Source organism: Poromitra crassiceps, assembly GCF_964638095.1.
Source record: "Poromitra crassiceps genome assembly, chromosome: 7".
NCBI lineage: Eukaryota > Metazoa > Chordata > Actinopteri > Beryciformes > Melamphaidae > Poromitra > Poromitra crassiceps.
The window spans coordinates 33096773-33168383 of record NC_139628.1 but is presented as its reverse complement, the minus strand read 5'-3'; the positions used below and the strand labels follow the sequence as shown (position 1 = coordinate 33168383).

At 44.3% G+C, this 71611-nt stretch overlaps 3 protein-coding genes across 4 annotated transcripts; all 3 read right to left on the bottom strand.

The window, feature by feature from the left end:
- Positions 1–537: 537 nt before the first annotated feature.
- LOC310779552 (butyrophilin subfamily 3 member A1) lies at positions 538–6712 on the bottom strand (the record flags this gene model as incomplete). The annotated part of the gene is made up of 9 exons (XM_083640076.1): positions 538–1117; positions 1753–1779; positions 1875–1953; positions 2869–2997; positions 3217–3342; positions 4049–4183; positions 5342–5440; positions 5906–6042; positions 6676–6712. The coding sequence occupies 9 exons, from the start codon at positions 6710–6712 to the stop codon at positions 585–587; spliced, it is 1302 nt and encodes a 433-aa protein (XP_083496202.1). The 3' UTR covers positions 538–584.
- Positions 6713–10895: 4183 nt separating this feature from the next.
- Positions 10896–31237, bottom strand: capgb (capping protein (actin filament), gelsolin-like b). Of its 2 annotated transcripts, none has more exons than XM_083640425.1 (9): positions 31102–31237; positions 21850–22040; positions 18663–18817; positions 17888–18046; positions 16871–17020; positions 15616–15702; positions 14681–14813; positions 13334–13425; positions 10896–11559 (listed from the first exon to the last, which is right to left on the bottom strand). In XM_083640425.1, exons 2-9 carry the CDS (start codon positions 22037–22039, stop codon positions 11494–11496), a joined length of 1032 nt encoding a protein of 343 aa, XP_083496551.1. In that variant the 5' UTR covers position 22040; positions 31102–31237; the 3' UTR covers positions 10896–11493. The 2 variants fall into 2 exon arrangements, with proteins under 2 accessions (XP_083496551.1, XP_083496550.1); XM_083640424.1 differs by lacking the exon at positions 31102–31237 and adding an exon at positions 26632–26722.
- A 12481-nt stretch (positions 31238–43718) lies between these two features.
- Positions 43719–62996, bottom strand: polr2a (RNA polymerase II subunit A). Its single transcript, XM_083640415.1, has 29 exons — positions 62685–62996; positions 61814–61946; positions 61581–61717; positions 61258–61434; positions 59658–59939; positions 58165–58326; positions 56920–57140; positions 56665–56797; positions 56414–56538; positions 55658–55868; positions 55312–55521; positions 54081–54249; positions 53657–53751; positions 53281–53484; positions 52115–52337; positions 51224–51407; positions 50826–50997; positions 50553–50658; positions 49538–49743; positions 48479–48742; positions 48107–48314; positions 47915–48015; positions 47700–47804; positions 47358–47540; positions 47062–47265; positions 46795–46981; positions 46556–46669; positions 46326–46475; positions 43719–46165 (listed from the first exon to the last, which is right to left on the bottom strand). Exons 1-29 carry the CDS (start codon positions 62769–62771, stop codon positions 45015–45017), a joined length of 5904 nt encoding a protein of 1967 aa, XP_083496541.1. The 5' UTR covers positions 62772–62996; the 3' UTR covers positions 43719–45014.
- Positions 62997–71611: the final 8615 nt, after the last annotated feature.

Here is a 71611-nt window from a genome sequence, read left to right as displayed (position 1 = left end):
TAGCTCATGTGAGTGGTATTTATAGAAAGCAAATTCCAGTGGCATTCAAAGAAATTCAACTGATTCTCTTCCATTTTATGGTCAGAGGCTTTAAAGAGTTTAAGATGTTTCACTTTAACTTCAAATTTCAATGAAATTTAAACTAAACTTTTTTCTTTTTTTCACCTTTTTTTTTTATTCCCTCCATTTTCTCCCCAATTGTACTTGGCCAATTCCCCCTGCCCAGCTGTCCCGGTTGTTGCTCCACCCCCTCTGCTGATCTGGAGAGAGTTGTGAATACATCACGCTATTCCCCGCAGTACCCCTCCCCTTTGTACAGGCGTCTCGACCGACCAGAGGAGGCGCTAGTGCATCGACCAGGACACATACCCTTAATCCGGCTTCCCACCCGCAGACATGACCAATTGTGCCTGTATGGACGCCCGACCAAAGCCGGAGGTAACACGGGGGCTCGAACCTGCGACCCTCGTGTTGGTAGGCAGGGAATCTGCTGCTGCACTACCCGGACGCCCTGCTTCAATTCAGATTAAAAGTTCTTCCATGGGTCCAATGAGAGGCGTGAAGGCCCAGCGTGGGCCTCCTCCTCAGATGACTGAGATTTTGTGCGGCGGGATGACGGTCATCGTGGTGCGCCCGTCCAGCGGGGCGAACAGCGGGTACAGCTTCCCCTTGAAGCTCCCGGTGAAGGTGTAGATGTGGGACTTGGTGTCGGCGTTGTAGAAGGAGATCTGACCCTCCTCGTAATCCAAGTAGACGCCCATGCGTCGTGGCACGAGCGCCAGCGGCAGCGGCGTCTCCGGCTTGTGGCACGCGTAAAACTGGTGCGTGCTGCGCCACAGTGCCCAGTAGCCCCGCTGCGGTGTCATGGTGAAGCGGCCGCGGCGCTTGGACTCGCCGGTGGTCAGTCCCACGCGCCAGTAGCCGTTGTTGCCGATGGTCACCTCCCAGTAATGGCGGCCGCTGGCGTAGCCCTCCCAGCCCAGCACGCACGGCCAGCTGTCAAATCGCTGCGAGCTGTACGGCAGCTCCGACATGCTCGTCCCCTCCTGCACCTTGCGCTGGTCGTCCGACAGCTGCAGCCACGGGTGGTTGGTCATGGGGTCAAGAATGACGTCCGCTGTCAGGGTGAGGAGAGAGACAGTCATAATGCAGTGTTGGGCAAGTTACTCTCAACATGTAATATACTACATATTACTAGTTACTTTCATTTTAAAGTAATTTTAAAGTAATTTTACAAAATTACTGTCGTGTGTAGAGTAACTCGTTACTTATTACGCTACTTTTGCATGACTTTCACCAAAATAATAGCCGCAGCAGAATGACATCGCCGACCCAGAACCATCCCGGAAAATTATTTCAACCGCCTTGAAGTCAGTGTAAACCGTCCAAAATTCTAAATGTTATCCTTTTCCTTTGTTATTGTCATCTATAGTAATTATTTGCATAAAAACACACAATTTGAGTAGGAAATAATTGTATCTTTTTTTAAATAATGTGCTTTGATTAAAAAACAAAACAAAACTCAATTTGTAACTTGAGTTACTTGACAAAGTAACTGGTACAATATTACTCAAATCCTATTGGTAATAAGTTATATTACTGAGTTACTGCTAAAAGTAATATATTACATGTAATATGTTACTTTTGTAATGAGTTACCCCCAACACTGGTCATATGTGGTGTCTGTCTCTTCACTGCTCTATGAATATGAGAAAATGTTTGCTGTTTGTTCTCAATGCAAGCTGATCTTACCTGCTGCACTGGAGATCCAGCTCCACACTGCAAACAGGAAGCACAAAACATGTTACATGCTGGCTCAGGCTGTGGACAGGTCCTACTGACTGAGCGAGATGTTGTCTGGAAGGAGCGCACACCTGAGTTGGGGATGTATCTGGGAGTTCCTGCTTTCCAGGTCCGCTGCTTCGTCGGCAGCCATAACTGTGGGATCATTCTCTGAAAAGGGAAGGGACATTTCAGATTTGATTATTATTATGAATAATTCCTCAATTCTAGTTGTGGTACTGTGGTTGGCGTGTGAAGCTAAGCAGTAAATCGTTGGACAGTGACTCCTTACAGTAAACGCCCTGATAAGGTGTGTGTGTGATGACTGTGCCAAAACGTTCATTGCCACGTATAAACTGTTATTGGAAGAGTCATCATCTGTAGTGTCTGTGCTCTAACTGAACTTAAACTGAAACCAGAGACTTGAAGTTCCTGTCACTCCTGTCCTATCGTCTGTGAATCTTTATCTGTTGACTGTCAGTTATCAGCACAAGGACAGCGATGGGCAGCGGGGTCATCAGTCCAGCGGCAGAACACACGGTTATATAAACTTTATCACCACGTTATTTTTTTATTCATGCTTTCATTGAACATGCATCCAAAGAACAGGGTCCACTCTAATCAGATCAATATATCACAAGTTATATAAAGCAATTTCATAACTTGGGATGTTGATCAGTCTGGTCATGTCAAATCATTTGACCTGTAGGAAGCATTTTTTATTCCAGAATGCACATTTAACATTTTGGAGTGAATCCCAAGTGTCCCAAAATCCCCAAAACAAGATTGTTTGGGCAGATCTACTCAATGTGCATCTTATTGTCGCTTGAAGGGCACCAAAGATAATAACTGTCTCATCTCTTCTTATCCATTTATGGCCTATTTACTGGCTTATTGACTACAGGTTGTGTGTGTGGTCTGTCATAGGCTACTTTCGGGCACAAATTTCAGACTTAAGACCAGTTAACTGGGGGCGGCTTGTCCAATTGGGGATAACAGTTGTGTCCAACAATTTTGAAAACGCTGAATTTTGCGTCAGTGGTTAAGGTTAAAGGTTAAGGTTAGATAAGAAGTGGTTATACATACCATGCTGTCCTCCTTGAGCAGAGACCAGGTGATGAACTCCAGCAGAGGCAGCAGGTTGACCAGCCTCTTCTTCTTCAAGCCCAGCAGACGAAGCACCTGGCCCAGCTCGTCACTCTGCACGCCACAGCTCTGCACGCACACACACACACACCAAGACAACATCAACTGCATGATCTCACACCATTTTTACCATATCCAAATGAACAAAGAGTATCGGTATTAAATGCGTTGACGACAGTGGTTCTCAAAGCGGTGTCCGCCATTCAAAATGTCATTTCCCTCTCCGGGTTCACATCACAGTCATGTTTCCATCTGGAATGTTCTCCAGGTCTTCCCAGCCCTCCTCACCTCGGAGGCCGTCTGCAGCTCCTTGGCCCACTCCATGATCCTCATTTGCGCTTCCTCTTTGGCATCCACCTCGTGTTCGCTCTCCTCTCCACTGCCGTCTGTCGCCCAGGGTGTCTCTTTCAGTAGCTGAGGACACAGATGAGTGTAGTTTAATATGGTTGTTTTTGCTTCAAAAGCAAAGTTGATGTGTGTGTGGTTATTGAGTAATACAATTGAGTTTAATCTAAGTTCAGTTATCCTTTATTTATCCCCATGGGGAAATTCATCCTCTGCATTATTTTGACCCATCCTCTACTAGGAACGTTCCTAGAACTAGGAGCAGTGGGCAGCCGCAGTGCAGTGCAGCGCCCGGGGACCAACTCCAGTTCTTCTGCCATGGCCTTGGTCAGGGGCACTGACAGGAGTCTTAACCCTAACATACATGTCTTTTGATGTTGGGAGGAAACCCACACAAACACGGGGAGAACATGCAACTCCACACAGAAAGGACCTGGGATGGACCTTCTTGCTGTGAGGCAACAGCGCTAACCACTGAGCCACCGTGCCGTGATGATGGGGAAATGTGGCAGAGATGAATGTTTCATCATACATTAGTTGGAAAAATCATGAATGCAAACATTCCATTTACATTTGAGGAATTTGGTCGATGTTTGCACAGTATGTAGAGTGACTAACTGAGTAAACCGTATCTTGCTGCTGGTAGAAACACACTGACTCTTGAGGGGCTTGTACCTGTGACCTTTCAGTACAGGACAGTCTCTCCAGCCTCTGTGCCACCACACTCCCCCCCCCACCACCAGCCTGTCACCTGCCCCGTGGTGTATGTACTGACCTTGTCGACGTGGTGGAGCTCGCTGGCCCACTCCAGGATGAGCTTGCGGCTCTCCTCCAGGCTGCGCTCGGCTCTGCGGTCTGAGCTGTGGGCCTCCTTCTTACTGCTGCCCTCCTCTGGGTCCACCTCGCCCTGCTGCAACAACACATGCAGGCTGCAGTCAGCATCATGCACTCTGATAGGGTGTTTTTAGGCCAGTGGTTCTCAACGTGGGGTCTGGTATGGGGACCACCAGGGGTCTTTGAGGGGGTTCCAGGGGGTCCCCAGCAAATTAATGAATTGTTGAACTTCACCATTATTTCATTTAGAAAAATTAGGGGTAATTGAAAGTTAAGAATCACTGTTTTAGGGTCTAAGCTCAGTAGAATAGGGTAGCAGGTGTATTTGTTTATACTACTTGATAGGTGGGCTACACATTTTAAAGGACCTTCTGGTCAGGAAGTCTACCAACTACGGTTAGGGTTGTGGCTCAAAGCTTAGTTAAATAGGGCACAGTATGGGATAGGATGTTTTTTTCCATTCTTACAACCTGTCCCTCCTCTAACCTCATACAGTGTGGCCCCTCTGTAAAAAAAGCGGTGTAACTTCGACAGCGTCCGTGCGACACCTGACGCTCTCTGCCGGAGGCGAGCCCACCTGACCCGGGCCTGCACAGGTCAGAGGGTAACTTAATTGGCCTGTAAAAAGAGTCCATGACATGCGTCCTATCAGCATCCACCCACTCAATGAACTCCGTCATCACACTCTGCATGAGCAACCAAGTAAACGTTTGCCATAGCAAGCAACGCTTACCCGACCTGTATATAAATGATATGCTCATAAACTCTCATTCGCCCCAAACTTGTTCGACCCTTACCTGTTAAGTAAGAGAGCCATAACTGTGTGTTTTAAAGTGAGTTTCTGCACATCTGCAAGCTTTATCTGCACCTATGAGCTTTTAACAAGGTAAAATGATCAACCATGATGGGCTACAGTTACATCACCTTGTTTTCTGAACCTGTTATGAGGGTTATAGGAAAATGGGGGCAAACCCTCATCAGTATGTGGAGTTCCTTGCCTGGTTCCTCATGTCTGCAGGTTTCACATAATGTGTGCACGCATTTATCTACTGTCTATTTCCTTGTTCTTTGCCCTTGTGTATATCATTAAATTTGTGCTGTAATCATGATTTGAAAGAGTGCTGAGATTAAATTGTGACTTTGATCTGTTTGCATTCTCTTTCGTTCTTCTTTCCTCCCTCCCTTCCCCCCTCTATCTCTCTATCTCTCTCTCTCTCTCTCTCTCGGGTCCTACCTTGCACACTTGGTCCACTTGTTCCTTCCAGTGTTTGATGAACTGGACACACTCCTGAAGGCTGCGCAGATCCTTGAGGCTGTTCTGACGGGGATGTTCCTGCAGGCCACACAAGATTGTTCTGAATTTCATCACCAACCTAGATGTGAAACTCATCAGATTTTGTTTAGAAATTAACTCAGCCTCAACAGAGCAGTTACACTGCAAGCATAATATGGACACACCACATAACAGGAGAGAAATATCAGTAACAACCAAACAAATAAATAAATTAGATTAATTTACTGACCGGGTCAGCTGTCCCAGGACCGTGGGGGGACTTTAGATGGTATGAAAGCTGAATATTATCTTTACCCCCTTTTTATGATTAATAATACAGTCGCCTAATAAATGATGGATAATGGGATCATTTCGGCCCGGGCAAGATGCGGTGGCCTTGCATGTGTGTGCGTTTGTGTGCATGTGTGTGTGTGTGTGTGTGTGTGTGTGTGTGTGTGTGTGTGTGGATGTGTGTGTGTGTGTGTGTGGATGCGTGTTTGCGCGCTCCTCTGCTCAGACGTGTACCTGTGAGTGTGTGGACAGGCTGCTGGACCTAGAGGTGCCGCTGGGAGCCGAGCTGTGTGCTGTGAGGGTCTCCTGCGGCAGGGTCCAGCGCACCGCTCCGATTGAGCTGCTCTGCGTGCTGCCCTCCACCTTCACCTCTGGGAGAGGAGAGAGAGAGGCAGTGGAGATTAGCTTCAGGATGTCCAAGTCACTGTTCATGTGGCTTCATGGCTGTCTCTTTTATTTGAGAAGAGGCCCTTTTCACAGCAACCGTTTCGAGGTGGTAAAGCAGGTCTAACCAATAACATGAATGAGGGCCCTGGCACAGTCTGGAACACCTCCATAGAATGGGAACCATCACCAATGGTATTGGTTACACCTGCTTTACTTCCTGCTTTACCACCTCAAAACGGTTGCTGTGAAATGGGTCTACGGAGCAAGTCCAGAAAATGAGCAAAACATGAGAGTAAACTTTTTCTTGTTGTGAGACGGTTAATCCAGATTAGATTATATACATTGTTCCAAATAGCAAAGAAAGTTGAATATCAGCATCTCATAGGGTCATTGGTGCTTATGGAAAGTCCTTATGGAAATCATCATCAAGCACGCTAATCTAAGCAATTATTAACACGGATGGCCTTGATGTCAAATTGGATTTATTCCATGAATGATACAGTATGAGCATCATTCAAGAGTCGCATCACACAGAGGCTCGATCTGAGCAAAGGTTGCAAATGATCAGTCACTATAATGTTGCAACAGTATAACAATGGATAAAGCAAAACACCTACTTTTCTTCAGAATACTCTTCATCTCCAATGTCGCCATTGTTACTCCTGAGAAAGAGATCAAACACAATAAGATGCCCAGAGCTTTGAAGTCTGATGACTACTCATCTCTTAAATCAAGCTTTAGCACACGATAGAAATGAAACAGAAACTTCAAGGGCAAATATAAAGTTAGGCAGCTATTCTTTGTGAAACATAAACAATGATACTGTACCTAGATTATAATAATAATAACAAATACATACATACATACATACATACATACATACATACATACATACATACATACATGCATACATACATACATACATACATACATACATACATACATACAGTAGATATATACATACATACATACATACATACATAAATACATACAATTGATATAGTGCTTTCTCAAAAACTCAAAGCACTTTACAGCGTAGAACAACACAACACATTAAAAGCACCATTAAGGCGAAGGTTTAAATATACCTATACTAGTTAATAATACAGTGAAACATACAGCAATACATCTATAAATGATAAGCTTCTCTAAAGATAAAGTTAGTCTAGAATAGATAAAGTTTCAGCTGTGCTAACATAAAGCTTTTGCCCAGCAGGGACTAATATAGAAGCTTTTGTCCAGCAACCTTGAATTAACCACCAGTATTGCCAAATAAAGAGAGCATGTTGTTACAATTATCCTCAACAATTCATGATTTCTCCCATTGTAAACAATAATCCCACACCATCCTAGCCAGCTGGCTAACACCATCCGACATTCATAATTATTTTGTGACCCTATCACAAAAGCCATTGAAAATTATTTGTAATGTCAGCGATACCTGAATGTCAATTCAAAGCAAAGCAGACCAACACCTTTTAACATCCAATGTGCCCACAATGCAAAAATCATTTGCTATCAAAACAGATATCAAAGTAACAAAAAACATGTCAGAAAAAAATATCAAATATATTAGAATGAAATATGTTAGTTATTAGGTCATATCAGCCACATGCGCTCCTAATATCCCCAGATTGTTGTCCTACCTATTTGTGGTGGAGAGCAGGTGCAGGTCTGCAGGCGGATGAGACTGGCCAGTCGGCGCCGAGTGTCCAATGTATTTCTACCTTTCTCCTGATCTTTGGACTTTTTATGGCCTGTGAGCGTGCAGCGAAGCAACGTTTCTGCACAGGAATCAAATATAAAATCCCTACTGGTTTCCTGGCAGATGCTTCTGGGTTTACAATAAAGGCAGCAGGATGAAATCATCGGCTTTATTACAGTGATAAGAGCAGACTGAACTCTGGCCTTCATTTAGACTAGAGTGACGCAGAGGCTAGTCAGGTGGTATTACAGTCAATGGGTATTACAATGGTATTACTAACAATACAATCATATTGGTCATATTATTGATTCGTGGAGCTGACCTACAACTGGAAGTGTGATCTCTTTTTAATATACATAAAATTATAATATATATATTTATTTATTTATTTATATAGCACTTTTTAGCATGTTAAAAATGTGTTTAAAAAGTGCTTGAAAGAATGACAATTTTAAAGCAAAACCAGTGTAACTTAAGAAATATTAAAGTAGGGCAGCAAGAAATATGAAAGTAATAGATAAAAGGAATATCAAAAACTACAAATATCAAAGCAATTAAGGCGATAATAAAAATGACTTCAAAGATGAGTAAATTGAAGGTTGATTGGGGTGGTTTGGTTTCAATATGAGCTGATGCAATGTTTGACACATACAGTAGTCTAAGCAAAAGAAAAGAAAAGAGAATGTTATTATACAAATATGATTAATAATTGAATCATATTAGTCAAATCCAGTGCAGGAATTCATTTGTAGTAAAAAGTCAGACAAGGTCTTGGGCAACTTTGATGATAGAGAGGGCCACACAAAAAAATCCCCGCTACCAGAGGGCCGGATGGCGACCGTGCAAATTCCACCAGTAACCTATTGTAACACCATCACTCCCAATTATAGCTACTAATTTGATGAAAAGGACTGGTAACCAAAGTTTATTATAGCCTACCAACATTTATATTTTTCATATTCAAATTTAGTAATTCTTCCATTCAGATGACACCAGAAACTTTGCTCTAGCTTTAAAACAGCCCGCTACAGCAATTTGATGGGGTACATCACCCAAATATGTGATATTAATCAGATTAGTAATGTTGCATGTGCAATGTGCATCCTGGATATAGTTTGTTACAATAGCGTTAGCTCAAATGCTAACGTTAATCAGTATGTGGAAGGACAATGCTAACTCCATTAGCACCATGTTCTGGGTTGTACAGTAAAATAAAAAACGATTTTGGTGGTCTAACCTAACCTAACCAAAAACGTCCGCCTTGTGTAAAAAAAAAAAAAAAAAAGGGCCACACTGAGTGAGGTCGGGGGCCGCATGCAGCCCGCGGGCCGCCAGTTGTCCACCCCTTTACTGTAATCAATGATATCTTTTCCCGTTCTAACATAAACAGCCATAAAAGCTTTTATTTGGCGGGCTGTCCCCTCCGGGCCTTCCATTAATTCTCAGGTTGATATAACATTGAAGGAGAAGGGTTGCACCATCATGAACCTTCTCTCATAATCTTCATATCATATAAAAACCAACGTAAACATGATTGTTAGCAGTCGTAGATGTCACAATGCAGTGGCTTCACACACAGACGTCAGGCCCGTAGCCAGGGTTTGAGAAATACCGAGATCATTTTAGTGCGCGTGGGGGGCCCAGGGGGGGATGTGCCCCCCCGGATAGAAAATTGTGTCCATTTTAAAGTAAAATGCTTCAATCTGGTGCACTTTGAAAGCAAAATGAAGAGGCTAGATCTATAAAGAACTACAGACATCATGTTAGATTAATATCCTCTTTACTGTGCTGTTGCTTTAAAATTATACCAAAAATAAATGTCTCCCCATATAATATAATTTATATTCTGCATACAGGTCACATGGCAGAATACTGCTCAATTAAATATAATGGCCCATCTACACAAACATCACTTACAGGGGAGTTACTTACCCATTCACTTCAATAGAACTGTCCCCAAAGTCTAGCCCCAATCTAGCCTCAATGCAAAATCTGAATGTTGTGAGTTATCTCTCTTCCTTCTATAGCACACAGAGAGGAAGCAAATTGTTGCATTTCCGATCAACTGTCACATTAAAACATCAATGACAGATGAATAGAGCTGGGTACCGGATCTATTTTAAATTTTTTTTTTTTTTTTTTTTTTTTTTTTTTTTTTTTTTGTGTGGAAAATACCGAGGTCATGACCTCGGTATCGTCAATGGTAGCTACGGGCCTGACAAACGCACGTGTGCGCGCCGCATACACCCCCCCCTCCCACACACACAAACACACCTACTAATAAACCAACCTAATGTGCCATAAATGGATAAGAAGGGATGAGACAGTTATCTGAAGCAATAAGATTAATGTTGAGTAGATCTGCCTAAACAATCTTATGAAACACTTCTGCAAACACAACATTTTTGGTCTGTTTTTAATTTTCACATCTTTTTTTTCTCTGGTTGGATTTCTTTCTTACTACTGTTTTTGAAGCACATAGCAACTCGGCTCTGATAAGTGCTATATAAATAAATGTCATTATTATTAGATAAGCTATATAGCCTATATGTTGCTTTAGTTACTCTCTGCAGTAGTTTTTGGACCAATTAAGTGTCAAAGTTACCAATTTCTTTGACTTCTCCAAAGGTGTGGAATGATTTAGCTGGGGTTGAATTTGGTCAAAATATTTATGCGAGTTCAGTTGCAATTAAGTCATTAAAGTCATAGTTAAAGTTATATTGACTTTCAATGAACATACTGATTTTACTTTTTGTTTTGAGAGTCTCTGAAGTGTAAGCTTGAAGTTTCAGCAGACCCTGATCATAAGCTGCCAGATTGGTTATCAGCTTTATATATGTTGCCATGGCAACAGGGACAACAGAGTTTCAATAAAGGTTAAAAGCGTTCAACTGCTATTAACTACTGGTGACACGACACCTTTGGTTGATCAACTGTCATGGGCGGAGGAGGCATAACGGGGCTTCTGGATATGCAGAGCAGAGGTGAAATCAAACGTTTCATAACAGGGGAGAGGAGGATTAGTAGAATATGAACATACGGTAGGAATAATGAGCAGAAGGGAGTATGTGCATTTTCATTGCTGGTGTAACTGCTGTAAGTAAGGAGAATCAAACCACTTACACAAGTGGACTCCGTTTGGGATTTATTCTCATATTTTCAAATGCACGAAAATACATCTATGTTACTTTTAAACAAATGTAAAAAAACAACACGCTGACAAGTCCAAACACTGGAATCTCCTTGGCTTTAAAAACAACAACAATTTAAGACTTAGTAGATTTAACAGGAGCAGGCGGTCCTCATGACGACAAGTTATGTTAAGTTAAGTTATATGAAGAGTTTTGTTCGTTTAACACATTTGCTTATGAAACAGTTTTTTTTTGATGGCAGTAATAATAATTTATATTTTTCCCAATATTGCCTGATGCATGTCAGGTAGGTAGCAACATTTTTTCCAAAATATAGCAATATAGCATTTTGAAATGAAACCCTTCATATACTTCTATGCATATAAAAGTGGCATCCCATGCCAAAGTCTAAAACAACCAATGTTCCGTTAGTACCTTACAAATATGTACACAAGTAGACGCATATAAAAAAACATGAATGTTGTGTATCAGATGCTGTCGTTTCCTGACAGAAGACTGAGATATTGAGATAATGAGACTGTTGGGTTCAAGCTAATTTCTCATGAGTGCAAGATTATGTGAAATTCTCCATGAAAGGTTTAGTTCCAGTTTTTGAAGAATTGCTTGAAGATGATGGTCTCCCTCCCTTGTGGCAGGATCTCCACCTGCAGTGAGGAATGGGAATATCACTTTAACTGCTGATTGTACAGTATACAAATACAGCTAATAAGTGAGTATGTATACTGTAAGTAAGTGCGGAAGTAAGTTAGTAAAACTTTAGCACCTTTTTAAAGACAAGTTACAAAGTGCTTTACATCAACATCGGCACAGAAAAAAGAAAACAGGAACACACAGCATATATATGACAAAAAAAAAGCAGACATAACATACATACAAATACAGAAGGCATACAGCAACCAGTCACTCCCCAGAGAACACCCTTGAAGTTAAAGAAACCCTAAAAAGGTGAGGTTTTAAATGTTTAAAACATTAAAAGATTTTATTGGATTATTCCCTCCATTTTCAACCCAATAGACCCTTTTCATCACGCTATTCCCCCCAGTTCGTTCCCCTCGACACGCTGTACAGGCACCCCGACCGACCAGAGGAGGCACTAGTGCAGCGACCACGGCACATACCCTTAATCCGGCTTCCCACCCACAGACACGACCAACTTTACGGACGCCCGACCAGGCTGGAGGTAACACGGGGGCTCGAACCTGCGACCCTTATGTTGGTAGGTGGGGAATCTACCGCTGCGCTATCCGGACCGCCCAGATATTTTTTTTAAACATTCATAAGACTCAGCTGATCTAATGGGAGGGGGGAGATTATTCCAAATTCTGGGCACCAGGGCAGCAAAAGCGCAGTCACCTTTGCTTTTTAGTTTGGCCAACAGGAGTTGGTTGGAAGACTGCACGGTAGCATAATGGCTTAGTAGCCCGGAAATGTATGGAGGAGCTAAGCAGTGTATAAGTGATTAAAACAAGCTTAAAATCGATCCTGCACTTCACTGGCAGCCAATGCAGTGAGGCTAAAATAGGAGTGATGTGAGATCTAAGGCCAGGCCTAGATAATAGCCTAGCTGCTGCATTTTGTACGAGCTGAAGACGTGCCAGACGTGCCAGGGCAGCTTGACTAAGGCAGGTGAAAAGGGCATATTGCCATAGTCAAGATGGGGGGGAAATAAAGGCATGAATGATACGTCCTAAGTCAGAGGCCGATAATAATGGTCTGATTTTTGCAATGTTTCAGAGTTGAAAAAAGCAGGATTGAACCATTTGTTGAGATGGTGTTTGAATTTCAATTTAGGGTCAAATATAATGCCAAGATTCCTAGCGTTTGTTTTGACAAAGGGGGCAAGTGGGCCAGTATTTTCAGGGCCGAAATGAGGAGCTCAGTTTCGTCAGAAACCAGCAAATGGTTGCATTTAGTGGAGGTGGCGGTGGCCTTCCCAGACCTATAGAATATCACTTAACATCATAACAAGCTCCTGCTACAGGCTGCAGGAGTCGAAGTTGATGATATATAACGCTACTGTTAGGGTTGCTGTGAGACATGTGGATTTAGGTGCGGATACTTGATGGCCAAGACACACTTGGTAACTGAAGTCTCGATAACTAGGAACGCTGTGGAACTTGATAGCTGGGTCTGCAAGGTTCGAAAGATGGGAACTGTTGCAGAGGGTTGTCGTGAGATTAGTCTATGAACAACTGCAGAGGACCTGCAGAACCGAACCTTTATAGGTCCCGGACATGACATCACCTTGTGTTATGACATCATCAGTGAGTGATCTATGACATCACAGCAGGAATGATGACATCATCCTAACAGCTACTGTATGATGATAAGGTTTACAGTAAGGATTGAATGTATCTGTGTTTTCCTTTGTACAGTTTGGCACAACATTATACAATGTCTAATTTCTGGAGGGCTCACCTGTGTTTTCATCCTGGGGTAGTTCATTTGCTGGATGAAGTTATCCGCCATCTTCAGGGCCTCCCTCTTCTCCTCAGCATTGGCTCCCATACCTGTCAGTCATCAGTGAACTAGATTGGTACTGGTGGTTGAAGAGGTGCAGCCATCTGCTGCCATTCATTCTGGTACAGTATGAAAATCAACTGCACAGACTTGAACATGACCCAGCCTTAAAGGAACACTCCGGCCATTTTGAATCAGCGTTGTATCATCACAAAATCAGTAGTATATCCAAAAACTGTAAACAGTTTTGCAGTCATTCAATTAGTTTGGCAGTTATTCATAGGTTTCAAGGGGCGTTACGTGCTGCCCGGAACGCCCACCTGACGGTCCAAAAAAAAACTTGTTCATTCCGCTGCCCGCCGAGTCGACTAGTTTCTCACGCTGTGTTTGTTCAGCCAAAATGCCGGATACCTGTTGTGCTATCGGTTGCACTAACCGACGAGGAGACACGCCTGGCTTGTGCTTTTACAGAATCCCGTCGGAGAAAGAAAACTCAGAAAGGAGGAGGTTACAATAATGATTAAAATACCCCGTTAACGTTACTTGAGCTTACCTTTGATGAAATGTTGGCCGCAAAGACGTGTGTACTTTGATGGTAGAAAAAAAGCCATTTGCCCTCCCCAGCGACTGAACCACGTCTAATCGCACAAATCCACAACCTCCTCCTTTCTAGGTTTTCTTTCTCCGACGGGATTCTGTAAAAGCACAAGCCAGGCGTGTCTCCTCGTCGGTTAGTGCAACCGATAGCACAACAGGTAATCGGCATTTTGGCTGAACAAACACAGCGTGAGAAACTAGTCGTTTTTTTAGTTTTTAGTTTTGTTTTTTACCGTCAGGTGGGCGTTCCCGGCAGCACGTAACGCCCCTTGAAAGCTATGAATAGAGAGTTGATTTGAATGAAGTTGTGGACCAGTGATGTCATTTGTGCATGAATGGCATCACTGGCAGGGCCGTATCTACCATATGGGCAACCTGGGCAGGTGCCCAGGGGCCCCCAACATGAAGGGGTCCTAAAAAAAATGCTAATCTGGCCTTCCTTGATCACTGGTCCACAACTTAACTCAAATAAACTCTCAATAACTATCAAACTACATGAATGCCTGCAAAACTGATTACAGTTTTCGGATATACTGATTTTGGAGAGGAAGAGGTTGCTATACTCTGATATCTCACTCTCAGTCTCACCTCCTCCTGAAACTGTTGATCAAATTTTTTTACAACAAGGCTCATTAAAATTTCATTAAATTAGCTACTGATCAAACAATTATCCCCAGGTATGCGTTTCAGCAGGCAGAGGTTTTCTACCTTTCCAGACGAAGATCTTTCCGTTGGCCCCATTGTCCAGAATGAAGCAGTCGTCGCGCACCAGCAGCTCCTTGGCAAATGGGCTCTTCTCCGACACTTTGGTCATCGTCATCGAGCCTGTCGCATCAGACACCTACAGTATGGAGTAAATGATGAACACAGGGTTTTTCTTGTTTGATTACAAAATCAGGTTTCTGATTAAAATTAATTAATTAAGAAAAAACAAAAGTAAATAGGTCATTGTAAGTTAAGAGACACAAATATAGTAATATATGTCATAACTATATTGTATTGTATTGTATTGTATTGTACTAGGCTCGGCCGCTGCGCAGCCTCACCCATAGCTCGGCCTCGCTTGCTCTATTGGCACGTGCGGGTGTGTGTGTGTTGCTTGCTAAATGTTATTGCATCAGTGATGTCACAATGTCTCCTTGTGTGTGTGTGTGTGTGTGTGTGTGTGTGTGCCCCCCTATGACATCACTGATCAGTCTTGTCACAATGCCTCCTTGTGTGTGTGTGTGAGTGAGTGAGTGTGTGTGTGTGTGTGTGTGTGTGTGTGCGCCCTTATGACATCACTTTTGACATCATCACTGATGACATAACATCATTAGCTAATTAGCCTAATTAAAAAAATCCGTCAGGTCACCCGCACGGGTGCCCTTTACACACCCTGAATGTTTCAGGCCGATCGCACCTAAAACAGCATAGCTATGGCTGAACACAGAACTTGAAACAAACAAACAAACAAACAAACAAACAAAGTCCACATACGCAATTGTATATATAAGATTGTATCTTGTCTGACTGCCACAGATGCAAAAATAATTTCCAAAAGGCAATAAATTAAACTAACTACGGTAACTAACTAACTAACTAACTAACTAACTAGATTTGGCATATGGATGCAGTATTCACTGTTTGACAAGTGAAGCTACCTTGTAGAGGGAGGCAGAGTTGGAAGCGTCTGCTTTGCTGTCCTCCTCTGGAGTGCTCTCTGCGAGCGCTGGCACCGGGCCCAGGACCTGCTCATCAAGAGAGTGGAGATGTTTATGTAAGCAAAGATGACACCAACCTCAGAAACCTTACCAACAGAAAAACACATTCAGAGCTTTCTTTTGGACTGATTTTTTCTAGTGTCACTTGATGATCGTGTGTGTGTGTGTGTGTGTGTGTGTGTGTGTGTGTGTGTGTGTGTGTGTGTGTGTGTGTGTGTGTGCGCGCGCGTGCATGCGTGCATGCGTGAGTGTGTGTATCTGTCTGTCTGCAGCTAATGTTGCATAATACTGGACCAATGATATTTTCTGTGCACATTAATGCTTGTATCAAGTCAACGAGCTCTCATGGTTGTGGTGATTCACAATTGTAATGGTTGGAAAAAATACTGTAGCTTGCTTGAAAGTTTTGTTAGCAGTTGTGTTGAAGAACATTCTTGGCAATTTGAGGCAGCGGTCGTATTTGAGCTGCTACTGTGCAGGTTAACGGTTAACTAGCAGAGGGAGGGAGTGGGCGAGCGAGAGTGAGGGAGTGGCTACCGTCATGGTTAATTAATTAATAAATGCATTTTTATTATTGTGTCATGCATACTTTGTGATTACAAGACACCATTAATTCATGCAAAACCAGGACCATTATAGTGTAGCTAGCATAGAGGCTAGCACTATTAAGCAACAACAACAACAACAACAACATCACTACCACCAACAGCAGCAGCAGCAAAGGACGAAAACAGAGAGACTGGGGGATCTTTCACATTCAGTTCATCAAACCATCCATGACTAGGGTATAGTCCTCCTAGTCCTAATTCCCTGACAGATACTTAGTAAGTGTTACTGGAAATCAGAATTTCTTTTCCAGGCTTTTGAAAATTAAATTAGCACTCTTGAATGCATCAAAATTAACAATGTCCTCTATGATCTCTATATCAAGTATGAATTAAGTGACTATTATCGAAGGAGGTAGGTGACAATCAGCCTCTTAGTCTATAAAGTCTTTAGAATAGAATTAAACATTTGAGTGCACTGAGGCACAGCTTGCTGTCGGACAGGATCACTTTAGCCCATTGATACCTGATGCAGCATTTGCGTGTATATCCCTCATTTGTGTGCGTATCCCTTTTCGGTCTTAAAGGGATACGCACACAAATGCTGCATCAGGTATCAATGGGTTAAGAGCCGATGTCAGTCAGTTTACCTTGAGCATCTCTGGTGGCTCCTCCCCCTCGCAGATGTCCACGATGCGGGCTTTCCCGTGTCTGTCCGTGTCACGGATCAGCGAGGCGATCTCGCGCACCTTCTGCTTCTCGAAGATGTTGGCCTGGGAGCCGATCCACGACATGATCGTCTGGAGGTCAAGGAAGCAGCATGAGATCATAACTCTGACAGTCTCAGTTTCACAGCAAACCATTTCTTCTTCTTCTTTTTTCAATACAGCTACATCGCACGTTTTTCAATTAACCTCCTATATATCAGGCATACAGATCTACTCAGATTTAGGGAAGTACCAGGAGAGTCTACTGTTACAGTTGTCACTTTGACTTGATTTTCAAGATCAGATTCAAACTAGAGACCATCTTGCGATCGGATCACATCAGCCATGACGAATGTGGGCCAGGGGCGTAAAGTGTGTGTGTGTGTGTGGGGGGGGGGGGGGGGGGGGAAGGACACGGGCCACCTTGTTCGGTCACACCCATTTTCAAACTCAACCTTCATTTTCATGTCAACTACACACTTGTAAAGTTTCATAACTGCGTCTTACACGGTTTTGATGCTATCGTGCTAACGAAATCTGTCCACAGACATATAAACACCTGGCAAAACCGCATTCTATGGTATTCCTGCTGATATAGGTGTCTCTAGGACCACATTTTGCTATGATGACACACATACAGTCACACACACACACACACACACACACACACACACACACACACACAGTACACTAGGCTTGAATACGGCTGTCCTGTTGTATTTGACTTTTATTTAAATCTGTCCACTTCCATGCATAACTTAACTTACTACCACTTTCCCTTTTCATCACATACACTGCTTGTATTATTCCCACTGTGGCTGGATTATGTAAAAAAATCCCTCACAATGTTAGACCACTCCCATATACAGTATGGTCTTTGAAAGCAATGGGCAAAATTACTTTTTGTGTGCCACTCAGATGGACTGAATGAGGAAAAGTGTCAAAGTTGTTTTGTCTCACCTCGCCGAGGTCGAGGATGAAGCAGTCTCCCTTGTTGAAGCTGTCCCAGGACAGCTCCACCTCCTTGGCACGGATGTTGCGCTTCCCTTTGATCTGGTACAGCCTCTGCACCGTCCCCGAGCCCTGAGCCCTCCTGAAGCCCGACTCCACGCCGCCCTCCTGTGAGGAAAAGTACAGGACGTTCAGGTGAAGCTGGAGGCAACATCCTTTTCTTCTAAGGTACATGTGCAGTCACCAGCCGCTTCTTTTCAACCTGAGAACCAAGAGTTTCACCGGCAGGATGTAGCGCCTGGGAGACTCACGCTATTCCCCCCAGTTCCCCTCCCCTCCCCCCCCCCCCCGAACAGGCTGCCCAGAGGAGGCACTAGTGCAGTGACCATACATACCCTTAATCCGGCTTCCCACCCGCAAACACGGCCAAATCTTGTGCCTGACGTACCACAGGGGGCTCGAACTTGTGACTTTGTGTTGGTAGGTAGGGAATCTACCGCTGCACTACCGGGCCCCCAAGCAGCCTCAAAACTTGACAATTTGGGGATACAAGGTTTTTCCAAACCCATAGAGAGGACCTTATTCAACCGGAGTTTAAATGATGGAATGTGTCAAAATTGGAATTACTTGGGTTTTCACATGATCACAGTGATATCCCCACTCATGAATTGTCACGAATTCCAGCTGGTATTTCAAAGTTTCAAGTTTTTCAGTCATACAAACATTTCACGAGTTCAACCAGCCTCCACCGTTAAGGCTATCCCGTTCTTGGCTGGCCCCCCACCTTGTAGCTGATCCCTCTGGGGAAGAGGATCATGAACTCCGGGGACTCGTAGCCCTGGACCTGCCGGTGCTGAATGGGGTCACCACCCAGGAAGTTGTCCAGCTGGGTGGCCAGCATGGCACACGCCACCTGCTCGTCCCGAGATGACTTCTCACCTGTCAGACACGGAAACACGGAAAGAATTGAGAAATCCAGAATACAGTATGTCCGTTAAAAAGAATGAAAACGCTACTCAGATTACACTTGGGGGTGTCAAGTGTTTCAGACAGCGACTCCTTTCGTGGTAGAGGTGAAGGAGCGAGAGAGAGAGCAGATCAAGAAAAAAGAGAGAGGGAGTGACAGAGAGAGAAAAGAGAAGTAAAGGTAAAGTCCCAACGATTGTCACACACCTGAGTGTGCGAAATGTGTTCTCCCGCATTTGACCCATCCCCTGGGGGAGCGGTGAGCAGCAGCAGTGCCACGCTCGGGAATCATATGGTGATCTAACCCCCCAAATTCCAATCCAAGTGAGTGTAACCGAGTGAATCGGAGTTCCTGTGAGTCCCGAGTGGTAGTGAGTTGTTCGTTAAACTCACTCCCCGGTATAAAGGCCCGTTAACCAGCTCCGCCAAGGGAGCTAGCTCTCTTGGCACTGCGGTTAGCACGTGCACTTTGCAAGAGGGAGATCGTGGAATCTAATCCTGCCTCCACCGCCGGACAAGCCCTTGACATGGGGTTGCTGCCAGCCCAGGACTGTCAACACAACGCGGGTTACATTGGTGCCGTGACCCAGATGCCCAGTGGGTGTGCGGAGTGAGTTTAGGTGGGGTGAGTCTAATAACCGAGTGAATCAGAGTCCTGGTGAGTCGCGACTCGCGAGTGGTAGCGAGTTGTTGGGTTAAAGTCACTCCCCCACTATAAAGGCCCGTTAACCAGCCATTGCGGTTAACGCGGTTTAGCGTGTGCGCTTTGCAAGCGGGAGATCGAGAGATCGAATCCCCCCCCCCTCCACCCCCTGGGCACGCCCCTCAACATAGGTCGCTGTGTGTGTGTGTGTGTGTGTGTGTGTGTGTGTGTGTGTGTGTCTGCGGACATGTCAACACCACACGGGTTACACGAGGATAGGAGGAACAGAAGAAAGGGAGAGAGCGGAAAAAGGGAAGAGTATCAGCGCGGCGTGCGGTCGGAGAGGTTAAGGGTGGATGTCAAAAAAGGGACGCGGGCGCGGGAACAAAGAGGCACCGACAGGCGTGAGGGGTGACAGGCGTGAGGGGTGACAGGTCGTGAGGGGTGACAGGTCGCCGAGACAAAGGGGACGAGAAGAAACAGACACACTCAATGACAACACGCGGGTTGTGAGCGAGGCATGGGAGAGAGAGGACATGCTTGAGCAGCGAGGGAGTCTCTCCGAGCTGTGACAATCAGCTTAGTGTTACCTAAGCACCGGATACATGCTGGAAACAACAGCCACATTTGAGTACTGTCTAAGTCCTCTTGCATTTTTAACGAGCTCTGCTCAAAACCTGACCATCCCTTTTCCCTCGGGAGTCCCTCTCCCTCCCTCCCTCCCTCTCTCTCTCTCTCTCTCTCTCACACACACACACACACACACACACACACACACACACATCATCCTCCCGTCCCGGCTCCATCCAGCCTCACTCTCCTCCACAATGGGTCAACTGTGCGTCTCGTGTGTCAACTCCATTAGCGGGAGGGTTATAGCTTTTCAACCTCTGGCCCTTAATTAGGTGTGTAGTGCTCTCAGGATGCTCGCTAAGCAGCACGTCGGCCGCAGGCAGCGCATTAAGCCAACACAATGCAAGCATGGAAACACCTTTCCACTGCACAGTCAGTACAGCAGAGTCACTCCACCAGCTCTCCAAAACACACGCTGAAAGATGTCCCCTCATTATCTCTTCTCGTCTCGCCATTTTGCTCTTATTTTTGTTTCTTACACAAATATAAATAGTGACGTTGATGCCTGTGTATGAATTTCTCTCCAAAGCCTTTGCATCAAGGCAAAGGGCGGCTATAGACGGTTTTAACTTGACAACAAAAACATTCTAAATTGAACCCCCGCTCACTTCCTGTTGCAGTGTTTGCTATGGACATAAAAGAAAAAAAAACATTCAAGTGCAGGACTGACCATTCCGTGAAAACCGTCTATACAGCTGAGCAGCGAAAACAAAAGTAACGATGTCGAGTGAATATTTCTGCAGTTTGCCGAATGCTGAGAAAAAGGAAGTGCTGTGGGGTTGCGCTCTGGTGAAAACCGTCTATACTTTATTAAGACTCTAAAATATGAGATTATTTGATTTGTTTCATACTTTTTTGGTTACTGCATCATTTCATTTTTTGTGTGTTATTTCATCGTTTTCATGTATTCACTGTTCTTCTAAAATTAGGAAAAATCGTAAAAATAAAGAAAGATGTGTCTTCTTCTATTTTTATCTTCAGTTTGCGTGCAGCAATGCGTGCTCAAGGTGCTCCATGGCACACGGGGCACTGATTTGGAAACTCACTCCCTTCACTTGATACTTGGCACCAAACGGCAAAAACAATGGAACTGCCTCTGACCTTTACACATCCAAGTCCTCATGTAGCTCTCCAAACACACACACACGCACACACGCACACACGCACACACATGCACACATACACGCACGCACGCACACACACACGCACGCACGCACGCACACACGCACACACGCACACACGCACACACACACACACACACACACACACACACACACACACACACACACACACACACACACACACACACGCTCTCCCTACTGAAAGATATCCCCTTATCTCTTCTCATCTCTCCATTTTGCTCTTATCAATGACACCTCCTCCTTGGATTGTAGCTGTTGTTGCTGGTTGTTTATTAAAAAAATATATATATATTTTAATTATTTTAAATATATTTATTTATTTATTATTTATTTATTTAATTTATTATATTGTAATATAATTAATATAATTTAATATTATACATTGTTTTTCTTGTCTCTATGTACACTGCCTTGTTTCATCATGTTAGGGGTCAGAGGGTGGGGTGGAGGGGGTTGGTGGGAGGAAAATAAACTTGATGTGTGTGTTTTCCTCTCATATGTACAGTATATATATATATATATATATATATATATATATATATATATATATATATAGTCCATAAACAGTTGTATCTCCAGTCTCTCACCTATCCACATGTGCAGGTCGGCCCCCTGCTGGCCGCGGTTCGACAGCACCAGGTAGGAGTCTCCGTTGAAGAAGGCCCCCACCTCCGAGGGATCCAGCAGCACCGCCTTCATCTTCTCCACCCTCCACACGCGGAGGCCCGGCTCCCGGATCTCTGGCCCAAACTGCCCTGGCGAATTGAATCGGAGCATACTGCATGGAGAGAGGAGGAGCAGAAGAGCGGTGAGTAAGGTGGAGAAGTGGAGATCAAGGCAGAGAGAAGAGTAGGTACAGAGAGATTTGGACCTAAGTGCAGGCCTACAGATGGGAAAGCTTGGGAAAGAATCAGTGCAGGGAATCATTTAATTTGCCAAAATACGATCATTTTGCTATTTACCTGCCAAATATGATTTTAACAATGGAAAAGACCTCTGAAAATGTGTCTTATCAGCTGCAAAAGTGAATGGTAGTTTCGATCAACTGCAGGGGCAGAATTTAAACTGGCTGAAAAAGGAAGTGTAGCCTTTATTTATAAGTGTGTTCTTCCTGTTTGGGGCAGGATGTAAGGCTTTGCATGAAGTAAGTAGGAGAAAAAGCAGAAGTTGACCCACACACAGTCCCTACAAATGAGGGAAGTAGCTCATTTGTCACGAAGACGAGTAACTGACTTCCTTTCTGGCATGTGTCAGGTGTTATATATAATATAGGTTGAGGCCACGTCTGGTTTAGCTGGCTCAGCCTGGCTGGGGGCGTGGTCAGGGTGGGGTAAAAACCCCTGTTCTATCCATTCAGCAAAGTTAGAATTTAGCTGATAGCCCAGCCCAGGCAGACACGATCGGGGATTTAAACACCGCAGTAAACGCACATCTGAGCAGACGTCTTGTGTTCTGCTCTAGAACCCCCAAACCTGTAGTTTAGAGCCGCAGCACCGTCTTTTGGTGAGTCAGCCCATGAGATATATGGGCCGTTTAACATTTTGTGGGCGTTCCCAGACATGCGGACTGTCTCTATACATGAGTGACCACCCAAATGTGTGAGCGCAGTAACCACAGTAACCACAGAGGGCGCTTGTTGCAGGCTAACAGTACTACAGTGGGGTCAATGGCCTTAGTAAATGTAGGCCTTATTCAAAAGAACTTTACGATGAGGTAATGCAAATATCACTTATAGGATATTAGGGGGATTATCATTATTTTTTACCTTATGTGGGCATTATGACCAAAACATAACCTCAGTTTGAGCATTCACAGAGGGGCTTGTAACGAGAAGACCCCCCACCTGATGTTGATTCTTTCCCCCATAAGAAACGATCATGTGCTCACATGTTTTGGTGGTCACAGATTGTGGTGTACCATTCTGGCACCAGAAACAGTTATAAGTTGGCACCTGGATTAAAACAACTTGGCACGGGCTGAAAAAAAAAACTTTTGGGTGTATGCCAATTGCCAAAGAAAGTTTATGAAAGTGGATCCGGGGTCAAATGCCTACAAAGCACAATATCCCTGAACAAAGACAGAGATGGATGGAGGATGTGGTTAATTCATGTGACGAGCGCTATTAGGTCGAAGACAAGAACCAAAGTGAGGGGTCGTGTTGCTGCTCGAAGAGCATTACATCACTTTTATGCAACACAACGCCGAGCGGACACGCCAGCGCCAGCGCCTATACACAAGCTGGATCATGTCACATATGAGTGAGAGCCAGGTATAGACTTTCACAATTAACTCACTTTATTGCACGAGAAGAAAGTCAAATATGTGTCACCCATCTATGGCTCTAGTATCTTCTTTGACCACGTTCTGCCTCCTCTCACTCTGTCCCACTGTTTGGTTTTGGTCACAACTGCCAGAATTGAGATAGGCACAGCGCTGACTTTCTGGGCGTCTCTCCTCATCAAATGTGTCGGGTCACGATTTCCAGGTACGGATCAGAATACGCAAATGATAGAGAATCACAAATCTCAGAGGTGCAGATTTAAAAACCGGAACTTCAAAGCACTCCCCCCCGGCACTCAAATCAAACGGAAAACACATCATATTCTTTAGATATCACATCACTTATCAAAAGTGTGATTGCTCTCACGCAGAGGAAATAGCAATCAAGATCTATTTGGTTTGCTTCATCACAAATCATCAGAGAAACGACACCCAATAGCAAATGTCCAAACATAAACAGACTGCAATGGGACGCACTTCATAGCTTGATTGCAAAATGCATTACTTCATATTTGGACGTGTGATGTGCAACTCCATGCTTCTGTATACTGTAGATAGGTCTTCATTGCATGATAATGCACTTCCATTTGAAACCTTATCTGGTTCCCACAGTGCAGCTACATGAAACCGTCTCTGTTTCTGTTCTGTCAAACAGCTGTCAATACAAACAGGCCCTGCGCACCACAGGGGTTCCCAGGTATCTATTCTGCATCCATATCATTGTTGCAGTCTCATGCTTCCAAATAACATGGGTGGAGCGTTAACTACATCTTCCAAGATAATCATTATTATTATTACAGTTTATGTTTCAGTTGAGCAGCTAGACAGGCGCCAGGCGAACGTGGCTCAGTGTATATAACCTCGGTTGGCGTGGTTATAATAGATGATTACAGTCGATTGATGACACAATAACTAGGGACACTAATCCACCATATCTGATGCTTCTTCCAACTCTCTTACATCGTGTGTGTGTGTGTGTGTGTGTGTGTGTGTGTGTGTGTGTGTGTGTGTGTGTGTGTGCGTGCGTGCGTGTCTGATCAGAAAGGATGTAAACTACAGTGCTGTCTCGCACCGGCAAAAAAAATTAATACAATGCTAACTTTGAGGCCTAATCTTGATTTGTCTCCAGACTTCAGACATGGGATGACAAATTCAAAAACGACTCCACAGACAGTGGGGGGGGGGGGGGGGGGGGGGGGAGGAGCTATCAGGGCTGTGTGCCTCCTTCGTGGCAGATCACACAACAGAATCAGCACAGGATGTCGGCTAGGGCTGTGGCGATTCACTTATCTCCCGATTCGATACTATCACGATTCTTGGGTGCCGATTCGATTTATATTGCGATTCTTAAGTATTGCGATTCTACGATTATTGCGATTCGATATTACGATTTATTGCGATTTTTGTTTATTTTTTTCTTTTATTTTTTCAGTTTGTTTGCTTTTTTACACTAGATTAGAACATGGGAAAAGTTGAATCATACACTAGAGACTGTATATTATATATCATGAGTAGGGCTGGGCGATATAGTTAAAAACAGGGGCGGACTGGGATCATAATTCAGGCCGGGCATTAGATACCAAGCAGGCCAGGCCGATATGGGCCAACGCGCGTGAAATTTGGGCCGTTTGAAGCCAGATTTGGGCCGTTTGAAGTCCAATTTTACAATGAGATGCACCCACTTTAACCCTGAAGTGTAATTATTACTTCAGACTAACTAATAAAGTAATAAAACCACTAGTAAACCAGTAGGCGGCGCCTGGCCTGCTGTTCAGTGAGTGGCCTGACTGCAAGCACCCAAAAAAAAAAAAAAAAAAAAAAAAAGGTTTTTTTTTTTTTTTTTTTTTGCGATTATCGATTCTGGAATAAAAGATCGATCCAAAAAATCGTGACATTAAAAATCGCGATACTTAGGTGAATCGATTTTTTCCCCCACCCCTAATGTCGGCGCCCGCTCCACCCCATTTTTCTGCTGTCACCAGCGGTTTTAAAACCACGGTTTTACAGTTTCCAAGATAATAAAATCATCCCTCTCTCCTGATATTTGATATCATCAGCAATTCAATTGATCTCCCTCCAATCATTTTAAAGGGACAGTTCACCCCCCAAAAAAGAAACGAAAATTCTGTCATCTACTCACCGTCATGCCAGTTGAAACACAGGTGAAGTTTGTCCACAGGGAGGTTGCCCTGCATAACGAGAGAGAGAGAGAGAGAGAGAGAGAGAGAGAGAGAGAGAGAGAGAGAAAGAGAGAGAGCAGTCCCCATTGACTTCAGTTGAAGTCCCTCTTGAGTAAACTGGACAAACCTCACCTTGTGTTTCAACTGACATAAGGGTGAGAAGATGATGACAGGATTTTCATTTTTGGGTGAACTGTCCCTTTAACGAACCACGGCTAGTAAAGAGGTCACGTGTTGGAAGGGAGGACATCAAAACAAAGGAGTACAATAGTGACTGTCAATAGAAACAGAGGGGGGGGGGGGGCATGGGTCATGTAGAGGTAAAAACACTCCACCACGGAGACGTGGGTTCAATTCCCGGTAGCGGTACTTCCAGCTTGGTCAGTCATTCCCTTTCCTACAGACACAATTGGCTATGTCGGCGGGTGGGAAGCCGGTGGGGTATGGTACGCTGCACTAGCGCCTCCTCTGGTCGGTCTGTTCGGGAGGAGGGGAACGGGGGGGGGGGGGGGGGAATAGCGTGATCCTCCCGGCTCCCACGTGCCACATCCTGCCGGTGAAACTCCTCGTTGTGACTGCACATGTATCGGAGGAAGCGTGTACTCGCCAGAGGGGGGTGGAGCGGAGCAACGACCGGGACAGCAGGGGCAACGGGGGAGACAATGGGAGACAAAAATCCAGGGGGAAAAAAGAAGGAAAGAAAAACCAGACGGACGGACGGACAGTAAATATTTGAACGCATAAAACGGTCGATAGGGCACCGATAGAGTGAGGAGAGGGAGGAGAGGAGAGGAGAGGGCCGATGACAGCACATGCAAGGTCCCGCGGGCGGGTTAGGGTTACAGTGCTTAGACAGCCACTTGAAGAGTAAGTAAGGGGCAGAGAGAAAATGCCCCCGATCCACTTAACTGTACGTTCTCCCCTGGTACCTCCGGCATGATTCCCCCATCTGGCTCCATTCTGCGTGTCCACTGGAGTGTGTGTGGGAGTGTGTGAGCGAGGGAACGAGAGGGCTGGCGAGGAGGAGTGTTTGTGCTCACCTGCCCTGGTTAGCTTATATGTAGGCGGTAACTGGAGCCGCGGTGATGATACCCGCGGCCCGTGAGTGTGTGTGTGTGTGTGTGTGGTGTTGTTGGTGGGGGGGCGGAGTCGGGTTCCCTGCATGGTTCCTGGCTATAAAGCTAAACACCAAACTGATACCAGTGGCTCCTGCATTACGTTACCGGCTTTCCTGGGGAAGCTAAAGCAGGTCTGGCCTAGGATGGGAGACTGCTGCTGGAAGTGGTGTTAGAGGAGTGGGCAGTAGGAGGTGCTCTTCCCCTCTGGTCTGAATGGTCTGATTAATAATCTCCCCAATGCCCCGGGGCAGAGACAGGGACTCTGACCCCCCTCTCTGCTTCCCTCTTCTTCTCCTTCTTCTCCTCTCGGCTAGCGCTCGCTCTTACATTATTGTTTCCGACATCACGGAGCAAAGGCCCTGACTTTCACACTCCTTATTTTTCCTGGCTTGTCATTTTCGGTGATACAGGAATCAAAATGTGTTGATCAATTTGGATAGGAGCCTGAGCGAAATGCATGAAAAGTATACTGAACAAAAAATTTAAACACAACATGTTTCACGAGCTAAAAATATATATCAAATATCACATAATTTAAAAAGAGAGAGAGATCGTATTTCTCTCTCTCTCTCTCTCTAAACTAATGCACAAATGTATTACCATCCCTGTCAGTGAGTGTCTCTCCTTGGCAGAGAATGCTCTCTCCACTAATCTCTTTAAAAAGCATTGATTTCAAATTACAGTTTAATCACTACTACCGAGGCCATTAATCTAGGCTAATGACCAGATTAATGGCTATAGTAGTAGTAGTAGTAGTAGTAGTAGTCATTAGATTGGATTAGATTCTAATCCAATCTAGTAATGACTTTTGGTGGGGAACAAATAAAGGAAGGGATGAATCCTATAATAAGAATCCAAAGTCTGTGTGTGTGTGTGTGTGTGTGTGTGTGTGTGTGTGTGTGTGTGTGTGTGTGTGTGTGTGTGTGCGTGCGTACGTGTGTGTGTGAGAGAGAGAGAGAGAGAGAGAGAGAGAGAGAGCAGAAATTGTGATGGGCCACAGCTATGCCATTTGACGTGCGATCGCGCTCATTCTTTTAGGAAGTGTAAGAGCACCTAACAGAGCCGGGTTTTCTAATTAGGTAATCAGGGCAGACTAAATGGGCAAAAATGGCTAATTACTGGCCAAAATGAGTGAACACAGGTTCAGCACCATGGAGAGCCCGTTCGTTTGGTACTGATGGAGGACACCGGAGTGGAGGAGCACAGCTGAGCTGAGTTGGAAAACCCTCTGGGGAGAGAGAGAGAGAGAGAGAGAGAGAGAGAGAGGAGAGGCTGCATGCATGCCAACTCTGTGAGTGAGGCCTGACTAAATGGCCAGTCACACGGGGACGGGCACTACGCTAGTGAAAGCCAAAAGAGAGTCCTTTCTTGTCTTGATATGTGGCCAAAGAGACGGAAGACAAAAGAGAGTCCTTTCTTGTCTTGATATGTGGCCAAAGAGAAGCCAATGCAGGCAGAGAGGTTGGGAGAAAGAACTGGCCCCTAGGCCTTGGCCACTGGAGCGGTTAGTGGTGTCTGGTTAGATGATGGAGAGAGAGAGAGAGAGAGAGAGAGAGAGAGAGAGCGAGAGAGAAAGAGAGAGAGAGAGAGAGAGAGAGAGAGAGAGAGAGAGAGAGAGAGAGAGAGGTGGAGACATAAGGTCAGAGATAGGGTATGGGGGTCACTGAACCAATCAGTCATTCATGCGTTGTTAACCAGACAGAAATATGAGAGCAGACAATATGCAGGCAGACAGAGGAGGAGGCCTGGAGAGACCTGAGAGCAATCTGTCGATTGACTGTGTGTGTGTGTGTGTGTGTGTGTGTGTGTGTGTGTGTGTGTGTGTGCGTGTGCGTGCGTGTGTGCATGCGTGTGTGTGTGTGTGTGTCTGTGTGTGTCTGTGTGTGTGTGTGTGTGTGTGTGTCTAGCTCGGTGTACTGTATGTTTATGAGATTAAGAGAGTGAAATCAACACAGTGGGATAAAGCCCAGTCATGAAAGATGATATGATTATTATGATGATAGTCGACTATACGTTTCTTTTTTCCTGTCTTATTTTACTCTTTTGCAGCACTGCTTCAAGGTGCTATAAATAAAGTTAAACTTTAGGACTGCACAATATATCAATATTTTATCGATATAGTGATATCAGACTAGATATCGTCTTCGTTATTGGATATCGTAATATGGTGATATGGCATAAGTGTTGTCTTTTCCTGCTTTTGAATGCTGCATTACAGTAAAGTAATGTGAATTTCCCACAACTTACCAGACTCTTTCTTTTATATATTAATGATCTTCCTAAGGTTTGTAATTATTCAAATTGCTTATTATATGCTGACGACACTGTTACATGACTGGATGCAATCTAATCATCTAACTGTTAACGTCAAGAAAACTGAATGTATGTACTTTCGCTCTCCTAGAAAATCTATATCTATGTCTGACCCCATACACTTTGCAAATCCCACATTAACCATAACAGAAACCTATAAATACCTTGGAGTAACACTTGATACTCACCTCACCTACAAACATCACATCAATAACCTAGTCAAGAAGGCAAATCAGAAACTATTTGTTTACAGTAAGATTAGACCATTTCTCACCCTCACTGTTTCAAATACATACCTACCTTGCTGTTGCTGTTTGATTGTATTGATGAATGAATGAATGTTTGTAAATGTAATGTTTTGTTAGGTCTGTAAAATTGTATGTAGTGCAATTGAACATGTTTTTCTATATTAATTATTTTGTTTCATGTACTGCAGAACAGGAACCTGCTGAAAACCAGTTTGTAACTGAGTCAGGCCAGTTAAATGTACATGTGAAATGTCATTTTTATCCCTTCCTGTATAAATAAAGTGAACTGAACTGAACTGTTGTATCTCGGCGTTCTATTTGTTTTTACCCATTTAGTCATTATGTCCACATTACGGATGATGATTATTTATCAAACATCTCATTGTGTAAATATTTGTTTGCATGTTTTTTAGCGGGGGGGTTCCTATCTGAAGGAACCATGTGGAGAACATGCAAACTCCCCACAGAAAGGCCCTTCTGACGAGCCCACCTGGGCCGTATAGGCACTGAGGACACACACCCTCAGTCAGCGCCCACAGCGTCCCAGGCGGGAATTGAACCCCGGACCTTCTTGCAGTGAGGCGACAGCGCTACCACTGCACCACCGTACCCCCGTTGTGTAAATATTTTGTGAAAGCACCAAATAGTCATCCCTACAATCATTTCCCTATTTTACTTACTTACACAAAAGCACATTAGTAATAGCAACCTGGGTGAACTGAACGCTCAACAATCTACAGGTAGGTAGGATCTTTAGATACCACTTCAACACTAAACTTCAAGTAAGTCGTGAAACAGCTGTAAAATCCGAGACCATGAACACACAGGCAGTGAGACAGACAGACAGACAGACAGACAGACACAGACACAGACAGACAGACAAACAATCACAAACAGACAGACAGACAGACAGGCAGGCAGGCAGGCAGGCAGGCAAGCAGACAGACAGACAGACAGTCACAGACAGACAGACAGACAGACAGACAGACAGACAGACAGACAGACAGACAGGCAGGCAGGCAGGCAGGCAGACAGACAGACAGACAGACAGACAGGCACAGACAGACAGGCAGACGACACAGACAGACAGACAGACAGACAGACAGACAGACAGACAGACAGGCAGACACAGATAGACAGACAGACACAGACAGACAGACAGACAGACAGACAGGCAGACAGACAGACAGACAGGCAGACAGACAGACAGACAGACAGACAGGCAGACAGACAGACAGACAGACAGACAGACAGGCAGACAGACAGACAGACAGACAGACAGACAGACAGATAGACAGACAGGCAGGCAGACAGACAGACAGACAGACAGACAGACAGACAGACAGACAGTAAGACAGACAGACAGACAGACAGACACACAGACAGACAGACAGGGTGGGAGGAGGAATATGAGACTGATAACAGAAGATTTCAGAGGGAGAGAGGGAGTGACAGTGTGTGGGAGCGGAGTCACCGGAGTGAAACTTTACGGTCCCGCCCGGCTGCCCTGACATTCCTCTGCTAATTTCAGGAAGGAATGTCAGATGTGCAGATTTGGAAAGGAGTGTACGGGAGAGAGAAATTAATGGAAAAAAATATGAAAGGAAAACAAGAAAAGAGGAAAAATGGAAGAAAGGGTAAACTTGACTCTGGGATTGTAAAGCAGAATGTGAGGTGAAAGGTTTTGTGGTTGGTCTTACCTTGCAAAGGGAGGTGGCGGTGTGGGAGAGAGTGCACGTCTGAGCAAAGAGTGGAGAGAAATGCAATCAGGCAGAGACAAACACGTCCTAAGCACACAATCTCTCTCTCTCTCTCTCACACACACACACACACACACACACAACGTGTGGAGACTTCCTGCCTCTTTCTGCGGTCTTAGCACAGCCCACTGACTCACACACAGAAGCATGCGGAAACTTGACTGAATGCGCCCTTTTCACAGCCGCCATTTTGTGTCAAAAAGGCAGGATAAACACAGGTGCAAACAAAACAATTTCCATGATTGGAAGTTGGAAACCCTCATTACTGTTTTGCTTGCACCTGTGTTTACCCTGCCTTTTTGACACAAAATGGCCACCGTGAAAAGGGCCAATATAGGAACTGGGGTGTAAGCAGAATTTAAGTTCACACCAGGACATTTAAACGAGGCTAATTTGAGAAAGAAACATGTTCTATTTGGTGGAGTGGCTCATATCTTATCCGTTTATCGTAAGCAGTCATTTTTAGACCTTGCCTCAGTCTTCTAGTTTGTTTGTTTTTAATCCTGAAGGCAGAATAGTTTAAGCATTTTTCAGCAAAGCCATTTCTCTAAAAAGTCACATGCACATTAATTTTTTTTCCAACAGCTATAGAATTAATTTTTAAAATATACTGTTTTGATTGCAACATTCCTAACATATAACTTCTGCTGCTAATATCACAATAATCAACACAGGTTTTGGTGAATAGAGCTCAAAAGGCATGTGACTTTTTTGTGACGTCATTGCCCCAGAAGTAGGGGAGATCCGGGACGAATGAAGCAGGGGGACGGAATAAGCTTGTCCTCATATACTATCTTTGATGTAACTCAGGAAGACGATTTTTTCCCCCCATGTTACACTTCCTGGTAGCTCACTTCCTGTGAAATTTCAGCTCGGCCAGTCAGTGGATGGCGGAGATATCCTCCAAAACGTTGCCTTTTCGTCTTATTTTCAAACGTGAGTAAAATATTGCAAACTGTGTATTTTTCTATTAGCGTGTTGGAATTTATTTATTTAATGCTGCTAACGCTATTCATCTGTTAGACCTATCGGTAGACTACAGCTCAATGATTGTTTTGTTTGTAATTTTAGCATATCCTTTGTGTTAGCTTAGCTTTCATCCAGGGAAACGCACGGGGGACAAATAAAGCACTTTGCTCCAATTGCCTTGACTAGGCTATGCATTTATCTGTGCTTGCAGGATAATGCCTCGCATAAGGAAGAGGACCACGGATAGAGGGCAAAAAAATGCACTTTATGAGATAAAATATTATATATATATAGATAAATATAAAATATTGATCACATCAGCAAAATATATAGATAGAAGTTATAATTATATTAATTTGCAACATATAACATACTAAAATGTATTTCATAATACTTATAGTTTCTTAGATGACCAAAAGATGAAGGAATTGTATGTTAATGCCAGAAAAAAAGTTGTCACCTAACCTAACCCTAACCGCTACATTAGTCCCCCGCCTGTGCTTTATTTGTCCCTCCACTGTGGGACAAATGAAGCATTGCGCAGCTTCTGGTTGCCGTCTGATGACGTCTGATGTATTGACCCATGGAACGAAACTACGGTTGGTAATGCCAGAGGACATGTGTAGGTTGCTTACATAAAAAAATTGTAACTCCAGCTGAAACAATCTTTACACAATGACAAAAAAAACAAAAAGTGCTTCATTCGTCCCGGATCTCCCCTAAGTTCGCCATTTAGTTTCTCCATAGACGTTTCAAAAAATCCTTATATAACTAGCTTTAAGGCTGGAACCAAGCCATCCTGTGACCTACTGAATCGTGAGTGACTATAAAACATTCGGTTTGGCGCAAAAAACAAAAATAACAAGCGGGGAAAAGAATCAAATTTATTTAATAGGCTTCTTAAAAACATGCATGGGCTTAAAAAAATAGGCTTCTTAAAGGGATAGTCCACATTTTTAAAGTCTAGCCCTATTGCTACTTACCAATGATGATGTGGTAGAGTTCTTTCTCAGGACGATCCGTGCTGTTCCTCATAGTAGCTCTGGAATAAACAAATGCAAAGTCAATGGGGTCACGATCCTGTATGTACAAGCTGACTGAGGCTCACTGAAAATTTAATGTGATCCACAGTGCACACAAAGTAACTTTCAGTCAGCTTCAGTTTTATTTCATTTTTATTTATCTACCAATCAACATCATCTTTGGTAAGTAGCAAATAGGGCTAGACTTTAAAAAATGTGAACTAACCCTTTAAAAACAGTGCCTCTATAGGAGTACCCTCTCACTGACGACTCGACATCTGTACCTAAAAAAAGACTCACAGGTTGTTATAACATGTGATGCCTGGACCTGACATTTGCTTGATTTACAAACCAAGAAATTCTTCATACTGGACTTAACATGTAGCCATTGTAGAAGACCCCAGGTTTAACGCATGCAACAACACTATATGGTCTTAAAGGGACAGCTCACCCTAAAATCCAAAATACATATTTTTCCTCTCACCTGTAGTGCTATTTATCCATCTATATCGTTTTGGGATAGTTGCCTGAGTTTTGGAGATATTGGCCGCAGAGATGTCTGCCTTCTCTTCAATACAATGGAACTGGATAGCACTCGGCTTGTAGTGCTCGAAGCACCAAAAAAATACATTTGAAAAACTCAACAGCATTGTCGCTTTCCAGAAATCATGACCCGGTTACTCAAGGTAATCCACAGACTTTGTTGTGAGCTGTTTCATGTAGGAACTATTTTCTTTTGCAGTCTCATGTAGGAACTAGCTAGCAGCTAGCGCCTGTAGTCCGGTCAAAAGACAATACAGTAGTTCCTCCATGAAACTGCTCATACCAAGGTCTGTGGATTATCTTGAGTAACGGGGTCATGCTTTCTGGAAAGAGACATTGCTGTTGTTGAGTTTGTCAAATGTATTTCTTTGGCACTTTGAGCACCACAAGCCGAGTGCCATCCAGTTCCATTGTATTGGAGAGAAGGCAGAAACTCTGCGGCCGACATCTCCAAAACTCAGGCAACTAATACAAAACAATATAGATGGATAAATAGCACTACCAACAGGTGAGAGGGAATATGTATTTTGGATTTTAAGGTGAGCTGTTCCTTTAAGGTCTCCATAGTTCGCAAACGTGAACACAGCAACCCAGCCAAAGCTCTGCAAACACTGTGTGAGTCACCAGTGGCCTCGGCCAGACAGACGTGGGAAGCAGATTCCAGAGCTCGCCCTCTGACCATGTGACACCCGACACACAGTCACACTGACAACTATGATTCAGTTTTTCCACAGGTGATCTGGCGTTGGGGAGTCCCTTACAAAGGAGGAGGGAGCACTATGTCATGTCCATGATGTGAATGGACAGGAGCTGTACTTTTACATGATCTATTCCAGTGGTTTTCAAAGTGGGGCCCGGGCCCTCTGGGGGGCTGCCGAAGGGCACTAGGGTGGCCTGGGCAAATTTATGGAAATGCTTAAAAAACATCTTTATGGGGAAGGAAATGATTGAGTTATATTTGTTAATAATACAGGATAATAAACAAAGAATATAATATCTTCTTTATTATATTTTATAATTATATTTGGTGTAGTATTAACAAATATAATTTAATCCTTTCCTTCCCCATAAAAATCATCTTTGCCAAGCCCATCTGTCTGGTCAATCTCCCTCCTCACAGATTTGTTCTGTTCGTCTGTTTAATGTAGTTTATGTTGTCCCTTGGTGTGTTCCCTTAGATTTATTTAATACATTATTCTTTTAACTTTTACTTTGGTGTATGACTCCCCTCATTTGTTACTTCCTTGAGCCAGGTTTGTTAACATGTGAGTTGAGTCATACGCCAAAAGCAAAAGTTAAGACAATAATTTATTAACTAAGGGGAAATAACTAAATAAAAACAAACAGAACAAAATGTGCATCAGGAGGAGGGAGAGAGTTTTAATGGTCTGAAAGTCTCTTCTTTTGTCTTTTTTTTTATACTTTATTTTTGTAAATTTTCATGAAACAAAGCACAAGTAGAACATACTGGAAAAACAAAACAAAACAAAAACAAAACAAAACAGACAGTTGGTCACCTTTACATACATAGACTTACTAGTGGGGGATTCTACTCAGTTCGTACATGTAAACACAATCCATTTCTCCCAGTACTTAGAGTACTTGTCAAGCTGTAGGTTCAAAGAGAAGGTAATTCTCTCCATACTCTGTATGTTGGTCACTATTTCTGTCCAGTCAGTCTTTGTTGGAGGATCGGACTGCAGCCACTTTCTTGTTAAAGCTTTTTTGCTGGCTGCCAGCAGTATTTTTAAGAGATATCTGTCCTGTGACATCAAATTGGTTGCAATGTTACCCAGGTAGATTGTAGGGAAAGAGCAATCAGTTTCTTTACCAAAGTTATCCTTTATTGCTTGTGATACCTCCTGCCAGTATGTCTGGATGGAGGGGCAACTCCAAAATATATGGAAGTGGTCTGCCAGTTGTTCTCCGCACTTCCTCCAACATAGACTCCTTCCCAGATCTGAAAGTCTCTTCTTAAGCCCCAATCAGCCTAATAACCTCAACACCCGGCAAGACAGGGCCAGGAGAATGGGAGGGTCATCGTCACATTTTTAGATGTTTTATTACAGAAAGTGTATGAAACCCATGACCAAAATAGTCATACATTCTGTCACTGTGGTTGGAATTCTAAATAAAATAAATGATTCCCCTTTTTGTTGGGGACCCCCTGGAACCCCCTCAAGGACCACTGGGGGCCCCCGTACCCCACTTTGAGAACCACTGCATCCTCCATGCATCATGTGAGTGAATCAGGCACACATGCCACCTACTTCTGCTTTCACCGTCACACAAGCTGCTCCGCTACAGTCCAAGAATCTAAAAATGGCAGAGCAATGATGACATTACGCAATACACCATTTTAAAATACACTACAGGCGAACAAGATCATAGCTAGCACAAGCTTTTATTTCTTACCTTGCAAAGTTTTTTTTTTTGCCAGTGATGGAGATCCAATCAGGGACCAGGACCTGGGCTGCCATCTGTCACGTGAACTCACATTTCATGTGAGTTCACGTGACGGGCTGGTTTACCAGGCTAAGTCAGTTAGGCTACATAGTCAGATAGCTATAGCCTAAAGTTAATTTCACTCACAAACTGGCATCTCCAACTGACACATTACAGTGGCTATACCGCTAACTACTGCTACCAGTTCATGTTTTGGCTTGGCATTAAGTTAAATTAGTTTATATTTTTACCATTTCAATTTGATTTAAAAGTGTAAACAGGCAAATTACAAAAATGCATGCCTGTGTTGCTTATTTATAGCTACTACTAAGCAATTAGCAGCTATAAGTGAATAAAAATGCAAAATAGGGTATAGCCACAATTAGCCTACACTGTGTCCTTGATCCTTTGATCTGTTGTTTCCCTCTGCTCTGTGTCAGCAGGCACATGATAAAAGTGGGTTTTCTGATTCAAACTCTGGGAAGCTAAATAAACCACCCAACTTCATTTTTTTCTTGAGGTCACAACCTGCTAACATAGGCTGACCTTGCTGAGAAAACTTTGATTTTTAGTTTACAACTAGAGACCATCTTGCCCTGTTATCCAAAAATCACCTCCAACTGCTCTAGCTAGCTACAAAAATCATTTTTTCCCACAGATTTCCACAATATGGTGCCGCCTTGATAACCCTGTCCTCGCATTAAAACAAAACAATTTGGCAGCGTCAGGTTTGACTCGAGGATCCATATTTTCTAGTTATGAATTAGCCACATCCTAATTTGTAGTACAGCTTGATTGAGCCTATTCACCTTATGTAGCCCCGCCCACTTGACCCATTGTGTCACGACCTCCAGTTCAAAACGCCGGCTGACTCATCACATGAGTCAGACAGGTTTATGAGTCACAGGAAGTGGAAACACAATCAGAACTTCCGATTGTGTTTCCACTTCCTGTTAGTCTCTCAAGCCAGACTGTAAGGTGAATTGTTGTTATTTTTACACAGAAGCTGTAAGTCAACTTGATTCAATGTTTTATTAAAGCAATAGCACATAGCAGACAACTATGAAACATTCTTAGTACATTTAAAAATGACTGAAAATGGACACAGATGGAACATGGTCAAAACAAGTCAAACTAGGGCAATAGGAGAGTGCAGACCTCCGCCAAGGCCCATTGTTTGTAGTCTACAACAGATAATGACAGCACTCTGCAGACTAAGCAATCTAAACTGAAACAATCTAACTGTATCTAATAAAAGAAAAAGATGAAGACTGTTCTTCATTCATCCAGGATGTCTGCACCAACCAGCCCAACATGGTCCCATTCTGCCTCGAATGGTTCTCGTCGTGAGGGACGCCTGAGGCATAACTCAATGATGCTGACCAGCACATTCTTGTGAAAATATCTTGGCAAGTGAATGCCTCTTTGACCCATCTATAGTGATGCATCTATCGTGAGGTCCTTGCCAATACCCAGCCCTAGTATATACTCACATACACAAACATTGAAATCCTCCCTCCACTCCACCACAGATAGCAATTGAATGTTTACTCTCCTGTGTGGATTATCATGTGTCTCTTCAAGCTTCCTTTTTGACCAAAATCTTTACCACAGACTGAGCAATTAAACAGTTTCTCACCTGTGTGGATTATCATGTGTGTTGTCAAATTTGCTTTTTGACCAAAACCTTTACCACAGATTGAGCAATTAAATTGTGCCTCACCTGTGTGGATTATCATGTGTGTTTTCAAGCTTGTTTTATAACCAAAACCTTTACCACAGATTGAGCAATTAAATTGTTTCTCACCTGTGTGGGTTAGCATGTGTCTCTTCAAGCGTCCTTCACGACCAAAACCTTTACCACAGACTGAGCAATTAATTTGATTCTCTCCTGTGTGGATTATCATGTGTCTGTTCAAGGCTCTTTTATTAACTAATCCTTTGCCACAAAGTGAGCAGCTTAAGTGTTTCTCACCTGTGTGGGTTAGCATGTGTCTCTTCAAGTGTCCTTCACGACCAAAAGCTTTACCACAGACTGAGCAATTAATTGTATTCTCTCCTGTGTGGATTATCATGTGTCTGTTCATGCCACAAAGTGAGCAGCTTAAGTGTTTCTTCCCAAGAACTTCACTGTTTTTCTGTGAGTCTAAATCTGACTGAGGTTCACTTTCCATCCATTCTTCATCACTGTCTTCAGTCTCTGGTTGAGAAGAGTCTGAAGTCTTGCCAGCACTAGTTGGTTGTAAATGATTAGCTGGATCTAAGTTCCTGGCTGGTTGTGATACTCCACAGTACTCTCCATCAGCTTCTGTTTTCATCTGTTCAGTAGAGCTGCTGGCTAGAGGCTCCTCAGTTTGGCTTTGATGAAGCTGTGAGGAGTCAGACTGATGTTTATCTTCCCCATATTCACTCTTCACAGGCACAGTGTAGAGCAGGGGTGGGCAACTGTTTTTCATGGGGGGCCACATGAGAAACCCAGATTGTTGCCGGGGGCCGAACAAATATTGTCACGCCGTAACCCATGATGGGCAACTTTGATGATAGAGAGGGCCACAAAAAAATGTCCTCGCTACCAGATTTTACTGAGGGCTGAACGGCGCCAGCGCGAAACATTTTGGGCATTTGAAGCCAGGTTTAGAGGAATAACTCATTTTAAATGAACAGTTGTGATGTCATTATTCAGTCTTAACCACCAATATTTGATCCTTTTCTCACGCACTCCTATGTCACCACCTGCTCTCCCTGCAGGGCTTGAAATTAACTTTTTTCACCACCTGCCAATATGGCTGCTAGTTTTTAAAGTTACCAGCCAATTCGAATTTCCACTAGCCGAAATGTTTTTCTTGAAATAAACCAGAATATGAGTGGGTTATTTTAAGCTTAAGTATCAGTGGCCCGGGATTCTCAAAGCCTGTGTTGAGGGTCACACAAGAACAAAAATGCACTCTTGAAGCTAAATAAATCCAAAACCAACAAGTTAATTATTTAAATTTCTACTTCAATGTAGAACAGTCATTTCTTACACATGAGATTACTTTTAGCCTTTTAGTCATAAATATTATTGAAATATATTCCATATTCCAGACTGAAATGCTATAACAGAAGAGTATTGGCCAGAATGACATGAACATTTGGACACTTATTCAGCGGGTATCTTGCATGTTGCGTTCAGGTGCACTGTAAAAAAAAAAAAAAAAATTTTTTTTTTTTTTTTTTGCAATTCCATCGCGGGCCACACAGGGGGCGCCCGCGGGCCGCATACGGCCCGCGGGCCGTATGTTGCCCATGTATGGTGTAGAGAGTGAATGGGAACGTGGTGATATCAGCCTCCTCCAGCCCTTGAATGTGCTCTCCCTCCTGACTGGTCCAGAGTCCCTCCTGTTCCTCTTTAATGTGCGGGGGCTCTGGGTCCTCCTGACTGATCCAGAGTTCATCCTGTTCATCTTTAATGTGTGGGGGCTCTGGGTCCTCCTGGCCCATACTGGGGCTCCAGCTCCACTCCTGCTGCTCAGGGGGAACCTCTTCTTTAATTACCAACAGCTGCTGGAGGTCTGGAGGCAAGACATCTCTGTGTAACCGCACAGCGTCCAGCAGTTTTCCTTGTCGGTAGATCTCCTCCTTTGAACGAGCAGCTTCCTCCTCGTACTCTGCTATTGTTCTTTCAAACAGCCCAAATATCTCTTCAACAGCCGCAGTTAGGCGCTGCTTCACCGCCGCTCTCAGCTTCTGGACTTTAGACAGTTTCATCATTTTCACACAGTGACTGGAACTTTTCTTCTTGAACTACTGACTAACTTTATCCTTCAAAGCTCCAATAGCTTCACCGCTAATGTTAGCTTCACAGCTAATGTTAGCTTCACAGCTAAACCATTCACCTGAGTCCCAGAAGAGCTTATTCTTCCTCTCAGAGTTCAACAGAGCCTCGGTTCCACTTTATATATTCGTGATAATATCATCCGCACATACGAGCGAGTATTCTGTTTGTAAATTAAACTTCTGAAAGGATATAACTTAAATAAAAAACGCTACTGCTACTCCTATCAAGAATGCTACCATGCCACCAGAATACCCAGAGTGCCTTGCGCGGGGCGAGCAGTCGGGATCATGGAGGGGAGGGGCGCGGCCGCGCGGAGCACACGCACACGCGCGCTCCCCCGCCCAGTGCACCAAAACAAACACACACACACACACACACACACACACACACACGCACACGCGCACGCGCACGCGCACACGCACGCGCACACGCACGCACACACACACATATCATCAACAGAAAAGGTAAAAAGAAAATGTTTATTTTCCATCTTAAAATAAAACACACCAAAGAAAGCATCCTTTTAAACAAAAGGAACCCTTAACTAAGCTGTTTTAGTTAGTTTAGTTTAGCTGTTTCTCCCAGTTGAGCAATGAAGAAATGTAATATGGATAGGCTACTATTCTAACTATTTACTTTTTATTTATCCAATCTATGAAACATAAAACATGTTTGTAAACATAAAACATGTTTGTAAACATTAATTCTATTTCATTTATTAAATAACAAATATACAGCACTTAATTTGGTATCATGGGTTCAGATTTACAAATTCAATTTACAGATTTATTCTTAAAGAAAACATACTTTATTGATGGAAGCTCAGCCCCAAGTGTCCTTATATAAAGCTGCATTACAGTTACTGTAAAAATTGACCCTCATCAAAGATCCATTCCTCAGATTCTGCAATGCCGACACCCCCAACTCCCCAAGTTTGGATCCCTGTGTTCATTTTAGAGTCTAGGATGAACCCAGGGATACACACGTCACCATAGGTGACAGTCACCTGGCTGTCACCTAGTGATGTCATAAATCACTGATGGTTGCTGGATCTCACAGTTGGATGGTCTCACTCTAGACCTGAGCCCTGTACTACGAAACTAGTTTAACAGATCCGCGATAAGTCCCTTTGATCTGGTTTGACTGAACAGGATCAAAGCTATCTAGTTAACTGATACTACGACGCTGGTTTTTTACTAGGTAAGTGGACCTGGGATCTGCCTGTGCACGCGCACGTTTTTCGCTCGTGCACAGGCGCGCGTCCACGCGAAAGAGGTGCGCTGACCAATCACATTATGAACAGCTGAGTTGATCCACGCCCACACCCATTTCCACACCCATTTCCTCGTTCCATGAAAGCCAGTGCATGATCAGAGTTTTAGCGGATATTTAATGTATCCGCGATTTAATGTCAGAATGAAAATCCGCGTTGGATAGTCTGCTGAAGGGCTGTCTAAAGCAGCAGCTTGTATTCACATCAGTCATTTGATTTAGGCTACTTTGATCAGCGATTTCTGTCTGATACAGCTGCATACATTAATACAGCAGTCTCAGTCTATACATTTCCACAATCTGTAAGCCTATTTAGACCATAGATTTAGAAACGCATGCTCAATGAATAATGATCTCTATCACTCATGTGTGTGGTTGCACTGATCGAATAATTCATAGCCTATATAAAATAGCCTAGTATAAAGCCTAATAGCCTACTATAAAAGAGAAAACTGCTGAACTGAATTGAGACGATGCGGGCATATTATCATTGATAAAAACTAGCCTATTTTTGCTCATATATTGGCATACAGCCTACAGGACACAGTTCCAGCTGAAAGATGCAAGAATAGCCTGCATATTTAGTATTGGGGCTATCCATATTCATCCCATATCTATATTATATGTATAGGCTTTTCTGGCATGTAGGAGAATATCACCCTCACTCCATTTGAGGGTCCATTCATGATATGCGCCGCGGTGATTAATAGTGATCATATTTCTCCACGCATCGTTGAGCTGTTAAGACATAAAGTGGTAAGTAGGCTTAATTTAATTATGTAGCCTACAGAGCCACAAATGTTTTTCTTGTTATATTCTCAGTTGACTGCAATCTATTTTTCATATGGCGATCTTATATGAACGGTGAGTGACTCCAGAGAGCCGATTATATGGGTCTGTCATGGATTTTGATCTTATCCTCTGAAGCTAACCTGGTCGCGACCAGGTTAGCTTTGCAGCGTCAGTTGCCATGGTGATTGAAAGTTAACTTGCTTTGTAGTACGGCTAAACCAGGTTTAAACTCAAACTTACTCGGATAAGGCATTAAACTAGCTTCGTAGTACAGGGCTCTGGCTACAGATGGATATCACTAAACTCACTCACTCACTCACTCTCTCACACACACACACACACACACACACACACACACACACACACACGACCAAACACATGATCTCCTGGCTGATCCCTGGGCCATCGCAATCACCCTTTAAAGACCAATTGTTACCACCCAATGAATTACTGGTGCAAATGACAGCAATGTATTTCATACACTATATTAAAACCTCTTCTAAAGCCACCTATTTCTGAAGAAAATTGTGAAAACGACATACCCAAACTAAAATGCTTACTGTGGCTGACCTGCTAGGGTTACAGACAACTGCCTGACCTTTTCTGAAAGGTAAGACTTTGAAGTTTCTGTTCCAAGTGTCAAAATGAGTAACACCAGCTCAAACACAGTGGTTGATTCTCGCATAGAATAAAAAACACTTTTAGAGTGTAAACAGTTACCTGTGGTTGTTGTATTTATGGCTAGAAACCCAATGGAGACATAGCCACAGGCCTTACCACATCCCAACTCAAAGAAGATACCTAGAATACCTACCTAGATACCTACCTCAAAGAAAATACCAAAACATGAGTATTTGGCAGTGGTTTTTGTAGGGAGATACCTAGGCGGATTTCCAAAAAGCCATTTGAAAAAGCCAAATAATCTGAAATGTTGTCTTTGTCTTTGTACAAAGACGGCTATAACTTCCGCTGTGTTGATCTGATCCGAAAAAGGAAGACATGGTTCGATGCACAAGATGACAGATGAACAGCAAAAAATCAGAAACGTTAACGCCCGTGTCACGATGCAAGAGGTTTTAACCAAACAGCTGTTGAGTGACATCAAATACAAAAACAGACATGTAGTAAAACTTTTATTAATTTTTTCAAGTCAAAAAACAAACAGAACAAAGATACAGAGAATGATACAGTGGCAATTTTATTCTTTAATCTTTAATTTAAACCTTCGTTTCCCCAGACATGTGAAGTCTCTTCCAACTCAAAACCCTGTCTCGCCCTTTTGACTCAAAACTCAAAATGCGCACACGCTCACATACACACACTCTGAGACATTCATTCAACTGGGAGTCCCCATATCCTGAACTGACTGGACGGCACGGTTAAGACAAGAGGATTGGATGCGAGAACGGTGGACAAGTTCACAATGTCTTGGGCTCATGGAAGTCCACCACAATATTTACTCAAGTGCAATGACCAAACCTGTGCATATCTCAAAGGCCAAAAGAGTCTGTCCCTTCAATTCACGACTATTTTGCAGTAAATATTCCATCAAAAACATTTTCAGACCGTAACCAAAAGTCCTGGCTGTAATCTGTCATAAAATGAAAGTTTCACCTCCCGAGGACTCCCAGTGAGCTCCAGTACTTCACCCCCACAACCCCCCCCCCCCCCCCACCCCGCCCCATAGATTTCCCCCAATCACAGGTACATACACTGGTAGAAAAAAAGAGAACAAACACTGATGATTTCAGAAACGATCAGGATCACTTGTGGATGAAGAGGGGAGAGGGAGGAGACCCAGCTAGTCCAATCAATTTGGGACTCATGTCAACACCTGTTTCACTGATCGATGGAACAAGGAATGGAAGTTGGGGGGGAAAGCTCCATTGTGACACAGACACTGTTCCCTAAAACAATCAAACTAGGCCTAGTCAACTGTGAAAGCACCTTGAAAATAATTAAATGTCATATTCAAAAAGGTTCACACTAATGTAGTGGGTAGGGGGGTTTATTATAGAGAGGCCAAAAGTGCTTTCTTTGGACAATCTCTTATATAAAAAAAAAAAAAAAAAAAAAAAAAAAGATGAAACTGTTCCACTGCGTCTTGAAAGGCTAGACTGGCCAACAGGAGGACAAATGTTGCCCTCTGGTGTCCCATGAATGCAACTGAAAAACACCTAACTGAGCACTGAACGTTTGCCCTTTCTCACTTAACGTTAGAAAAGTCACAACCCAGCGACGCATTTACAGTGTGAAGCTTCAAAAATGACGGCATGCAACATTTTTGTGCAACTGTTGGTGCGAGCAAACATGGCAAAACTAGGACTGTTGGGGAGAAGAATTGGGGTCAATTGAGGCGTGGAGCAAAAAAATCAACGTACTCCCCTCCGTCCCCGGCCCCTTCATCCACAGTACCTGAACATGAGCCTCTTGCAAACAGGTTTACAAAGTTACCAAAAGCAAACAAAAGAGAAAAGCAAAAAATTTAAATTCTTAAATTTTCTCTATTCGTTTCACACAGAATAGTAAGTTAACTTTCTTTTTTCTTTTTTTTACTTTTCGTTCCTCTCAGCTTTTACCTTTGCAATTCTGCTTCAACACCCCGTGTGAAAATTTAAAACAAACTATTGTAAATTCAAAAGGCAGCCTTTTTTCCCTTCTGGCTAACAGTTCAAGTCTATCACATACAATAGTAGTATTTTGTGTGTGTGTGTGTGTGTGTGTGTGTGTGTGTGTGTCAGGGGCCCCCCTCTCCGTAAGATGGTCAAGACTGGGGTAAAGAGAGGCCCCAAAAGTAGGGGTTTCCTTGAAATAAAAATTCACAATTGGAAATGAACCCCTGTGTCTTTGCTTAGCTGCAACTAGAAGCACCACCGCCTCCAGCTGGTTCAAGGTGTTATCCTTCGGTTGTCCACCATGAGTTGAGGGGGGTGTTTTTTGGGGCAGTAGGGGGCGGGGCCTCTCCTCAGCTGCCTCCCCGTCTTCGTAGCGCATTAGTTGTTCTCCTCGTCGCTGTCGTCGGGACTGATGGCCGGGCTGTAGGTGGGTGAAGTGGGGCTGTATCCCGGCGAGGTTGGGCTGTAAGTGGAGCCTTTAGGACTTGTTGGTGAGTAGGTAGGGGACGTGGGCGAGTACTTGGGCGAGGTCGGGGAGTACGTCGGGGAGGTAGGGGAGTATTTGGGGCTGGTGGGGGTGTAGGTGGGGGAGGTGGGCGAGTAGGTGGGAGAGGTAGGGCTGTATTTGGGCGTCGTCGGGGAGTAGGTCGGAGAGGTGGGCGAGTACTTTGGCGACGTCGGGGAGTACTTCGGGGAGGTGGGCGAGTACTTGGGCGAGGTGGGGGTGTACTCCGGGGAGCTCGGGCTGTAAGACGGCGATGTGGGGGTGTATTTGGGAGAGGTGGGGGAGTAGGAGGGGGAGCTGGGGCTGTAGGACGGCGAGCTGGGGGTGTAGGTGGGCGACTGCGGGGTGTAACGGGGACTGGAGGGCGAGTAGGATGGAGAGGTAGGGGAGTAAGAGGGAGAGGTGGGGGAGTAGTTGGGGCTCGTGGGGGTGTAGTTGGGCGAGGTGGGAGAGTAGGAGGGCGATGTGGGAGAGTAGGAGGGGGACGTTGGGGAGTAGCTGGGGGAGGTGGGGGTGTAGTTGGGCGAAGTGGGGCTGTAGCTCGGGCTGGTGGGCGAGTAGGAGGGGGATGTAGGGGAGTAGCTGGGGGAGGTGGGGGAATAGGATGGAGAGGTGGGAGAGTAAGAGGGGGAAGTCGGGGAGTAGGAAGGAGAGGTGGGCGAGTAGCTAGGAGACGTCGGGCTGTAGCTGGGCGATGTGGGGCTGTAGCTGGGCGAGGTGGGGCTGTAGGAGGGGGAGGTGGGAGAGTAAGACGGGGATGTCGGGGAGTAGGATGGAGAGGTGGGCGAGTAGGACGGGGATGTGGGCGAGTAAGAGGGCGAGGTAGGGGAGTAGCTGGGCGAGGTGGGAGAGTAGGAGGGGGAGGTCGGGCTGTAGTTGGGGCTGGTGGGGGAGTAAGACGGAGAGGTCGGAGAGTAGGAGGGTGACGTCGGGGAATAGCCTGGGCTCTGGGGGGTGTAGCCCCCGGGGGAACGGGGCTCGTAGGCCGGGGAGGTGGGCGAGTAGTTGGGGGACATGGCGCCACCTGGAAAGTAGAGTAGAAAAATGTTAGAAAAGAAAAAGGAGTCCAACATCAACTCATTTCAGTTATAACAAGAACAAACTCAGTGTATTTCATCATATTATGAGCATCTTGCATCCCCAAATGAAACCATGCGAGACATTTTTACACAGTGTCTATTAACCTGGAGAGGGGATGTAGGGGCTGGCCGGACCCGGAGATCCCGGAGAGCCAGGAGTGGGAGACCAGGCCGGGGAGTAGCCTGGAGAGAAGCCACTTGCGTCGGATGCCGCACTGGGCGAGAAACCCGCCGCCCCGGGCGTCATGCCGCTTCCTGGAGGAGAAAATACAACGAGTCAGCGAACGAAACCCAATGGAAGAGGAGGAGCCACTGGAAGCTAGGTGTGTACTCACCAATACTGGGGGACCATGCGCCGTACGCCGGCGTCGCTCCGGTGTTCCACGGGGTCATGGCGGGGGACATGCCACTCATGGGGCTCGGTGCCGTGCCAAAGAACATTCCAGTGGCTGCAAAAAGGATGAGAATAGAGTTGAGTCTACTGCTTCTACTACACTGCCAGAGACAAAATACTACACCGTGTCATGGACGAAGGGTATTTTCCACGGCGTGCGACAATTATTTCCCCACTTACGTCCAGCCACGCTGATGCCAGGCATGTTAGTAGGGATCTCCATGCCGTATTTGCACTTCTCGGCATCCAGCAGAAGGTCGAAGCACCCGGTCCCGGCCGGGGCCAGCTGGCCAAGCATGATGTTCTCCGACACGCCCTTCATGGGGTCAGATTCGGCGTGGGACGACGCCTCCATCAACACATCCACCTGTAGGAGGCGAGGCAAATGTATTAGAAGCTCCCTTGACTGGCTACTGAAGACGTTCTATAACCGATTGATCTTCTCACCGTCTCCTCGAAGGAGCACTTCATGAGGGGTCCCGTGTCTTGCCGGTTGATGCCGTGACGTGTGATGGCCATCAAGTGGCCGCGGCATGTCATGGTGTCACAAAGCAGGGACAAGTGACGGTAGTTGACGTAGGAGCCGTCAAAGGAGATGACGTGGTACAACTCCCGCTCCAGGGCCTTACGCACAGCCTCAATCCCCAGCACCTACACGAAGGAAAGAGCAGCTCGAATGAAGTAGGGAACGCCCCCCGCCATGATTCAAATCTTTCTCGTGTGCGAGCGTGTGCCTCGTGTACCGTGAAGATCTCCACAATGTCGTTGGAGGTGGTCCTGACGGGGTCGACGTCCTTCTCGCTGAGGACCCTCATGAGGCCCACTCCGTCTGTCTCGAGGATCCACTCCTGCAAGGCTTTGAACTCGCCCTCCTCCGTGATGATAATCTTCTTCTTATTGTCAGTCTGGGGCAAGTGCATGTACACCTAGAGGAGAAGAGTTTGACCGTTGACTCGTCATATATATCGGTGTCCATTATTATTGGTTATGAATTTGAGATCAGTAATCATCCATGTAGAATCTACTGCTGGTGAATATTAGGATTGCGGTTTAACTTAATACACTGTGTTTATTCGCTCCATTACCTTGCTGATCTGTTCAATGCCTTGTAATGTCATGTCTGTCAGCATGTTGGACTCGATGCACCTCAGGAAGACATCGTCATCCATTTTGTCCACCACCTCCTCATCCTAGACAAAGGAGAAAAAAGATAATTTGCGACCATGTGAAACTTGACTCTTGTAATAGTGTTCGATTATATTGTGTTAAATAAATATTACAATACTCTTAATCCTCTTACCTCTTGGAACTTGTTGTCATCGCTGTTCATGATCCTGATTCGTAGAACCAGCTTCTCGGCATTGTCGTCATTGAATATACAGTTCAGATCGTCTCCAAAACCTGTGGGCAAGGGGAACAATGCCGACATTAGGGACAAGCACATAGTTGTTGTCAAAAGCGCCGAATAAGAGTATATGTGTGAGCAACCCGCCTGCATTGATCTTCTCCGCAATCTGTTCCATAGTCAACTTGCGATCGGTCATGTGCTTGCGGTCGAGCTCGATGCGCAGCAGCCAGGGTGAAATGCGTGTCACATCAAAGTCTGGCATCTCATAGTAGACGTTCACCCACTCCTGGTCCTCCGTGACCACCGTGCTCTGGGGGTTCGGGTCGTAGTAGATGGCAGTGTTGGCCGTCACCTAGGATAGAAGAGGGTTTGCTTTTTTAGTCACTGTTGTCCAATTAGCGTAAAAATGCTTTTGTTTAGATGAGTGCTCGTATTGGGAATGGAACCAGAGCCAATTTTGCGTCTTCAAACTTCTATGTCGGCTTCTAATCATTTGAAGGCCGTTTGGCGCCTCACCTTGCGCAGGGTGGTGTGCTCCAGTCGACACAGGATGTCTTTGGCCCTCTCGGCGTCACGTGCCGCCTGGCCCAGCAGGAAGACTGTCAGCGAGGGCGTCTTGGGCCTCTTGGAGATGTTGATCAGCTCCTTGAGACGCGGCACGCCCAGTGTTACGTTCTTGGCCGACACGCCGGCGTAGTGGAAAGTGTTCAGGGTCATCTGGGTGGCGGGCTCTCCCAGCGACTGAGCGGCCAGAGCCCCGACCATCTCGCCCGGGTGGGTCTGGGAACGGAAGGGGGGAAACGTGGGGTGAACGTGGCTCCAGCGTTGAGCAATCATCATGTCATTCTTTTGTTTCCCCATGCCGTCTACGACAACAGCAGTGCTTATGTCACACATAAACTTAAAAACCCATGATTCTCAGCCATTTTCATATCAAGGACCCAAATCTGAGAATATTTTTATCGTTGGATATGATTTTGTCCAAAAGCCCATGACTCTCTCTATTGTAGGTAGAGCGATAACAGTAACTCTGATCAAAACAGCCATTCTTCTACAACCCTTCTCACGGGGGCCATTTTGTGTCGAAAAGGCAGGGTAAACACAGGTGCAAGCAAAACACTAATGAGGGTTCCAAAACTCCATTATTGGAATTTGGAAACCCTCAATGTTTATTCTGCCTTTTCAACACAAAATTGCCCCCGTGAAAAGGGTATATTGTGTTAATTTCTTGCAAATTAAATAATGGTCAAGTTGAACAATTCATTGCTGCCTTTATTTCCTTTAATGTATTACTTGCTTGTCAATTTGCATTTGTTTTCTTTTGGATTTCTGTACTTTAATGTAATTTGCGGTTGGTATGGATTGACTTGTTTTGTTTTATTTTTTATTGTTTGTAATCACTTGTCTTCTGTTGTATATTTTTGAACTGTCAAAAAAAGGTTGCAAAAAGAGAGAGCAAAAAACAATCAATTTGCTGGTGACCCCTGGAATCCCCTCAAGGACCCCTAGTGGTCCCCGGACCCCACATTGAGAACCACTGGCTTAAAACCACATGCGCCGATATGCAAAACTTACAATGGCCTGGTTGAACCTGGTCTCGATCTCTCCTAGCAGCCAGTCGAAGGCCTCTGTGGACAGGCGGAACTCCTCCGTCATGCGCTTGGAGCAGAGCGTGGAGCGCAGGTGGATGTTGAACAGCAGTGTGGCGTTCTGCTGCGCCTGCTTGCTCAGGGGGTCTTCACCATTCACAATCACCAGCTTCTTACTAAGATCCTGAAGTCCTGCGGGTCCAAACAAAGACCAAACAATTGCGATTTACACGGCTGAATCTACATGAAACAAAATCCAGACCACTGCAGGCTGTTACAGATGGTGGGCCTCCATAGTCTAAACCAGACCTGGGCAACTGGCGGCCCGCGAGCGCCACCTGTGTGGCCCGCACTGGAATCGCATTTTTTTTTTTTTACAGTGCACCTGAACGCAACATGCAAGATACCCGCTGAATAAGTGTCCAAACGTTCGTGTCATTCTGGCCAATACTCCACTTCTGTTATAACATTTGAGCTGGTCAAGTTCCTGGGTTGCGGCATGACAATATTTGTTCGGCCCCCGGCAACACTCTGGGTTTCTCATGTGGCCCCCCATGAAAAATAATTGCCCACCCCTGGTCTAAACACTGATGCTTTTCCCCCCAATATTGATATTCTATTTTATTATCATTATATTTGTTATGGTATGAGAACCCCCCTCATGTCAACGCAGGCCTTTTATTCCAGTAAAATATATGCAAAGATAGCTGGTCACAGGACATTTGGGTCCACTGTACTGTGATGCTCCCTCTCTGCACTCAACTCTTTATATAACCGGTGGCCAGACGGCTTTATATAGCCGTAAGCAGCGCTTGAGGCCAGGCAACCACTCCCACTTATAATCCTGCAGCCAATCATTTGTCCACAAAATCCTGGGACTAATAATATGGCGGGGAAATGGTTGCCATGTGCATCGACAGGCAATTTGAGATATACGGGAATTTATAATGGCTGACGACAAATTGGTCTTTGGTTAAAAAGGCGTTCTTTTTCTGACTTACCCTCAACCACTCGTAGAGGATTGAGGTCTGTAGGGGTGCGAATGTTGATGCGGAAGATCTTCTGGGCATTCCAGATCATCCTGTTCAGGTTGCATGGCAGCACCACCTGTAGGGGAGGAGGAACATTGCATCCCGGTTAAACAAGTTGGGGCAATTTCATTAGCACCGGTACATTTATATAATGTACGTTGAAGAAACTGTTTCAGAGCAAGTGTGTGTGTGTGTGTGTGTGTGTGTGTGTGTGTGTGTGTGCGCGGGAGTGACCACACACACCTTGCTGTCCCCAGTGGGGAAAATGGCCCGAAGGATCTCCCTGTCGTCCTTCATCTTTTCATACTCCTTCTCCAGGACGCTCTGCACGTTGGCGTTGGTCATCACATCTTTCACCACGTCCTCCTGCAGCGTGCGCCTCAGCGCCCGCTCGCTGCTGCAGTCGAACTTAAACCTGGACAGATTAGTCGAGTGGATCAGAGAGTTAAGCCACTGACGATCGTTTACACAGGGCATGTGCACGACATGAGGGCGACCTAATCCGGCAAGATGGGACTGAATTAGAAGCCATGTTTGGTACGCCACACTACTAGTATGATCGACGGGATGCAGGAGTGGAATAATGGAGATTCTTCCACTCCTACATCCCTGTGATGATGTGTATACGAGCGGTCTCTCACTTCTTCTCGAAGGCCTTGTTGGATGGCTTCAGCGTGGCCATGTTCTGGAACTCCACGGCCTCCCCGGCCAGGCCGTCCTCGCCGTAGCGCAGCTGTACCACCTGGTTGATGGAGTTTCGCACCGTGGCGTCGTACTTCACCATCACAGACTCCATAGACTTGATGAGACGGCGCTGGATGTAACCTGGTGGAGGGGAGGAAACACTTCTTGAAACCAACCCCTTTTCATTCGTGCGCGGAAGTGTCCACTTGCCTTCTTTCAGTAGCATCAATCAGACAAGCGGAAAGTAGAGAGGGGACAAAGTAGGGGAGACAGGGATAGATCCTATTCATTGCTAGCTATCTGCCAGGTTTGCACATTTTGTGATTAAGTGCGATTGAGGGAGGTGTGATGGCAAATTGTTTTAAATGCCTTCTGGGTCTTTGAGGCAAGTGAGCAAAAAAATAAATAAAAAAAATCACTAAACACAGCCCCACATATTTCCATAATGTACCCAGACTCTCTGGTGTTAAATAAAGTCAAAGTTCTTGAGTCAGAGGTTCAGCTTACTTGAATATATTTTGTCAGTTTATCTCACGAGAGAAAGAGATGCACCCAGCATGAAGGCTGCATTGACATTTTGTTCGAAGACACAGATTGTAACAGACTTTTATGTGATGCTATGACGCGCAGAGAGCTGACATCAGAACAGATACGTTTGCGCTGATACAGAGGCGTTGTACGGTACAGTAAGTGATACCAAAGATGACATATGTGATGAACATTCAGAGCCTTCATTAGAAACAGCACATTCTTGGATTGGAAGAGAGTACGGCTTCTGAACCAAAGTTCTAATATTCACAACTCCCTCCTCTCCTGCTTTTCCCCCCCATCCAGCTGCCTGGACTTACCGGTCTCAGCAGTCTTGACAGCCGTGTCGATCAGTCCCTCTCTGCCTCCCATGGCGTGGAAGAAGAACTCGGTTGGCGTCAGGCCGGCCAGGTAGGAGTTCTCCACAAAGCCTCTGCTCTCAGGGCCGTAGTCATCCTTAATGAAGTGAGGCAGTGTGCGGTGCTTGAAGCCAAAGGGGATTCGCTTACCCTCCACGTTCTGTTGCCCCACCACAGCAATAACCTGGAGGAGGGAAGACGGTGTGAATTCTATATCTCTACCTTAGTGTCCTCTAGAGAGAAGGAATTAGTTTATTAATGAATTACTAGAGAGAATCTTTTATCCATTCCGGTGCTGTGGAGTGCAACAAACTGCCTCTCCCAATCAAAGAAACAGAAAGTAAGGTGGCTTTTAAAACAAAGGTTAAGAAACAGCTTTTTAGCAACCTGTCTGCATAACCTGCCATTTCTAATTGTGATGTAATGTGACGTGTTGTTGCTTTGCTGATATTATTGTCTGTTTTTACTGTTTCCGCTCTGATTGAAGTTGAGCACTTTTAGATATTGATATAGTATATGTTTCTTTTGTCATTTTAACCCTAACCCATTTTTAGTGTTGTATTGCACTTTACCAGATGCCTGTCTCCACAGGGGACACTCGACACAACAGGGACAACGATGGAAATAAGTCCTGGACTTTTTCGTTTTATCCCTGACACTGCAGCATTTTGTTCTTACTTATGTATTGCATACTGTCTAATAAAATAAAATAAAATCAAGGAGTGGCATCAGCGGAGGACCAAAATGCGTGACTCATTAGCCAATGAACAGCCAGGAAAGGGTCTCGCGCTACTTTTGAATACTAAAATAAAGCTGATCAAGTACAATTTGATTCAAGAAAAAAAAAAACTTTCAAAGTACAACACAAACTGTCCATTTTGCTGCAACTCGACAGTGCTGCTTAATCCAGGACCTTACTTCCTGGAACCCTTGAGAGTAGAAAACTGGTCCATTGGAGTGAACGGAGATGTCGCGACTCTTCTATATACACGGCTCTGCTCTACCTGCATCACTTCGGGGCTGATGCTGGATGGTGACATTATTGTAAATCAAACAATGTAAGGTAATGGATAGCTGTGATTCTCTCTATGGAGTACAAGTGTGTGTGTGTGTGTCTGTTTTCTTACCTGTGAGATGTTAATCTTGGAGCCCTTGGAACCAGCCACCACCATGGACTTGAAGTTGTTGTACTCAGACAGAGACTTCTGAGCGGAGGATCCCGTCTTGTCTCGGGCGTCGTTCAGGATGCGGTTGACCTGGTTCTCAAAGGTCTGTCTTAGTGTGTTACCAGGGGTCGGCTCCAATTCGTTGTTGTGGGCTTTCTCAATGACCTGGTGCACCACACGATCAAAAGGTGAATGGAGATTTTTTAACATAAGTATAACCCAGTCTCTATACTTTGTTTATTTCCAATGCAATCGCAGGTGAAATTGTTTTTGAAAAGACTAAAATGCTCGTAATTCTGTGGAGCTTTAAAGATCTTGGCGATGAGTATGTTCTTACTTCTATCACATCCTGTTTGGCTTTCTTGATGGTATTCTGAATGTCAAGGTATGTCTTTGCATCAGCAATGGAGTCACCAATACCAATGGAGTGACCTGGACAAAAAGGGAACAATATTGTAAAGTAGGATATCAGAAAGCGTGTAATCATATCAAGGACTCACTGCAAAAATACTATATATCTATTTTTCATGAAGATCATTATTAATTAATTATTCAATACCACTAAATAGGGAGGATACAGACTGTCAAAGTGCTATTAGTTGTTTTCAACCAAGGATGTAAGTTACCTTACGTTTACAAAAGCACCAGAACTTGTTTAATGTTTGATTTACGGTACTAATAATTTACTAATCGGTCCTTTTTCAAAATGGTGCATCTCTCATTTTGGATGTTAATGTTTCTTACTTCCACTGATTCCTTACCTTCTATGAGCAGCCAGTTGTTGACCACAGTCTGGATGTTGGAGTAGAAGAGTCTGGTGATGTCGTGGCCCATCTCCAAGTAGGAGATGTGGACCAAGGAGCCGGCCGACGTACCGAGACTCTTCTTACAGAGGATTCCCATGATTAGCTCACCATTCTCCACTATGACCTATGGCAAAGAGTTGGACGTTATTAGGGCAGTGGTGGCTTAATGGTCAGAGGAGCGAGCTTGTGTCCGGAAGGTCGCCGGTTCAATCCCTGGACCGGCAGGATAAATCTGGGTGGGGAAAGTGAAAAAGCAGTGCTTGCCCCTCCCTCATTACCACCACTGCGGTGCCCTTGAGCAAGGCCCTTAACCCCAACCGCTCCAGTGGAGCTGATCAGTGGCCAGCAGATCAGACTGTGGTTGTACACTGGTCAGCTTCCAGGTGTGAATGTGAACAGGACGCTCCTGAAACGACCTTTGATTTTCATTCATTGGTGTGATGGGGCTGACAATTCATCTTCATGACAGAGTGATGCAACAAAATTATTCAAGCTAACAATCCCAAAAGATAAATAACGTGTACATAGGCTGTGGAACAATAAGTGACTGTATGCACACTTTTTTAGGCAACGTATTTCAAGTGAGTTCAAGAAATCCTCAACAGTGATCCACTCTAAAAGCACTGACTAAACTGCTAACATTGTCTAGCCATGTTCACTGCAGTTATTCTATTTGTAGTTTTCATTAGTTTTTATTTTTATCTCATTTTTTAATTTTTGTTTTCAATTCAGTTTAGGTTCGTTTCCAGAGGGGGGTTTGCTTTGATTTCTAATTGTTTAAAACTAAAGACATTTTCTGTATAATTTTATTTTAGCTAGTTTTGTAAGTACACTAAATAATTTTCTTCACGCCTTTTAGTTTTTACGTTTAGTTTTAGTTAACTACAATAACATTAGTTCACCATTCCACAACCTTACAGTATATGTGCACGTTTAATCTTTGAGGGCGTTGGCTTGAATAGTCTTCTGTTTGTGTTAGAACTGGTCCCACCCCCCTTAGTTTTATGAGACAAAATGGCTGCCAGAGAGTCAATAGTGGATCCTGCTCTTACATTCCAACAGTAGATGAATGATCAACTATAATCAAGATATGGTTTTCAATATCTATGTTAAGTTAATGTTAATGTTAATGTTAATGTTATGTTAAGTTAACTGCAGCAGTATGCCGATCAGGCCTCCTCCGTACCTTGGTGTCACCAGGTGAGATGTGTTTGTATGGCCCGCTGTCCTCCTCGTCGGGGTGGGTGCTGTGCGTTCGGATCACGTTGATGTGTCCGGGAATGATGAGGCTGAAGATCTGCTTGCCTGTCCACAGGGGCCGAGGCTTGATGATGGCCGGCTGGGGCACTTTGCCGTCCCACGTGGAGAGGAACATCAGCAGGTTCATCACCTCACCCTGCGTGAGGAAGGAAGATGAACTGAGAATCAATTCTCTTTTTTCAAGCGAGAGCAATACTTGACAGCACATTTTGTGAGTGCTCAACGTTAAAATATCTGACAAGCAGACGTAGACCACTTAAAAGCCTCCTTACCCGCTCTAAGAAAACGTCCCTTTTCGTGAACTTGCGCACAGCTGTGAGAGTGTCCTGCACAATTCCCATGACGGGCCTGTTGGACTGGGGTGTGACAATCATACGCGGCACCATGGCCAACTCCTGGATCTCTGCCTTCGTCTCAAGGGACTGCGGCAGGTGGAGGTTCATCTCATCCCCGTCAAAGTCGGCGTTGTACGGGGTCGTCACACTGGGGGGAGATGAGGAGGATGGGTGTTATACAGCTACTCTACATAATAACATATCATCGTCATCATATCATAAAGGGAGCAAGTGGGCTCCGTTTGTTTGTATTTTTGTCCCACTGATGATGTCACAATGTCTATCATCAGTGATGATCAAAATCATCTTATGAGATCACTGATGCTGTCATAGGCACTGATGATGTCATAGGCATTGTGACATCATTATTGACCAAAAACCGCAATTGCTGATGATGTCATAGTCAAATGACAGCACTGATGATGTCATAGATGATGATGTCACAATGTCTATGACATCATCAGTGATGTCACAATGAGGGTGAGGCCACGCAGCGGCCGAACTAGCGAGCCCGCACAGCGGGCGAGCCTAGGAAATGAGCGCACGAGATGCCTAGTAAAGTCCAATCGGGAGTCATTTGACAGAATGTGAGTAATTATTATTTCTCTATTAAAAGATAAGTCTGGCATGTAACAGCCAATTTATATGAAACAAGTTTCAAACAGCTAGTGAGGACTGGTCTTATTCTGGTACCTGAGGTTGAGTCTGAAGGTGGACCAGGGCAGGATCCGGACCCTGTGCCCCATCATGGACATTTTATGTAGTGTGGGCTGTCGATTGAAGATGATGATGTCACCATCACACATATGTCTTTCCACCTATGGGGAGAAAGAATAAAGAATACTCAGACCAAAAAAGCACTGTGATTCATGTGATTCAATGTAATATATTTTTCCTGATACACCTTGACCCTACGGCTAATTCAATGATGACTGTGATCTTGCCTTGTAGCCAATCTGCAGATGAAGGTCACTTGGTTTGGGGTGGAACCGCAGGTCAATTCTGTCTCCATTGTCACGGATGATATATTTGGCTCCTGGGTACTGGCTGTTGCCTCTTCGCACCAGCTCTTGCAATCTGGGAGGTTCAGCAGAATCCATTGATATCACATCCGATAAACACGTGATGCAGTATACTGCAGACAACGTGCTACAAACTCAACGAGGCTTAGTCAGCCGGAGCAAAGTCATTTGACATACCTGTCAATATTAAAGGGTGTGACAATTTCGGGGAAGGTCATGTTGGCTGCGATAGATCGTGGCACGCCCACTTGATCGATCTGCAGCATTGGGTCAGGGGTGATGACAGTTCGGGCGGAGAAGTCCACACGCTTCCCCATCAGATTTCCTCTGACTCGCCCCTCCTTCCCCTTTAGACGCTGTTTGAGGGATTTGAGGGGGCGGCCAGACTTTTGCATTGCCTGGAGAGAAAAGAATTCATTGGCATTCAAGGACAATAAAAAAATAATGTGCACAACAGTTTAATATATAAATTCATCTGAAAGAAACTAAACCCGATATTAGTGATCCCAGGACATACATTTCAAATCACATTATATTAATTTAAGTTGGCAAGTCCAAATCCGATGCTGGTTTTTGTGTTGAGCTGGAAATGAACTTTTTTAAACCAGGGCCATTTTTGCCCCTGTAAAATATATTTTGGGGGCATTTTTGGATAATTTCCGGGGCCATTTTATCAAATGTTGGGAGATACGTTGGCCCAGTTGCACAAAGCACCTTAGGTTAAGATTTCCCTTAGAGACAGAGTTATGGTGTCCATACAACAGAATTGGCTGCACAAAACACCCTTAAATGTTGTGCTTATGTTTTCCTTAAAATGTTTAACGTTATAGAGAAGATTTAAGATTTTTGTGCAGCCGATTCCATTTTATGGACACCTTAACTCTGACTCTAAGTGAAATCTTAACCTACGGTACTTTGTGCAGCTGGGCCCTTAGCTGCACCTATGTAGCATGACAGACCAATCAATGACTCTTATCCAAGCATATTTTATTTGTAAAAGTTCATAAACAATCACAGTTAAAAGATGCCCATTTGCTGTCTCAACAACACTGTTGATTGTCTGGCATGTTACTAATGTACTTGGCAAAAACATGCTGGCCAGCTAGCTTGTGCTGCCTGTCGCTGAGGTACAGTAAATAACGCTAGTAGGAGGAGGGGCGGGGGTTGTACGGATGCCTAGCTGGCCATTTTCGAGTCACGCTTTGCAAATACGAATAATGTTAAAATACAGAAAGTATGAAATTCTTTATTTTATGGGGGCATTTAAAAGCCCCCGTCACCCCAATTCCAAGGGCAATTCTAGATTTTTTTTAGGGGCGTTTTGCCCCGAGCCCCCCCGCTAATTTCCTACCCTGGTTGAGCAGTACACATTTCTGTTTCTATTCTATTGTCTCTTGGAGGCGTTATGAAATGCATGCATACCCTGGGCAGGCCTGGCAGTTCATTATCGATCATTGTTGCCACATGAAACTGAAGCAGCTTGACGTCCTCTGCGATGACGTGAGCCGCCGCACCGCTCTGCTCGTTTCTTCTGAGCTGGTTGTTGATCTTGACGATGTCGGCCAGTTTGTGGGTCAAGTCATCCTTTGAAACAGAAGTGATTGGTCATTGCTTTAGCCGGCGCTGTTCGTCTAGCTACACGTGCCATTTTTACACAACTTAAAAGACAGAGCAAGGTGACAAGTAGGGGTGGGACGATACACATCGATCATCAATATCGCATTGTGTATCGATGCAAAGTGAAAACATTTATATATATCGTCGTACACCTTGTAAATCCAAGGTGATGGTGGATTAGCCTGGGTAAACCCAGCCTCCACGTGACTATCTATGCACTATCAGTCACTGATAGCGCATAGATAGAGGTCACGTGGAGGCTGGGTTTACCCAGGCTAATGGTGGGTGGCTTATGTTCATAATTGAAAGGTCATCAAGGGCTCGTTAAGTTAACCAATAAAAAAAGAATTTGCACTTAAAGGGACAGCTCACCCTAAATCCAAAATACATATTTTTCCTCTCACCTGTAGTGCTATTTATCCACCTATATCGTTTTGGGATAGTTGCCTGAGTTTTGGCGATATCGGCCGCAGAGATGTCTGCCTTCTCTTCAACTGGATGGCACTCAGCTTGTATTGCTCGAAGCACCAAAAAAATACATTTGAAAAACTCAACAGCATTGTCTCTTTCCAGAAATCATGACCCGGTTACTCAAAATAATGTACAGACTTTGTTGTGAGCAGTTTCATGTAGGAACTATTTTCTTTTGCAGTCTCATGTAGGAACTAGCTAGCAGCTAGGGGCTGTAGTTCGGTCAAAAGAAAATAGTTCCTCCATGAAACTGCGCATAACAAGGTAAGTACCGGGGTCATGATTTCTGGAAAGAGACATTGCTGTTGAGTTTTTCAAATGTATTTCTTTGGCACTGTGAGCACCACAAGCCGAGTGCCATCCAGTTCCATTGTATTGGAGAGAAGGCAGAAACTCTGGGGCCGATAACTCCAAAACTCAGGCAACTAACACAAAACGATATAGATGGATAAATAGCACTACAGGTGAGAGGGTTTGTAGTGAACAACAGGTCTATTTTTATAATTTGTATTAAAAAGGGGGAAAAAACATTTAAAGGTATGGAAGAGCTCAGAAATGAAATTGTCAAATCATATCTTAATTGCTTTTTTGCGAGTTGATATAAATGTAACTGATTGTGTTTAAACGGGCATATGATATCGTCTCATATTGATCATAGGCCCCTGAATTTGATTGAATCAAAATCGTATCGTGGCAGACTTTCTGATATCAGCAAAATATCGTATCGTGGTCCAAAGAATCAATATGATGTATCGTGATGAAACGTGTGATTCCCAGCCCCTGTGACAAGTCAACATTAAATTCGGTGTGCGATCACGTTGCCTCACCTGGTTGCGAGCGGAGCCCTGCATGACGACGGCAGGCCTGACAGCCAGGGGAGGCACCGGCAACACGGTCACAATCATCCATTCGGGCCGGGCGAACTTGGGGTCCATGCCCAGGATGACGTCTTCCTCGTCCGAGATGCGCTTAAAGATCTCGTGCACGCGCTCGGGGCTCAGCAGGATCTTCTTCTCCTGCGAGTCCTCGTTAACGTGCTTCCACTCGGCATACAGCTCCAAGCCAGAGCGTCTGATACGTGGCTGGTAGCGCCCGCAACCGCCGTGGCCCTGGGAGTCACAGAGAGAGAGAGGGGAGAAAGAAAAATTGGGAGAGGGGATAGAACGATTGTAAGAGAGTTAACGTGTTGGATGAGGAGTGGGGCTGCGTCATGCCCGTGACAGCAGTAGTGTGACGGATTTTATTGAGTGTCATGTGTATTGTTGTCTTGGACCCCAGGAAGACTAGCTGTCGTCTAGGCCAGTGGTTCTCAACAGGTCTAGCCTCAGGACCTCCATTTTTCTTAGTCATAGGCCGCGACCCAAATTTCGTATTTTCTTTTTATACCACTCAAATTTATTTCACAAAAAATAGTGCAGTAAACCAAGTTGAACTGGTGATGCTTATCAAGGTTCAAAAATCTGAGTTATTTCACTTAAACAAGTCGAGATAACATTTGGGGATATTTGCAGCTATTCCCCGCTTCCCCCCCCAGCAAATCATTTAGGCCCATAAACACTGCAGCAGAGAGAGGTTAACAAAGTAGAAAGTACAAGCAGAAGCTGTGAAATAAGGCTGATATCTGAACCGACAAACAGGGAAGTGTAGCATCTGTAACTGTCAGCTTCCCCAAAACAGAAAAACTACGTACATAATGGGGCTTTTTTGGTTAGGGCAAAATACCAGGGTAAGCCAATCAGAGGCTGGGTAGGGTGGGCAATGCCTTTGCCATAGTAGGACATGCGCTGCTTCATGGTATGTCCTTCAAAATAAAAGCACAGCATTTGATTTTTTGTATTTCTTTTTTCACCCAAGGGGGTCCGCGAGACCGCGACCCACTCAAAACGGCCCTGCGACCCACCCTTGGGTCCTGACCAACCAGCTGAGAAACCCTGGTCTAGGCGTCAGCTAATGGGGATCCTTTTTAATAAAGTTTATTAAAAAGTTTGTTGATTAAACAAATATCAATAACCAGGGATGCAAAGTCATGGGTAGTGAAAAAGGTGACAGATACCTATTTTAGAACAGATGTCCTATTTTAGGATGAAAAAGATGACTAGTTTGCATCTCTGAATAACGGTAACATTAAGCAAACAGAAAGCAATTGTGGATTATGAAATTGCAGCACGAAGGCCCTTTAGCTGTAGCATGAATTAGCTAATCCACACATAAACCACATCAAATGAGATACACAAGAATTACAGAGTACATCAATTTAACAAAGGTCATGAATTTAATCCTGCATGAAATAGCGGCAATAGTGGATTTACAGTCTCATGGACACGTATCTTGTTTGTCCACACAGGGGTGCTCAAGGGATTATGTACTATGTAGGCCCTAATGCTGACCTTTTGAACAAGTAACCAACTACTCATCCCGCCCAAATACCTTCTCCTTGCTGATGTCCTCCGAGTCAGCCTCGTGCTGTTCCACTCCAAATTTGTTGTCCATCTCCTCCCCTCCTTCACAGATGTTTTTGCCTTTGCACAACTCGTACACGTGTGTCAGACGCTTTCTGGGCTGGCCTTTTGATTTAATCAGGATGTCTTTGATCTTGGGATTATTCTACAAGAGACAGCAATAGGAGCAACATCAGCATCAAAACTGCAAAGCTTCTGAACACAATTGAAGTCATCCTTCCAAGGTAAAAAATATCAACAGGTTTTCATGCTTTATTGTTTGGGTGAAAGCAATACGGTGCACATACTAACCGAATCCACTAATAGCTTGGAGCAAAAGAAGCAGACGCATCGAAGAACCTTCATAATCTTCGTTATGAAGCCGACATGAAACACCGGCTTTGCCAGCTCTATGTGCCCGAAGTGGCCGGGGCATTCTGTCATGTTGCCTGTAGGAAGAAAAGCTGTGTTAATAATGGGACGAAGATAGAGTGGTCAAATAATTTATATATTTTAGCAGGAAATGCTAACATAACACTGTGTACCTGCACATGTCTGACACCTTCCAGATCGTTCTATGACCCCTTGCCTGGGGTCCATAAGGCCACCAAGTTTAGGACGCCCCCCTTCTGTGGTTTCGGGGTATTTGATTCCCCCCTCTGTGACGGACATCCGTTTCTAGAGAGATAGCCACCATGTGTATAAATTAAATAATACTCCAACCTACAGTAGTTCATCATCCATCACCAATGCTAGAAAATCCACTTCCTAAAACAGCTTTGAAGTTGCTAAGAATGATAACAAGTTTGTGTACATGTGGCTAAAATCAAATACATCATCACTGATAAAACCATGAAAACCACCCCAAACAGAATTTGCTTAATCAAGTGTTGTGTCTTTATGTCAAAGTAAATTTTCAAAACTAATAATCTTGATTTAAAGAAAACATGCATATCACTGACTTCATTGAAGTTACCTTTTATTATGATTTATTTATTGCATAATAAGGGAACAGACCAGTGTGTGAATACATCTTCAGAGGAAAATCAATAAGACCTGTAAAGCTATGTGCGTATTGCATAAATGTAGCCATAAAATGTACTTGTTTATAGGTCAGTATGTTACATTGTCCATATTAAAAGGGGGTTTAATTCATGTGATAGCCTGGATCAGTTTCGTTAACAGTGTGCTTAAAGTTTGTCAAAACTTCCTGCAACATGCCCTTGCTAGTTAGCTCAAGCTCCACCAGCTTCACATAGCTAGCTAGGCTAGGCTAACTGCAAGCATTTCCCTTTGTAAACAGAACCATGTCTCTGCCATCAATGCTAAACTACAAGATTATTCATGAAAGAGTACGACTAATGTGTGAACGTTCAGAGAATGAATAAACCCCCAGTCCCCCAAAAGAAAACCTACAAGCTCATCTGGGCTGATGATGCCGAATTGCACTCTCCTGATGAGGCGCAATGGGCATGCGCTGTCGCCGGAGGGCGGTCCGTGCATCCTGTCTAGTATTCAAAGAGACGCGTCCTCCCTCGGCACGCCGCTTTGTGAGAAGGAACAGCCTTTAAAATGTCGCCGGGGCTCTGGCCAGGCCGCCAACGGTGACCGGAATGTCTCCGAAGGCGATATCCCAAGGACCGTTGCTGTTCGCTGCCCTAAGAACCTATTTATTTTCCTTTTGGTCCCAACTATTCTGACTAATGGCTGCCCCTTCCCTTTTTCTGTTCTACACTGTGGTGCGCTCTCAGCGCTTATGAGCGAGAAAGAGTCCAACGGCTGTTTATATAGAGCGAATGCCTGCTATGGGGTTGCCCACTCCAAAAGACAGGGGCTGAATACTCGGGAGGTGGGGCATGGATCTGTATAGTAAAACGCTTATTGGCTATACAAGACAGCCTTATGAATAATGGATTTTATCACACGTACAGCCAATGGCAGAGAACGTAAAGGGTTTCCTACAAATTAAAACTGAAGGAGGGCGTTGATATGAGCTGAACTCGTCCCCATTGGGTATATTAAAAGTCAGTGGGCGGCACTATGCAATTTCTGGTTGTAAAATATGCATATTCAATTTAGTTCCTCGTGATTCGTGTATTTTCGTATTAATATTTAGTAGAAGAGAACGGCAGACCAATAGCTACAAAGATATAAAACTTCTGGAATAATTTATGGAAAACCCGCCCTGTTTCCGATGTTTCCCGAACGTGGCCGATGTGAGTTTCTTCCCTCAGAGCAAAAATAAAAAAAATCTGTGTTCTCCCGTTCGTCTCGCTCTGGATCAGCCTGGACTCTAAGAAAAGAAGCTCAGAGTTGAGGCCTCCAAAGACCTTCGACGAAACACAAGAAAAATACCGCTTTTCACAATATTTTCAACTTGAACTCTGTTCCTCTACATTATTTTTCGAGCGCTTTTCGATATTTGCAGAAATTTCGGATTTTCGCTAACGGCATTTTTGTAGGTATGGGACTTTGCCGCAATCCTCGTACTCGCCTGCGACTCGTGGCCCGTCGGTGGACTACATCTCCGGTGCCTTCTTCAGGAAAGTCCGGGGGAAGCCTAAGCTGTTAAATTGGCGTTTGTGTGTAATGTTTTAGACTAATTGATGTATAGGTGGTATGGATGTGACTTAAATGAGAATATATTTCACCATTGTTAGTTCTCTTTGGATAGTTTTTTGTTAAAATCCAAATCTTTACTGTAGGCCACAAATGTAGTCCCGAATAAGCCCCGAGTCTTTGGCGGTAAGTAGTCAATGTCGCCTCGCCATCTAATATGGATAACTTGAGTTTCCAGGTGATTTGTCGTAACTTAACAAACCAGTTAACGATAGTTAAATCTAAACGTTCCCATCTATTTTTTGTTGGTTAGTCAACAATGCCGGGGATCGCGTTAGCTAACGTCGACTAGGTGGCCAACAACGACGGCAAGCAAGCCAGTTTACCTTCTAAATAGGTGGATTTTACTCGCTGTTGGCCTGTATTTTATTCGTAAATTGCGTCTTGTCGTTTTTAGAGTAACGCTAACTGCTAAGATGTTAGCTTTGCTTCGTAACAGGCTAGCGTGATGATATAACGTCGGTAAACTGTAAGTTAACGTAGCAATTAATTATTCGATTTTGCGAGCTAACTTGTGTTTGTGTTGGGTGATATTATAGTTGACTTGGTTGTTTACGTCACTGCCAACATGTTTGTGATATATAAAGTATTGATATGCTATGTCAGTTTGTATCGGATGCTAGCGAGCGGTGCTATAATAAACGTCGGGCTACAGCTAGCAGAGAGTTCCACAACCACTCAATATGGCGGTGTTTGACTATACGCTTCTTGTTGTGAACAAGAAAGATGGAGTCTGGAATATTCTTGTTTGCTAAACTTGCCTAGCCACTTAGCTGCACATTTCCAAACCAAATTGAGCTCAAGAAGAAATGTGGAGATACAACATTACGTGTGTTTTTGATTCGCAAACAAATAGGTAAGATCTAAAAAAAAGTGTTGAAACTACCGGGAGGAAGGCTGTTCGCCAGTAACGTAGACCACAGTAACGTTAGTCTTGACTCTAGGTCGGTGTCAGAGTTGAAGCCATTTTGCTAGCTAACTAACGTTACGTGCATAGTCTGTTTAGGAATAATAAGCTCTCCATTTGTGGTCAATGGCAGATATGTTCTCAGGCTTCATCGTGATGGTGATCAATCATACAACTGACATAGCAGTTAGCCTTTTAAAGTCTTCTGATTACTTAAAAAGGTTAGGGGTCATAAATTTAGCATTAATCTCGTTTTCAGGGACTAGGAAATGCCATTGTCTTGTTACACAACAGATTAATCCTGTTAGCTCTGTAGTTGTACCCAGGACAGGAGACATGTAACTGGCTAACGTTATACTGGTCAGTGTTGACGACTGTGAGCACTTTCTCTGCTACAATGAAGGGCCTTGAAAGAGGCAGACTCCATCTACCAGTTCCGTGGAATGTTTAGGTGTTGGATATTTTCTCCTTGGAGGCATTCTGCCTTCATACAGATAGGGAATTGGTGAAGGAAGGGAGATGACAAACACAATGCAGCTATTAAACCACCTCTGTGTCTCACTGCTATGATTGTATGAAATGCCTGTCAAAATAATCCTCACATGCTTTTTTTTATTAAGCTGGTTGATAATTGTGTGTAATGATGACTTGTTATTCTTTTAGCAGTTCATATTGTCACTTATTTGCTATACACTGTAACTGCCTGTCCTTGATTTAAATAAAGATATTGAACCACCTTGACTGATTGTGGGGTTGCGTTATTTATTGTAATTGAACTCTGTGATAATGACTGTCTCCTTACACAAACACCAAGTGGTACAACTTCAGTGTTTTTACAGTATGCTGCCACCAGCATGAACATGCTTCTTTGCCCTCATGTTTTTTTGGCAGGTCCAGCACAGAGGAAAGCAGCATTCTCGAGATCAGACGCAGGGATAGATGCCACATCTGCAGTATCCTTATTGAGTGAAACCAGCTTTATTTTTGAGTAACCTGGTAATTTTAATAACTGAAACATTCTAGTAGCCTCCATGTGTCAGGTTTGAAATGCATTGAGGAATGTAATAGTAAATCACTTTGTTCACCATGTGCCATGCAATACCATCACTAGCTTATACAAAGGAGTCATTCTTGACCAATTGGCTCCCTCCTCTGGCTCATACTGAGAATGATGTGCATTGCACAGGCATTGCACAACCACATTTTCAATGCGGAAGTGAATCATAGAGCACTGGCAGCCTTGCTCCCTCTACTGTCCCAAGTTGGTAATGGTTAGTGCATAAAGGCCTGTCGGCAACAAATCCTGGGCTTCAACAAAGGAATTCAACTGTCAGTGGATACTTAAGATCATCAGGTGTGTTATATTATTACAGAAGTCTTGCTGTATTTTCATCAAATTGTGGTATGTTGATAAAGAAAATACTGCCCCTTCATCTGATCCAATTAAAGATTATGAGCAAAATTTTAATTAATCAATTTTACTGAGGCTGCATATGTGTGGTGGCCTGCAGAAACCCTTCAGATGGTGAAATTTCGACATTTCATTTTTTGATATTTCCATAAATTAGAAATTCCCCTATACGTAACTTGTTTGAATGACTGAGATAGCTCTCGGATCAAAAGTTATTAGTGTTTTAATCTGTTATGTGTCTAAAAATAAAACATGAGAAAAATGGGTTTAAACGTTCCACAACATTTTCTACAGTGGTATTCCACCAAAACCATAAAAATAAATACTTTCCCTTTTGTTTTATGAAAATAATGATTCGCCGTGATGTGTACTATGGAGATGAAAGTAACCAAATCAGTCAAAATACCTGCAAAACTCATTTTTGACCTTCGGCTCATTACCAACAATGCGTAGCACCAACGTGAAGGGTTCTCCTGGGCCGTCACACATAATTACTAGAGAACCTGTGTATTCAGCTCAGTTGAAACGGCAAAAACTGCACAAGGGCTGATAAGAAGCAGCAGGATATGTACCATTGTCTTACAAAAATAATCAAAACATTAACATCTATTGTGCAATTTGAAATCCACCCACATTAGTAGTTAACCCTGTGCGGCATAAATTAGGCACTGCTGAGCAGCGGTTGGTGCTTTGATGCAGCTGGATTTTGGCACCAGGCAGACTGGAAATGTGTGACCCCGTCTTAGTGTATGGGTGGATGGCACAGGTTGTTTACAATGGCTGGCTCCACCAGAAAGGGCCAACCTATTCCCATTATTTATTGTTATTTGTAACACACACAAAAGAAGGATTTTTTTTTTACACTTTTGCATGTCATCCCTTGGATTTTGTTATTCTATATCCAAAATAAAATCAGTCACTCAGTTCAGACTAGATTTTAGAGCTGTCTTGGTTTCTACCTCAGCCCTGAGTTCATCTGGGATCTTGATGTTTTACTTGCTGTTGTCCTTCTAGCAGCATTTGTGTATTATTGTTTGTTTTTCTTACAGAGGATTTCATGCCTGGATGTGGGTGACGATTCATGTATCCAGGGGGAGCTCTTGCCTGATGATGTCAGTGTTTGCCTGACAGTGAGTGTGTTTTCAGGGGGGCGGGATGGGGGGGGGGGGGGGCTTCGCTGCACACAAACACACAAAAAAGAAAAAGAGGCAGGCAAGCAGGGACGGATAGAGAGAGACCGGTACTGCAGACACATAGCAGGGCAGGAGGAGCCCGTTATTTGTTTCTAAGCCTACATCCCACGCCAGCAAAATCCACCAAAAGACAGAATCCACCTGTTCTTCCAGAGACAATTCAATCAATGTTTGTGAACGTGGACAGCCCTCTCACAAAGCTAGAAAGCGGAGAGCGAAGGCCTCTGTGTGATGATGTCGTACGATTGAACTGCTCTGCTGACCACAAATTGGAGATTTTGTAGGCGTTTATTTAACAAAATAAAAAAAACAACGATTTTGGGCACCTATCCCTCCAAAATCACTGTCTGTTAGTCTAAAATACTCCCCAAGATTTGTCAAGTCTTGCCTCTGTTTCCACTTCATGTTCACCAATCAAGACTGACCTGCACACTATCAAAGGAATAACGCAAATCCTGTTTTTAGGATAGATTTCCCCTGAAGTTATGCACCGGGATGCCGTTTTGTAATAAAAGTGTGTGACGCAGGGTTAGAAGCATGCTCTTTAAGAGAGCCCATTAGAACAAGCTGGCCCATTTCTGCCCTCGGAGAGAATGTCCTGTTCTTCTTTGGCTGTTTGTTTTGGATGATGTCAGCCCCTGCCAAGTGTCTCCTCCATCTTTCTTTTATCCTCCCTTTGATCATCTACACACCTATGCCACTCCTCCCAGATTCTCATCTCTCTCGTTTCACACTGAAAACATTTTAGAGCAACGTGCAGTGGTGGAAGAAATACTCTGATCATTGACTTGAGTAAAAGTACCAATACAGCAATGTAAAAATATGCCATTACAAGGAAAAGTCCTACTTAAGTAAAATGACATAAGTATTAGCAGCAAAATGTAGTTAACATCTTAAAGTAAAAGTAGTGGTTTGGTCCCTCTGACTGATATTTTATATGACATGATCATTATACTGAAGAATCAGTGTGTAAGCAGCATGTTACTGTTGTAGCTGCTGGAGTGGAAGCTACTTTGAACTACTATACAGTATGTCTATATACTTTTTTTTTTTTTTTTACCTATTTTAATTTTATTTATTTTTATTCTTGGTACATTCAGCACTTGCATGAGAGAAAAATAAATGGCAAAATCAAATTGTTTCCAACTAAAAACATACAATTTAAAAATATTAAAACTGTAATCGTTACTCTACTCGAGGATAAACCCGTTTTTAACGTGACCTCCCCTGAAATATATGATTGATTAAAGGGTCAGGGGGTAGGCATTTCATCATGGAGAAATCCAGTGCAGGGAAGGCTCAGCTTCCCATAATTATGACAGAACAACTCTCCATAGTACAGAATATGATCAACCCCAGATAATCCACTGAAGACCAACTCAGGCATCTGCATGTCTCCCTGTACCACAACACACAATATCATATATCATGTCTCTTACTATCACCAGGACATACACCTTTCTAGTTTTAAAGCATTTTGGACAGTGTTTAGACTCAGTACCAGTCGTGTCTTGTGTGCTGCCTCTGGAAGACGAAAGAACAGAAAGGGAAACTGGAGCTAGCTAGAAAGCTAGAGGAACCATCGTTTCACTAAAAACACTCTTATTACCAAACGTGTGATCAACATTTTCCATGTAAATGTACATCAGTTGGGAAGGGGGGGGACAGAGAGACACGTGTGGAAGACAACGCAATGAGAACTGAAGACGAGAGAAACGCGTCGTCAAAGTGAAATAAACTGCCCTTCCCCTGACTTCCTAACTCACTCTCTCTCTCTCTGTTGACCTTTGACCTGCCGCCTGGTTCAGCCCTCAGCGGCGTCTGTCCCCGTGATTGCTCCGGCTACGGGACTGGGTGGCTTCAGGAGGCCTTTGTGGAAGTCCACACGGTCTGCTCTGTTGAAGAAGCGCTCCTCCGGAGAGATGACCACGATGATCTGCTGGTTCTTCTTGGATTCCTCCGTGAAGAAGTTGGTCACCTTTCTGATGGTTGCGTTGTCCACGTCCAGCGCTTCGTCACCCATGTCTAAGATGAGGAAAGGAGCCCTGTGGAAGCTGCGGATGGCGAACACCAGTGCGAGGGCGGCGATGGCCTTTTCCCTTCCAGACACATGTCCGACACCACGTAGTTGTAGTTGATCCAACCCAGGTACGGCTCATCTAGGTTATCCGGTGCCTCGCAGTTGCTGCTATGCTGCAGTGTTCACAGTTCTAATCTATCTTGGTATAATTGTTGGAATAGACAATGGGGTGTCTATTTGCATTCAGGTGGTTCACCTGGAAGTGGGGGTGGGTAGGGGTAGGTAGGGAAGTGGAGACCTGGCAATAGGGGGGTGGGGGGATTTTATTCAAAATGCAGTCTTTCCCTGCACTCCATAAAATGGCTAATGGTTGTTTACTATGATTTTTTTTTAGTGAAGCAGAAGCGGATGAATCCACTTCTGACGTTAACTGGGTGCCAGGGACCATCTCACCACAGAGGAAGCGTCGGCCTCCACTGGCCTCAAGTACAGTACTTGAGTAAATGTACTTAGTTACTTCCCCCCACTGGCAAAGCGCCTGGGTAATTTTGTAGAAAATTGTAGACAGATCCTAGGGATCATCGGGGGAAGCAGCAAGAGTTTTGTAGGATATCTACGTTTTGGTGAAGGTTCTTGCGACCTCTTCCTGGAACTATCTGGGTGCTAAAATAATTGCTCTTGATCCCACCTCACGTTGCAGTCGGCTTAGTACTAATCTGGAGCTCTCCCAGTGCAGCCAAGTCTGGCCTGGGCAGCATTACGGCACTCAGTTGTCCGCACTGCTCTCTTCCCCCAGGGTTTTGCCCCCGGGCGCTGTCTTTCCCCCGATGCCTTTCGTTCTGAATCAACTCACCTATCTTCTTCACCCCCTTCCCCCTATCTACCCTCTTCAACAGGCCACTCATGCGGTCATGTTTTGCATGGCCTCCAGACCCGTTTCCAGAACAAAATGACTGAATTTAGTGGGGGTGCGCTAGTAGCGACAGCGCAAGCTGGGCCTGGCAACAGCAATTAAATAGTGTACGTGTTAGGGGTCCTCCCAAGCGTGGTCCCCGATGAACAGATGAGATCACGTTTGGAAAAATGGTCGTCTCACCACAATGAAATGCTACTATGGGCTCCATAGTAGCATTGAAATCTTTCCTTTGAACCCATTAGGTGCCGAAGTTCAAGGTGCATCCGCTGCTATGCCAGACTTTTGACACAGTGGTCCTGCCTGAGAAGAAGGACCACCAAGCCCGAGCCATTCAGACTGTTGACCAGAGGGGGCGCTGTGAAGACCGACGGACGGTATGATGGGACTTGCCTCCCAGGTTAAAGACTGGGTAAGACACTGTTAGCTACAGTATACGTCAAGTGCATTTGCAGACTAGCTGTGCGTTCAGTATGGGGACTATCATCGCACTTGAATACAATTCGGCTCATTGGAGCCACAAGAGTCTCAGCTTTCCAGTCATACCCAATTCCTGCAATTCCAAGACTATTTAGGGACCCCAGTATGCAGAAATGTTCAAATTGAATAGTCGAAAACATATTTATACTGCAAACACTGCATGTTTTTTTGCAAAAACGACCATTAGCATAAAGTGGGCATATCTGTAAAGGGGACACTCGTGGGTACCCATAGAACCCATTCTCATTCAGATATCTTGAGGCGAGAGGTCAGGGACCCCTTTGAAAATGGCCTTGCCAGTTTTCCCCTCATCAAAATGTACCCTCACTTTGGAGCATGAGCCCCCTTCCTGACAAGCTGGCATGACAGGGTTGGTAGTACTAGGGGTGTCAAAATTAATCGTGTAATCGATGCATCGCGATGCGGACGTGTGAATCGAATCCAATCGTTGACAGATTAATCGTTTATGTGTAAATTTCTGTTGACATTCAGATTTTAAAGCTCTTTAAATTAAAAAAGGGACTTGATATTTATCTGACTGCTTGTATTAATTGATGAAAAAGCAGCCATGTGCGGTAATAGTACAGAAAATTGAGGATTTGATACTTGGAGCTGCAATACTGTTGGAGCTGTATCGAGATGCATCGTGACGCATCGTGGGAAATCGAATCGAATCGTTGACAGATGAATCGTAATCGAATCGTGAGGCCAGTGAAGATTCACAGGCCTGGTTGGTACCAATGGCCCCAGGTCTTCTAGTTTCACAGGGTATCAGGATATCTTCACTCCAGTATTAAATT

What these genes read in the sequence shown, in the direction of transcription:
- capgb (XM_083640424.1), bottom strand. Translation starts at nt 26,681, where the DNA reads ATGGAGCCAGATGGGGGAATCATGCCGGAGGTACCAGGGGAGAACGTA. An exon ending in AGCCACCAGAGATGCTCAAG is followed by an intron (nt 15,703 to 16,870) that starts GTAAACTGACTG and finishes CTTGATGAGCAG; the next exon opens with GTCCTGGGCCCGGTGCCAGC. An exon ending in ACCCCAGGATGAAAACACAG is followed by an intron (nt 11,560 to 13,333) that starts GTGAGCCCTCCA and finishes TCCTCACTGCAG; the next exon opens with GTGGAGATCCTGCCACAAGG.
- polr2a (XM_083640415.1), bottom strand. Translation starts at nt 62,771, where the DNA reads ATGCACGGACCGCCCTCCGGCGACAGCGCATGCCCATTGCGCCTCATC. An exon ending in AGGGCTCCGCTCGCAACCAG is followed by an intron (nt 58,327 to 59,657) that starts GTGAGGCAACGT and finishes TCTGTTTCAAAG; the next exon opens with GATGACTTGACCCACAAACT. An exon ending in CCAAACAGGATGTGATAGAA is followed by an intron (nt 53,485 to 53,656) that starts GTAAGAACATAC and finishes GTGGTGCACCAG; the next exon opens with GTCATTGAGAAAGCCCACAA.